At 39.8% G+C, this 72,089-nt stretch overlaps 2 protein-coding genes across 2 annotated transcripts in view; both read right to left on the reverse strand.

Annotated features, from left to right (window-relative positions):
* Positions 1–2,998: 2,998 nt before the first annotated feature.
* On the reverse strand, positions 2,999–30,496 carry LOC111218021 (target of Nesh-SH3-like). The gene is made up of 23 exons (XM_022740105.1): positions 30,209–30,496; positions 22,829–23,008; positions 22,613–22,681; positions 22,377–22,509; positions 21,752–21,942; positions 20,376–20,419; positions 19,553–19,601; positions 18,293–18,358; positions 18,010–18,087; positions 14,420–16,474; positions 13,830–13,907; positions 13,231–13,419; positions 12,414–12,482; positions 9,697–9,759; positions 8,454–8,576; positions 7,992–8,081; positions 7,619–7,828; positions 6,732–6,837; positions 5,947–6,026; positions 5,373–5,402; positions 5,106–5,264; positions 4,543–4,665; positions 2,999–4,159 (listed from the first exon to the last, which is right to left on the reverse strand). The coding sequence occupies exons 1-23, from the start codon at positions 30,318–30,320 to the stop codon at positions 4,044–4,046; spliced, it is 4,413 nt and encodes a 1,470-aa protein (XP_022595826.1). The 5' UTR covers positions 30,321–30,496; the 3' UTR covers positions 2,999–4,043.
* A 33,750-nt stretch (positions 30,497–64,246) lies between these two features.
* impg2 (interphotoreceptor matrix proteoglycan 2) overlaps positions 64,247–72,089 on the reverse strand; it is a 22,297-nt gene continuing 14,454 nt past the window's right edge. The window contains exons 15-22 of the mRNA XM_022740109.1: positions 71,046–71,333; positions 70,726–70,945; positions 69,360–69,570; positions 67,814–68,002; positions 66,884–67,085; positions 66,232–66,311; positions 65,703–65,766; positions 64,247–64,813 (exon numbers count right to left, since the gene is read on the reverse strand). Of these exons, the coding sequence (XP_022595830.1) occupies positions 65,730–65,766; positions 66,232–66,311; positions 66,884–67,085; positions 67,814–68,002; positions 69,360–69,570; positions 70,726–70,945; positions 71,046–71,333 (1,227 nt within the window). The 3' untranslated portion in view covers positions 64,247–64,813; positions 65,703–65,729. The remainder of the gene's footprint in view (positions 64,814–65,702; positions 65,767–66,231; positions 66,312–66,883; positions 67,086–67,813; positions 68,003–69,359; positions 69,571–70,725; positions 70,946–71,045; positions 71,334–72,089) is intronic.

The following is a 72,089-nucleotide window of genomic DNA, read 5'->3' on the forward strand; positions in this document are numbered from 1 at the left end:
TTATGCACTTACTATACTTTATGACGTTTTTATGCCTTACTATACTATGACATTTTTTATGACTTTAATGCCTTATTAAACATGAACTTTTTTTTTGACTTTTTTTATGCCTTACTTACTATGACTAAGGCATAAAAAAATCATAATATAATAAGGCATAAAAAGAAATAAAAACATCATAGTAAGTATAGTAAGGCATAAAAACGTCATAGTATAGTAAGGCATAAAAAGTCATAAAAAAGTCATACTATAGTAAGGCATAAAAACATAGTATAGTAAGGCATAAAAACTCATGAAAACGTCAAAGTATAGCAAGATATAAATAGTCAGAAATACGTCATAGTATAGTGAGATAAAAAGTCATAAAAAAGTCATAGTATAGTAAGGCATTTAAACAACAGTATAGTGAGGCATAAAAAATCATAAAAATAACATAGTATAGTGAGACATAAAAAGTCTTGAAAATGTCATAGTATAGTAAGACATAAAAATGACATAGTATAGTGAGGCATAAAAACTCATGAAAACGTCAAAGTATAGCAAGGCATAAAAAGTCAGAAATACGTCAAAATATAGTGAGGCATAAAAAGTCGTAAAAATGACAGTATGGTAGAGCATAAAAACTGCATAGTATAGTAATGCTTTAAAAGTCATTAAAATGACATAGTATAGTAAGGCATAAAAAGTCATAAAAACATCATAGTATAGTAATGCGTAAAAATAAAAATGTCAGTATACCTAGGAATAAAAAGTCATAGTATGGTAAGGTATAAAAATTAATTGAATGGCAAGGCAATAGAGTCATCAGTTGACTTATTGTGCATGTCTATGTGAGGAAGACGGCGTACCCACCAATGAACCACGCAGGGGCAGGGAGAACATCCAAAGACCACACAGACAGGCCCCAGGCCTGGGCCTCAAACCCAGAACCTTCTCACTGTGAGGCAATGGTTCTAACCACTGCTCTCCGTGTCGCCCAAAATTATAGTAAGGTAAGGCATAAAAACATCATAGTAGGCATAAGACATAAAAATGTCATAGTAGTCAGGGTGACATTTTCATGGGATTTCTCGACAGAAATTCAACTCATATTTTGATATATCCACTATTTTATGTCTATTCCTGCTAGCAACCTGACTGCTAGCCTACAGAAGACAGATGGCAGGTTTAGCTCGCTAATTAACCCTATCTCACATGGTTAAATAACATCAGTTGACATTCTTCTGGTGACGTTAGGTACCACTGTGATAATCTCACATAATGTGAGGCTTCAGATAGCCCCCACCCTTTCAGTCAATCAAATGCTAGTATGCCTAAATCGGTTGTCTTGGAGACGTAGCCTCTTGGAGGGCACATCGGAATGATCTAATATGACTTCACTCCACACATAGTGTGAATGAGTTCACTCAAATATTGGTAAGGACAATTCTGTCCTCCCAAAATATTGGTAGGGACCTGTCCCTATTGTCCATATGCAAACCTACGCCCTTGCTCTTGGCACTGTTGTCTTACCGTCTTTCTCTTAACACCCGCTCCATCTCTGTTTGTGGTTTCTGAGTTCATGTCTCAGTTAAGTTTGGCTTCTCTCTTCCCCTCTCCCCCACATGAATTTGGAAAAGTGTGGTAATGCTGGTATTCCTATTTTGTTTTCCTGTCTGTGGGTTGTGGTTGGCTGGGACATGTGGCATGGGAGCATGTGGTTGGTCTTTTCATGTCAAACTGTCTCACTGAGTGCGAGGAATTACTCACACACGGTTTATTAAAGATAATTCAGAGAAGTGTGTGTATTTACTCTCCACATAGTCTGTGCCAAAGTGAAATCACTTTTTAGATGAGTTTGTCCACTGTAAATGGTCTGCAATATCGATAGTTAGTCAGCACAGTTTTAGGGATTTATGAAGTCTGGTTAATGTCCTCTACCCCTGGAGTTGAATTCTGCATTACATCCTTCATTCTGTGGTGCATCCATTTCAGGTCAGAGTTTAAGAACAAAAACACCAACCAGTACTCTACATCTGAAGTGATTTTGATAAATTGCTTAAGTCATTTTTAAGCAACGTTGCAGGTACTATCTTATCAAATATGAAAATTTTCCCAGCTTTCTACGATAGTAAACTCACAAATTTGAGGTTTAAAACTGTGGGTCAGACAAAAACAAAAAGATTTGAACACATTAACTTGAGCTTCAGCAATTAATGACCCAATTTTTCACTTTTTTTCCTGATATCTAATACACCAAACAATCAATCGATCATTTGAGAAAATAACTGTCAGGTGTATTAATAATGAAAGCATTTGTTTTTGTGGCCATACAGGTGCTTCTATAAGATGGAGGACTGGGCATAGTTGATACATCAAGTTGCAGAAATTCCTAACAAACGTGCAGTTAATTAAATTGTGTATACAAATTATATGACGTAAGCCTGGAGCTGTTGGAGGTCCTGGGGGCAGTTGCCCAGGGGTCCCAGTAATCCAAGTAATCCCAGTAATCCCATCTCTGTACACTAATTTAGCTTGGTTAGTCTGGCTCTGTGCACCTACCAGCACTACTAAAGCTCACTAATTGACCAGGTGCATGTTGTTCATTTAACCTGTACACTGAACACTGAGGTATAAAAACAAACTGCTTTTTTAGTCAGAGTTCTGTATTGGACTATTTCTTGGTACATAAACTGGAGTCTCTTCTTGTTGCCTGGCAACTGGTACTGACCAAGGAATAGTTCAGACCCTGTAAAAAAGCAAATTGTAGTTTTTATACTTTTGTATGGATTAAACAAAGAAACAACAAATTATTAAATTTCAGAATTGCTGCTGGTGGATTTTATTGACAGAGCCAGACTAGTTGTTTACCAAATTTTACCCAACAAATGTGACAGTGCATATCAATCATCTTATCTAAATATTAGCAAGACAGCGAATAAGTGTATTTACCAAAATATTAAACCTTTAATTTGCCATAAAAGGCACTGAAGTCAAATGGAAATGAATATCAGTAAATATAAAAACAAGATTTATTGCTGGAAACATACATGATGCATCAAAAACAACTGCAGTCATGACAGATGTGGAAAAACCACTTTGAAGTAAGTTTGAACACAAAAACATAAATTATGTAATTTGCTAATGTCATTTCCACATTGAAGCTCAGTTTATTTATTTCTATTTTTACACACACACACACGCACACGCACACACGCACACACACACACACACAAACACACACATATTTTATTCTTTTATCAAATATAGGACTGCACGGGCATGAAAAATACAAAATTCTTTTTTTTCTATGTGACCCCATAGAAACTCTGGGCTCAAACTTGGGTTTTCTTACAATAGATCAACAATTTGGCTTAAACTGTTTTATCTTTTACCTGTAATGTATCAAACTATCTGTGATCACTGGTATATATACTGTATTTCACACCATATACATATATGAATAAAAGTTTAATACTGTGCAAACTGCAACGGCTAATAATCCCTTAGGGCCAGCAAAAATCGACTCTGCATGTCTGTGTGTACTTGTAATTTACATAGTCAAAATGTACAATGAAAGTATGATTGGCATCTTTCTGTATACAAATGAGCAATGTGCGTGCTCACTGACATGCCAGTACTGGGAACAATTTTTACTTATTTCAAAAGCCTGAGCACACAGAATATTCAATAACAAACCCTTGATAAATAATATCATACACGTCATTACACTTTGGGAGCCAGCTTCCCAACATTTTCTCTGTAATTACTGAATATTCAACACTTTGGTTCACTTAAACTCCTGCATTCTTTTCTCTGTCGTGATATTTTTGATAAATAGAGAAATTGAGACCAATGTTACAAATGCACTCAATAGAGTTTTGTGACACCTAATAGTCCTAGAGGTTCACACGTGAGAGAGTAAGCCGAGTTCAAACAGACAGACCCATCTACAGTGTCCATGGTAACATGAAAGAAAGGCCCACCTCCCTTCAGGGCTAGATAGGCATCTTCTTCTTCCTCACCACCTAAGAAGTCATCCTCCTGGACAGCTCTGTGGGGTCTTACCACTTTCCAGGTATGGGTGTGCCACATTCATACCAGCCTACATAGGTAACATGTGACTTTCCCCCAATCTCTCCAAAGCTGACAGGTTCCTGTCTCATTGCTCTGTAGAATCCTGGTACAAAGACAGAAAGGATTGCATATAAAACTGCATCATCAGCATAAAAATGAACATTACAATTTGGAGGGGCAGCAATAATATTTTTTTATGTATATGATGAATAAAATACAACCATGAATAGATCCTTGTGGAACACCTTTAGTAACTTCAAGAGCACTTTATTTGGCACCATTTGAAACTACTACCTGGGTTTTCTCAAAGAAATAGTCAGAAAACCATTTAATGGGCTCATTTTTCTAGTAAAATATTATAATCAGCTGAATTAAATGCTTTACATAGGTCTATGAAAAGTGTTTTTGTTTTTGTCTCTAGAAACAATCACAGTGTACACAATGAAAGACACTGATTGTGTTATTGACCAATGCAAACCAAAATACCTAGCTTGCTTGGTAGCTCATCAGCAAACATCTGGTTGCCAGTCCGCCCATCCAGGAAGGAGTCTACAAACTGACAATGGTCCTCACCATGCCCCGTTTGATCTCCAATGTTGTAGAACTTCCCTACAGAGATGGAAGAGGCAGCTTTAAGTATTTGGCTGTTGAAAAAATCATGTCACATCACTGATCTTCTAGCATTGATTTTAGCAATTACCATCAAGGCAACATACATCAAAAAATGTAATGTTCCATGTCAAGTGTGAAACATCTGCTGAAGAGATTGTATGATACAGCTGAAAGTAGGCTATCTACTAAATGGGTCTTTTGTTGAAACTGTTTTATCACATTCTTCACTAAATGTTCCTCACTGGGTTAGGTCAATTTGAACCCTTCAGGCACATAAAACCTTCTGGATACTGATGCCAAAAATGCACTATTACATAACTAAAACAAGAAAGTTCCAGCATTGATGACATTGATGTAATGTCTTCCAAAGTGATTTGTATGTGGCCCTTGAGGACCTTAAGCAGCTGGTTGCTGCGCTCACGTTTCGGTGTGATTACCATTGAGCGAGTCACTCAGGTAGATCTTGTATCTGAGGGAGTTGCAGAGCTGGATCCCAACAAACTTTCGGTACCAGGTTCTCTTCACATACTGCTTTCCACTGCATTCAGAGTAGGCATCTGCTTTAAAGGGGAACTGAGTCCAAATGGCATCTTTGCCTGTGATTAAATCATTAGAGGGTAAGGTTTAATAAGGTTCAACATTTAAAACAGTTCAACATTAGTGGAAAATATCAATAATATTTTTAAAAAGAGGACAATATTTACCTGAAACATGTTCACTCACTCGTGGATCCGCTAGAGATGTGAGAGAAAGTTACAATCAGAGCAACTTAGCACTTAGACATAGTCATGAGATATCGTGACTCATTGTGCTGGACAAACCTAGACCTACAATGTTGAGATCCAAAAGGCAGGGCTTTGATTGCATGAGGACAAGAGGCCAATTAAGCAAAGCTTTCCGCTCTCTGTGTTGTTTTTGTCAGTTTAAAAACACTTAATCAACTGCTTTACGACTGGTGCAAATTTGACTTTGTTCATAGCGCTCTGATCACCAGGTGGATGATTTATGTCTGTTACAAATGAGCCTCAGAGGACATCTGTTGAGCTGACAAGACCCTAGAGTCTTAATCAGTCACACCTCAGTGCCATGTTGAAATCATTAGACTAACAACTGCCTAACAGCCCACCCTCTGAGATTCAAAGCAATGCTAATTGCTGCCTCATAATTAGCAACATGTACGGTGGCATTAATGTGCAACTAATCAGTCTCCACTGTCAGAATAAACACTTCAGAGTTATCCGCTAGTGTGACTTTAGTGGATTAGTATTTAAAACTTGCCTGATTCGGTGCTAAAAGACACAGGATCACTGGAGGGCCCTGTTCCCAGCTCATTCTTTGGCGTTACTTTGAATTCATAACTGAAATAGAATACATATTAAGAAAAAGAAAGTTCAGTTACATACACAATAAAGGCAATAAACCAAACTTTTCAATCTGAATTACTCCCAGCTCCAGATCTGGGACGCATATTTTTATTCCTCTGACGGCTAACTATGGGTCACTCATTCTCTTTCTCACACACACACACACACACACACACACACACACAGCTGATGGTTATTCCACGTGCTGCGTTCAGATGTCCTGGCAAAATCTGGGACAGCAAACCCAGCCCAGGGGTGGGTTCTGGTGAATTTTGAGACTCCAGATGCCGAGATCTAATTAAAAACCCAGTGACCCTCTCCACCCATATTTCCTCAGCTTTTGTGTCACTTTGGCCATTTTGATTAACAGCACGAGCTGCAAGAGCACACGACTCTGAACAAACCCTTAAAAGTAGCTTACTAATAGCTCTTCAGTGCAGTATATTACCCATCTCTCTCTCTTGCTACAGCAATCCTTACTTATGTAATCATCCAGTAGTTCAAGCATACACTTTTCATTAAGCGATGGGTTTATTTAGACAACCTTACAGTAATGTAAACCTTGCACTTGCTCCCAAAGTGTGCACAGTAAGAGTATCTGAACTGGAAGTCTAAAGAAAGAAACTGTAAATGGCAGGGCGTCTATCCTGTTTTTCCATGACATGATTTGTTCGACATAGTGATGTCTAAGTCACATACCTGCTCTCTGGTTTGAGATTCTCCACGGCCGTGTGTGTCTGGTTGGTCGTCAGTATGGACACCTCCTCTCCATGTGGTCCTTTCGTGGTGGATACAACTTCATACTCTGACAAAGGAGGCAGAAAAATCCTGAGGGATCTTCTAATAACACGATTTTACATTTCAGCTTTGATAAGCGACAAATGATTTAACCTCATTGCTTTTTTACCAGTTGAAAATGACAATAAAAAAGTGATTTTTGAACAGGGTTTGATGAGAGAGGCAGGATGAGAGATTTGGGTTTGGGTCTGACATTAAAAGGTTTACCAATTATCGCTGTCTAGTAACAGTTTTTACTAACGGTTAGGAAATCATGTGTTAATGCTTTTTTAGATCAGTAAGTTGCTACTGTAACCTTAACAAGTTGTTAATAACCTGAATAAAATTTTCATCAAAATGGCACATTGGAGGGGTCTAATTAAGGGGACAAATAAAAAGACTAAGCAAATAGTTCTGGAGGAAGATCAACATAGATTGAAGGGGTTTTCAAAACTGGGAACCCAAACACTGTTTGTTTGTTTGTTTATGTTTTTTATATATATATATATATAAATAAATAAGCCATTGGTTACAAGCAATTGGTTAATTACAACTCTTTATCAAGTCTGGCTTATTGTGATCCATGGCCATCACTTAATTAATCTCTTGGAAAAATGTTTTATGAGTGACAGAGATTAATTGATTGTCCAAGAAAGTACTCATCAAAACAAAACTAACATAACAGGATCCAGGCACCCTGATGCAATTTGAACCCTGAAGACTCACCGACATAAGGAATTTGGGAAGCTGAGAGCAAACCCTAGTTCTGTCAGTCTTTAAAAATATTAGCATGTTTGCATGCACTATACCTCTGGTCTCATTGTCGGTTTTCTGCCAGTCAAGAATGACAAAAGACGGGCATCCCTCCACAGTAACCACAGTGACGTTAGAGGGTGGGATACGAGGAGGGCCGGTTATATTCAGATCACTGCCCTCCTCATCAGGGAAATAAGCGAGGGAGGAGGTGATAGAGCATGGCTCCTCTGGCCTCTTATCAGTCTTGTAGATCACATGGGGAGCTGTATACAGGAACAATAAAAACAGCAGTTATTAATTTATGCATGCTACCTTTTCCACCATTTTGTTTATTCATTGTTTAGTAGTGAGTAGCATTGCTACAGAGCTGACGTGAAGGCTTTAAACCTGCAGTGGAGATGTAAAGGGGCTCAGATGATTTCTTACCTACAAACCGCTTCTTGCCCATGAAGTCTACCTCTGATGCAGGCAGGGGCCTGAATATGGATGAGTTTTCATATATGTCAAAACGGCTGCCTGAAAAGGAAACAGGAGAGAGGAGTTAGAGTTCAGTTGATGTGCCAGCAGTCCCTGGCAGCTCTCGCTGTCCTCATTTTTACAGTTCTGGCCCTGGGGAACCACCAGCAGGCCCAGCACCTGCTGTGGCCTGCATTGAGGCTTTTTGTCTGCCTCTGAATATTAAAAAAATTCCTTTTCTTTCTCTTATTGTACCTGCAAGCTTAATCACCAATATATCCTGAGTATTACCAATGTGCATGTATTGACTCATACTCTCATTCATAGCTTTTTCAATCACATATTTTCTGAAGCTCACAGAGGTACTTGATTTTGTATCAAGGTATAAAAGCAGTTCCTTTGACAACACATTAAAAGTTGTGTTACTCGTACTGTTTAGTGCTGGGACAGAGGTGGTTGTTGGCGGTCTGCGCTCCTGCTTGGGCTTGGCTGTGACGAGAGGGAATGGCTTCAAGATGGCCTCCTTCTCTCCTTGTTTCAGGTCCATGGGTTTATCTGAGGACAGAGAGGAGTAGGAGGAGGAGAAGAGATCAGTTCTTCACCCTCCTCATCATCTGACTCACAGTCTCACACACAGTTGTGGTCCATCTGCTCTGGCCATCTTCACTGAGCAACTCAGTGGCCTTTTTTCCTGGCTGCTGAAAGATCAGAGATTGTTTGTTGAGTAATATCTCTTGTGTTCTTTAAAGGGGAAAAAGGTCTGCCAGAATACATCTGCTGAGACCAAAGATGCCCAGATGCTCAGAACCATGCACATATTCACACACATGAACACGCACACGGGCTGACTTGTGTGAAAACAGTGAAGTCCAGAAAAAGCCTTAGCAATAAGGCAGCTGAGATGAGCTGTTCTGTTATTTGCAGACAACAACTTAAGATAGTGGCTCTGAAACTGTGAAGGGTGTCGAGGCAGCTGAGACTTTTTGACCTTGTGGGAAAATGTGTAGTGGACTAAAGTTGAATAAATCATGTGGGACAAATAAACAAAAAAAGGGTGCTTTCACAGTGGCAAGGCATCTGGACAACAAAACAACATGTAAAGTACAAGATTGATGGATTTTTGACGCGATGCTCATCCAGAGCCATGTCAAAGATTTCATAAAAAAAAAAAAAAGAAAAGCTACAACCTGCTGCTGTACCCTGTTAGTTTAGATTGGCAGGAAGAACAGGGGAAAGCAGCTAGCCTGTCCAAACATCCATTTGCTTAATCTGTACAAGAACACAGAGCAAAAGCAGGTGCTATTAAGGACTATTCCTTGGCTGGGCGCAGTGACTTCATGGAGTCTAACTCCTGATGGTTAAGTGAATAAAGGTATTTCCCAAAATGTCAAGCTATTCCTTTACTGTGCATATTCTCCTGATGAATTTAAAAAACCAACTTGGGTTGTTTTGTTACTTACATCTCCAATATGGTAAATAGTTGAATTAAATCGGTTTAAAGAGGGGCAGGAATAAAATATTTTCTTAACTTATGGAGTGAGCGAAAGAGCCACTTTTTTAAGAAGCAGCTTAAGTCAAGTCTTCCCCTTGGCTTGATGTTGTATGTATAATTACAGTATACAGGACAAGGTGCAGCAGTATTCAGTGGTCAGTACATCCATCACTGTGCCCTCACCATGGTCACTGGGTTTCCCCACCAGGTTGGGTCTCTTGTTGACAGGAACAGGGGGATGCAGAACTGCAGGGAATCATGGGAAACAAGAGTCCATTTCAGATTAGAAATCCAACTGAAACAGAACAGCAGGTGGTTGGCACTGAAGAGGAGATACAGAACTGAAAACAAGTGCTGTTGGTTATTTTAATAGTGCAATAATGATGAAAGAACGTCAAGTTTATAGATTCATGAAGAGACATTTGTGTGTTGAATAAATGAGTGTACAAACACAGGCATAACAAAAGCAACAATGAAGCACATAAAGCCAGGCACATTGCATGTGAAATGCTGAAAAGTCACTTTGTGAAGTGCTGCCACAAAACACTGCCATGGTCTTTAACTAATGAAAACCAGTCTGTGCTTGATAACCTTGAAACAATAAACCACTGCTTTAACCACTTTTACTAAAATCCCCAGAAGAATAACTCAGGAATTTAAAAATCCTCATTGAATCTTAAAACAGGAAACCAAGGTATCAGGTCCAGTAAATTTTTTTCTATGATTTCAACTCCCTTGAATGAAAATTCTTTTGGATCTGATGCAGTCAGTTTGACCACCAAATTTTCCGGAAAATCCCTAGAGCGCAAAAAATACAATAAAATAACGATCAGGCCAAGCTATGAGATAAAGACCAGATCACTTTCACTCTAGACTGCTTTAATGAACAAAAGAAATGAATTGGCTTAAGTGAATGGGATAAGTTATCACAGGGTAGAGCAGGGCTTTTGGATGAAAACACCTTTGCGACAAACTGTCAAACTCTTATTTCTCAATGTGAGGGTTCTGCCATGATTTAATTCTGTTGAACAAGCATAATCTTTGTTGTGATATCTTAGAGGAGGTAGAGAAGCTCTGGAAGGCTTGACTCATTAAATATCTGTTACACGTTGTATTCACTTAGAGATATTCCATTTTAAGTGAAGGGTTCATTTCCAGAGCATCCACTCCCCTCAACATTTGTCATTTTCTTATCTCAAAGATTCATTATTGGTCATTCTGTTGACAAGATTCTGTAATTGTCTGATCGTTGATGCCAAAACACCCCAAAAACATTTCTTTTGGATTCGTTTCCTCCTCCCTGGAGCTGACCTTCCCCTTGTCGGCATAAGTAAGTGATCTTTGGCATCTCCTCCCTAGAGAAAAGAGCTGAGGCTATCAAGACAAACTGAAACATCTGCACTCATACACTTGAGTAGAGCCTCTGATTCACACATGGCATAACTGACAGCTAATGGCAAACATATGCTCATATATAAAGTCACACAATATATTGATGAAGTAATGTAAATGCCAGCCACAAAATACACAAATACATAAGACAGAGGTACGTGAAGTATGAAGAACTGACAGCTCAAAAGGGTGATGTCATGGTTAACTGGGCAGGAAATGAAAACACAGCATTGTGATGTAATGTGATAAGATGGGATGTCAACAATATGTATGTCTCCGATGTATATAAAACATTCTAGTCAGGGTACGACAGTTTCTTTTTTTTGCCATCTCGCAATAAACTACTCAAACAGCAGGCAGGGCCTCTGATGTGCTCTGTGATTTAAAACAGCAGCAAGTGGTGTGAGTGTGGTTTTTGTCAGAAAACTTCATCCCCAGGGCGAGAGCATGAAAATACATGCGATCAAGACGGATTATTATATATATTATACCAGTACCGCATTGCAAATGCAATATAGTGCCGCACTCAGATTTCTCAGATGGACACTGTCCTTTACACACGGCAGTCCACTACAAGCAGAGCCTTGAAACTATTTCAAGTTGAAATGCCAATGTGAAACAGAGCTCTATAAAACTGTCGAGGACACACTCTAATTCACGTTTGCCAGAAGCACATTCTGTGCCTGTGTATAATACAAAGTTGCAGAGTGCTGTTTGGAATAAGTAGTAATAATTTAGTTGCATGTCATTTACCTCATGGAGGCAGGAAAGTAAACTATATGAAGATTACATCTTTTTTAAAAAAAGTAAAAAAAAAAAAAAACTCACTAGGGAGTTTTGTGCTTGGATGTGTGTGCAGGGTGGCAGGCAAAAACTATTCTTTTCTGTAGAGTTGCTTCCAGAGAGCCTTGCGACTCCTTGAAGACCTCTGAAACTGTCCAAGTTTCCAGAAATAACACACACCAGCTGTGACATGGGACTGAAGCACAACCTGTCTTCACAACTCCCAACAACGAGGAGTGAGCAGAGCATCACAATTAATAAGATGTGGTGGTTTGCATTACTACTTGAGATGGAGTTGATTACTCTAATTAACTGAGCCTGTCTGGCTGAATGGAAACAATGTGATTGACCAAAAAAAGGGGCAAACCACATTCACTTTTCATGAGAAGCAGGCTAAAGCTATTCTCAGACTAATTCAAAGTATTTCCTGATTATAGGTCCATATGTGCGGTAGTAATGTGGAGAGGAAAGGTGTATACCAAAATTAGAATAATATAGAGCTTCAGTCTCAGTCAAGTATAAGCTACTGGGACTATACACATTGGACAACACAGACAACAGACACAAAACATCACACTGACAGACAAGTTGAAAAATCACAGAGCATGAGAGGATTGTAACAAAAGCACATATCAACGTGACTTGTATGGGACGGGACATAACAGTGCCTCTTAGGTTAGTGAATGGGGAACACGGAAAAGGTGATCATCTTGGTTTGTCTTTACCAGGATTTTCTTTGGACCACACCACAGGTTTAGGAAGAGCATTGCCCCTATGATGCGCCCCATCGGCTGCTGGAGGGAGAAAAAGGTCCGTTATAAAATGCTTTGTGTCAGAGGAAAGTCAGAAGGAAAAAATGCCTGTCTCACCATGTATTTTCTTACTTTTCTTACTGTTCAATGTTAGCGACAATAAAGCTTGAGACTTGTTTGTGTTTTCAACCTGTTTTTACAGATGTTCTAGATATACAAATGGAACTGACTATTTCTTGACATTTCTGACTTTCTGTTCTTCTGTAACTCTTTGGGGAGTTTGTGAGTGTGTTGAGAGAGGAAGAGAAACAGAGAAAAAGAGAGACTGGCTGCAGCGGCTGTACTGTGTGCACAGTGCTTGGCTTGGCATGGTTGGTGTAAAATGTGGTGTGTCCTGGCCAGTGCTGTGGCTAAACTTCCCGCCCGGCCAGCATGAGGGACTGTAAATCATGTTAACGATCCTGACCCCAGAGACGCCACTACTGCTTGTGGTAAAGGTGTGAAATACACACCAAGCACATGTGGCACAGCGTGGAGAACATATGGACTGTGAGAGGAGGTGAAGCAGAAGATAGAGCTAGTGAAAGAGAAAGGCACAAGCATTTAAATGTCTATTGTATGCATTCAAACACAGATCATGTGCTAAATCAAGAGGCATGAGTTTGTTTGTCTTCTCCTGTGGATGCACAGCTGCAGACAAGAGCGTGAGAGAGTGCTGACAGGAGAGGATGACCTGAGGTAGTTGCTTGGGAAGAGGGAATTAGAGGAAGGGAAGTGAGGACTCCATTACCCCCAGGTGTGCTGGAGCTGTGAGAAGAGGTGAATGTCTTGGATGGAGGGATTGGTCTGACACCAACACGAGTGGAATGAGTAGGAACCCGTGTGCGAAACAGCGTGGTGTTTCTTCCTGCTGCAGGAACTGATGAGTTAATGGGAGAACGAGGATCTTCAGCAATGGATGATCTGAGGATGCCAGTACCTACGTATGCAGAAAGGCAATTGGGGAGGTTAGGTTAAGGATGATCCTCTTCAGAGTTTGACAGCTTTACCTAAATGGAATAAATGATAAAGCACATCAGTGAAAAAGAATGTAGAGGAGTGGACAATGAATGAAATGACAGTGAGGAATAAATGAGATCAAAAGTTAGCCAGACTGGTCTGGTTGTGAGTGGGCAGGGGTGAGGTGACTGTGCTGGACTGAAAATGGAGGCACATATGGAGGCAGGGGTAATGGATTGGGTGGGGTGTGTAGGGTGGTAGAATGGAGATGGAGATGGGGAAGCAGTGGTATCATCCAGTGGCTTGAAGTACAACTGAAAGCACTGGGCTTCCATGTGGCTTGACAAAAAAGCAGAGATGGTAATGCGACAAACATGTCATGGTGTTTACCATGATTGTTACTACCGGCTTTCTCTGTAGCCAGGGCAGGTCTTGGGAGAGGCTTGCCCTCTTCTGGTGGACTAGGAGCTGTATGAAAGAGAACTCACTTTTTAATCTAAGATAAAATGTATATGAAAATATTTTTGACTTTTAAAGGGGGCATATCCTACCCTTTGTTAAAACACAAGGAGATGATTGTTGGTTTTAAATCAATGCAGCTAGAAAGGGTGTTTGTTGTGGTCATGATATCCATGAAGAGTAAATGCTTACATCTACTTAGACAATTCTGAACTCTGGAGGACCACCTTAGATGTCACAAGTGTATATGAGCTCAGTTTGTTTTACCAATTGAGAACATTTAATCATGTTTTGGAGTAGTTTCTAAATATAAAATCTATTGGATGGGGATATATTTTTACCAATTAATTGAGATTACCTGAAAAGCTTATTAACCGGATTCTGACAATAACTATCTGATTTTGTATTCTGCAAAAAGTTCAAATTCAACTGAAATTTCAATCAATATGCCCCTTTTAAAATGTAATTTGAGATAAGGTCTTAATGCTCAATTTGCTTATGGCAAAATGTAGGGTCTTTACCCGTAGAAACTGTCTGCCTTGGGGTGACCTTGGTGGGATCAGAGTAGGTCCTGGTCTGAGACTGAAATGGAAGCCCAGGTTGAGGTTGTGGTTGGGGCCTAGATGCAGGGTGTGGCTTGGGTAGATGTTCAGGCTGGGATTGAGTCTGGGTCTTTGGAGGAGGATGTGGTTGGGGACTGGGTTGAGAATGAGGTATGGGTTGGGTCTGGATCTTTGTTAGAGGCTGTGATTGGGGCTGTGTCTGTGTTTTTGGCTGGGTTTGTTGTTGGTCCCTGGTTTGGGCCTTTGGTTGAAGTTTTGGTTGCCTTTTTGGTTGAGGCTTTTGTTGCTTTTCTGATTGAGGTTGTGGTTGAGCTTTTGGTTGCTTTTTTGGCTGTGATGGTTGAGGCTTTGGCTGTATTTTTGGTTGAGGTGGTGACTGGAGCCTGGGTTTGCCCTTTGGCTGAGGCTGTGTTTTGGGCTTGGGTTGGTCCTTGGGTTGAGCCTGCGTCTCAGTCTTGGGTTGTAAAAAAAATATCTTTGGTTTGGATGTTGGCTCAGCCTGAGGCTGCTGCTTGATGTTTAGCTGATGCTGTGGGTTGGTCTTTTGTTGAGGCTGTGTTTGGGTTTGTGGCTGAGCTGTAGAATGAGATTGCGGTTCAGGTTGGGGCTGGATATGAATTTTTGGCAGTGCTTGCTGGGTATAAGGTATTGGCTGGGGTGTTATTTGAGGTGTGTGATGATGTACCATAGGTGTGGACTGAGGAGTTGGTTGAATTTGTGATCGAAGCTGGATCTGGGTCTTTAGTTGAGCTTGTGTTTGATGCTGGGCCAGGTGTTTGGGCTGGGGTGTTGGCTGAGGATCAGCCTGGAGCTGGGTTGTGGTTTGAGGCTGGGATTGGAGATGTGGCTTTGGCTGAGATTGTGACTGAGGCTGGGTGTGGAGTTTCGGCTGGGGTGGTGCTTGGGGTTGTGTTTGACTTAGGGTTTGGGGTATGGGCTGAGGTGTTGTTTGAGGTTGGGTTTGAGGTTGAATCTGGGCTATGAGCTGGGAATTTGGTTGGGGTTGTGGTTGGGTCTGGGGTACAGGCTTGGATGTTGGTTCTGGTTTGGTCTGGGGTACAGGCTGGGATGGTGGATGGGGTTGTGGTTGAGATTGAGCCTGGGGTATGAGCTGCGATCTTGGCCGAGCTGGCGGTTTAGTCTGGGGGATGAGCTGCAATTTTGGTCGTGCTGGAGGGTGAGTCTGCGGTATGAGCTGGGATGTTGGGTGGGGTTGTGGTTGGGTCTGGGGTACAGGCTTGGATGTTGGTTCTGGTTTGGTCTGGGGTACAGGCTGGGATGGTGGATGGGGTTGTGGTTGAGATTGAGCCTGGGGTATGAGCTGCGATCTTGGTCGTGCTGGCGGTTTAGTCTGGGGTATGAGCTGCAATTTTGGTCGTGCTGGAGGTTGAGTCTGCGGTATGAGCTGGGATGTTGGTTGGGGTTGTGGTTGGGTCTGAGGTACAGGCTCAGATGTTGGTTTGGGTTCTGGTTGGATCTTGGGTATGGGCTGAGATATTGGTTGTGGTTGAGTCTGGGGTATGAGCTGGGATGGTGGTTGTGGTTGTGGATGGGTCTGGGGTACGGGATCGGATGTAGGTACAGGTTGTGGTTCGGACTTGGGTATCGGCTGAGATTTTGGTTTGGGTCGTGGTTGGGTGTTAAGTATGGGCTGATATTTTGGTCCAGGTTGTGGTTGTGTCTGGGGTTTGGGCTGGGATGTTAATTGGGGTTGTGATTTTGGGAGTTTGGGAGATGGGGAATAGGGTTTTGGTTGAGGCTGAGCCTTCCCATGGGGCTTTAGTTGAGGTTGTTGGGGTTGGAGTTGCGGGTTTGGTAAAGGCTGTGAGAGGGGCTTTTGTCGTGGTGGACTCAGAGGGTGCCCTCCATGTTTATCTGCATTTGTCTGGAGGAAAGGCACAGACGCCATGGTGGGTGTAATGTGTGGTGGAGAGTGGAGCTTGGAAGCTAATGGGATTTCCAGAAAAGGAGGCAAGACAGATCTGAAGAGGTCTCCTCCTCCTCCTGGGTTGTCTAAGAGAGAGAAAATATGGCCATTAAGCCACAACACTGTGATGTAAAATATAATATTGTGAGGGAAAGGATCCTTTACAAAATAAAACAAAACAAAATATTATTTTATTATCTAGAAAATTATGAAAGCAAGACAAAGACAATTTGGGAACAGCTGAAATTTAGATCAGCAGAAGTGCCAACAGCTACTGGCCCAAGAACTCACAGAGCTGATCTTGGACTGAAGCACAGGTTAAACAATAACTCAGAACTGGCAAGAGTCTGATAGAGGGGGTCCAATTTCAAAGGCAGACAGACCATATGGAGGTATTTGCAATGTAACAGCCGTGTTACTACAGACAGACTCAGCTACCATGGCCAGGATGCCTGTGAGTGACAGCCATCCAAATCCATTGGCTGTGCCTCTAAGATACTATGACACATAAGGGTTTTATAGTTGGTGATTGATCGCTTGTTGTGATTTTGATGGACTATTCTAAATTGTTGATTGATTGTTCAATCTGATCAGGTATTAACCTCAGCGAGAGAGAATCACAGAGAAAAAGGAAGGAAGAAAATAAGAACATAAGAGTAGATAACAGGGTATTCCAGGCATTTGAAGCCTCTTCTCAAATTTAATCCAATGTAATGTCTAAAATACCTCTCTTTATTGCCCACAAGCATTTGTACAGGCAAGACAAGTTTGATAAGAACCAAGGTTACTTGAGAATATAATAACAGAAACATTTTGGAGAAGGGGACACAGAAAAAACAGGGTAATACAGGTTCAAGAAAAGAAGACGACATTCTGATATTCTACTGAAGTTCCTGCTGGAGAGAGAGGGATGTCTAGTGCATGCAGTTTTCTCATGCAGACTACACACCAATGCCTACGTTGCATTGAAAGCAAAAGCTTCAGGTTGTAGTCAGCAAAACACTCGGTGAATGATCTTACTGAAAATACTAAAAGAAATATGATGGATTTATAAGTGGCAAAGAAATGAGAAGCAGATACATGACAATTAAGAAAGACAGTGAGTATATTTGAGATATGACTGATCTCAAAATAGCACCCAACAAGGTTCTCAGTGCTGGCCAAAAGTCAACTCTTTCTCAAGGACTGGGAATGGTCCTCAACAGTGCTGTTGGCTAGTGGGCTTGTGCAAAAGATTTCCGATTCAAGTCATTTCCTGTGATTAAATTGTGTAGATTATAATGTGCAAATCAGTCATTGTAAAAATAACTGAAAAAACAGATCATTAAAACCATCATTAAGAATCCTTTCAAGCTTTCTTGTTTTACTAAAATGCCATGCAGCCAAGGCCACCTATCTTGCGCTGATTGCAACCTAAATGGCTGACAACATCAGCTGGTTTCCACTGGGAGGGCTGAGCTACTGTACTTACTCATAGCATGCCGCTCTTGCTCATGCAGCTAATTACGAAGAACACTGTAAAGCACTGACAGCCTCTCAATTACAGTCCACCAAGTCTATGATTGCAGCCACAATGAGAGCCGTGAAGCTTTTTCAAAGAGAACTATGATTCACTGTTTACCGATTGGCTGTTTGGTGACCACAGGCAGTGTGGGTCCAGGGGTCGACAGAGATTCCTGTTTAGTAGTTGTGGTTGGAGCTGAGAAATATATTGTATGTTAACAGACCTTGGAGAGAAGTTATCACTCCTATAGAATGTACAAAAAAATAGTTCATGTACAGTAAACAATGAGCTGAAATTTCCAGCAGGATAGTAATAGAAAAGTCAAGTGCAATGCACAGTCGTAGGGTCAAGAGTTTTTTTCTGACCGTTGAACTCTGTTTTAGGTCAGAAAAGTCATTACCAAGAGTTGTCTTTGGGGCTATGTTCCGGGAGACGGGCAGTCTGCCCTGGGTCTTGTTAGGGAAAACTGACAAAGACAAAGGAGAAGAGATTAAAGTCAAAGAGTCAACTTAAGATGCCTTCAAAGTCCAAAAAAAAGTAAAGGAATTATGTTAATGCATTTATATTTCTTGGTTCCAACAATATCCATGGCAGGCATGTTAAGAACAATATGGTTAAATAAACAATCATCTGCCACTAGGGGGCAGCAGAAACAAGCTGTGAACACAACTCTAATACTGTCCAGTATATCGTCACATTTTAAGGTGATATTGAACTTGTTAGCAAACAGTTGCATATTTCCACATCCAGCAATTACAGAGTAACATAAACATTTACTTGAAATTGTGTTTCTGTCTACCTGGTGAATGTACAGTGGAGTCCAAAAGTCTGAGACCACTTTCCCATGAATGAGAAAGTCATGCTTTAAATTCACTCTCATTTTAGCACTTTTTCAGGGCTTCGCTAACTCCTGGAGGAACATCCAGCTCTTCAACTGCTAAAAGCTTTTTCACCAACTGCTGGGCAGGTACTGTACTGTGGGTGTGTGGAGCTTTTTTTGCCGAAAACAGCTGCCTGCTGCAGCCAGAAATGATGCTGATGAGAGGGGGTGAGAGTGAATCAAACAGAAAAGATATAGGCCGTAAAACCAATTGCCTGTGGGTTCATCCCTATCAGTGACCATCAATGCATTACACTGTCAGATTTGTTTGATCCATTGTTGATTGTAGCTGCATTAAATCTCTGGTAAAGTAGGATGACTCACTAATGCAAAATAGCTGTTATATAGCTTGTTATAGACTTGGTTGTGTTTATTGTCTATATACTGTATGTCTGTATATTGGCCTTCATATAATAATACGATCTGAAACAAATCTTGATTTCTTTAGCATAATATTTTATGCAAAGCCTATCATCATGGACACACAGTTTAAAAACAGCTTTACTGTACTTGGCATCTGCAATAAACCCGCAAAATCAAAATTGTGAATTTAAAAAAGGGAGAAGTGAAAATAATGAGGTTCTGTCTGTAAAAAAAATAATCAAAGTTCTAGTTAAAATTCTTCCAGTGCTGAGTCTTAAAGCAGGGGTCAGTAAGAAGGGCTGAAACAGACATTTCTGAGCAGTGATAAATCATAAATGTTCTGCTGCTGTATTAAAAAGTATTCAGTGGGTTTGACCAAAGCAACGCAACCTAAGCAGTGTGTTCCTGTTGGCTTACCATGGCGAGAAGCAAAGGGGAAGGAGTCTGGACCTGGCGTTAAAGGTTTCTGGTGGGTGACAGACAAGAAGACAAGGGGAAGAACTGGTCATTAGTCATAGTAATGAATGCAACAAGTCCAAAATCCTCAATTTCATCTCTTTTTCTTAATTTTTCTCGTTGTTGCCTAACTCTTAGGCCCTCGACTCCATGTCGAATTGGTAAAGTCTCGGGTGAGAAGTTTGTTATTCAAAGTTTCCTTCTAGAAGGGCAAGTGTTGCGACTGATTCTCAACAGCTGTGATGTTTTATGGGTTTGGGGCCAGGAGCACGTGACACAGCAGCCATGCCCTGTCAGAAAATCAATGCCACCTTTCCCCTTTCAACTCATTTCCACGTTGTTATCCTTCCTCCCCTGTCCCTCCGTCTAATCTCCCTTTTTTCCTCTCTTTTATTCTACTCCAGAAGTTAGCTAGCTACAGACTGTTCTCTTGGCTTGGCCAGACCTGGCTGCACTGATGCTGTTTCCATTGAGCAGTTGGATGGAAAATTAATGAGGCAAACAAGCCTGAGAATAGCATAAGCTCACTAAAGTGCACAAAACAGACTCCAAAGTATACTGCATGTTCCAAATACACACCCTGTTCCCAAAAATATTTATTTTGAATAGAGGAAGTGTACCTGTGCAGTCTCACTTCCCTCAGTTTATTACACTTATTTCATTTAGCACATAACTATTACCACCTGTATCCACATATTAATACAATAAGATTCTAATGTAACATGTCATAAGATTAGTTGTAATGCCCTGGTAAGAAATTTTAAAAAGTGTGTCCAATACATACCACAGGAGTGAGAGGCCGTTTAAAGATTTTCCTGATGGCCTTCTCTAGAAACACAAGAGAAAATTCAGTGAAGAAGTCAGTAAAGTGGAACTAAAGTCAAATAAAACCACATTTCAAACATACTTTGCTCAAGATGTATATTAATATTAGATGACTGAATCAGAGAGGTCCTCAGCAGTGGCTTAATGAAACAAGATAGTTTTGATTCAGTAACACTGTCTGATATCTCAGTGTCTCATATACACTGATGCGTATATACATGATGTCACGATGGTCACTAGCACTGACTAAGCATTGGTGAACACTTAGTCAGCATTGGCCATTATGTATTCACTTGACCGACTGAACAAACAGATTTTTACACAGGAAAAGTCATGCAGAAATGTTTAGACTATTACAACTAGACAGAACAGAAACAACATGAAGTGATGCTCTACACCAGTTACTAACAAAGCACAGGGTTTTCCTAATGAAACATTTAATAAAATCAAAATATTTTGTGGCCACAGGCAACCAGAAATCCTCCTGACCAAATGATAAATCTGGCTAAAATAGAAGGGGCCCCTCATGCTTTGACCCAAAAATAACAGCAAGACTTCCAGCATTTTCTCACACTAATTATCAAGCTGTGCTTCCATTTATGATGATTAAATACCACATTAAAGCACTGACAACTACCCAACTATCAAAAATGTTCTGCTTTTATTCTGAAGAACAGAAGAACATATAGGAAATATTTTTGTTGTTGATGAAACCCACCTTTACTCTTTTTTCTCAAAAACTATATATACACTCTACCATATATGCATATACATCGATGATCCATACCATTATGACCACTGCTGCTTCTTAAGTCCATGCCTCAGCTCCAAACCGCTGAGGCATGGACTCTACAAGACCTCTGAAGGTGCCCTGTTTTATCTGGCACCAAGTTGTAAATTGAGAGGCGGAGCTGCCACAGATCAGACTTGCTCCAGCACATCCCTGTCACACCTTGGGCCACTGTTGATAGGTACTCACCACTGCTGACCAGGAGCACCACACGGGCCTTGATGTTTCACAGTCATCTGGCCATAACAATTTGGCCCTTGTCAAAGTCACTCAGGTCTTGCTCATTTCTCACTTACTGTCTAATATATCCCAGACTGTGACATGTACCATTGTTTGCTTCATCTATGTTTGGTTAGCCCAAAATTTCTGGACAAATGTTAACACCTTGAGACAAAACATCACTGATCCTAATGGCTTTTACTTTTACAGGATACTAGGTTGTTTTCCCTGTGATATTACTCCCCTCTCCATTCATAGCAAATGGTAGCTTGGCCACTCAAACTGGGGTGAGGGGATTGTGTATAGAAAACTGACATCAAACATACCCTCTATGCCCCCCCTGCTAATGTTGTGAATGACCGGCTTGCTCCACGTTCCAGTAGTATCCTTAGAGCTGGGCTGGACACCAAACTCATAGACTGTGTTGGGCTTCAGATTGTCAATAACCGTGTCACTAGTTGGGCAGGTCTGGTAGTTCCATTTCCTGTTCCTCTCACGATAACGCACTGTATAGTGTCTGAGACAAAGACAAAGGACAAGAGATGCTGAGAAGATGCTGTGTAGTGTAATACTGTATATTACTGCCAGAGTATGAACCGTACAGTTACTGTATAATGTCCTGATGCTGGGAAAGAAATCTTCTACCCCACCCACAAAATGACTAGTCTATGCCTCTATGTCTTCATTCAGATTTATTCCACAAGGAAGAGCAAGATGAGACCAAGCTTTTCATATAAATACAGTAAATTATTTTAGAGCAGGAAAACTGGGTCACATTCAGTAAACTGTGTTATGTGGATGAACTTCACCTTTTCACCATCTGTTTCTGTGCTTACCAAATGTACAATACAGCCAGGGTACATGAAGTGAAAAGGCTGAAAAATTTCCATGCACACGTGCATCCGTACTCTGTGGCATGACGTGTGTGGGTGTGTTAGTGTGAAAGCTCACCCATCCTCCAGACAGTCATTCATGATGTTGCCTTCATAAGGGGTTTTCAGCAGTGTCCCCCAGGATAAGAGGACTGAAGTGGGTGTCACCGACCCAATGACTAAGTGTAGCGGCTTCTCCAGGTTCACTTTACCTGAGAATGAATGGACACATCTTATACATGTATACATGTCCATCTTAATGCAAGTCACTTCGATGGTGATTTTGTTCCTGTAAAATTCTTGTACAAGCCTTACCTGTGCACTGCTTTTTCACCTCATTGGTTGGGATGGGCTGAACAGCAATGAGGTACTTGGGCTCAGCATCTAAAAATAGAAGAACAAACTAGAAGATAGTTACTCTGTAGATCCTCTGAGCGTGCGCACTTGTCTCCCTTTCAGCTGTGACTGAAAAGGTCAAGATACAGTTAACATAAAACAAGGCAAAACACACAAATCAACAGCGTTTCTTACCAAACTCAGTCTCATATGGTTGCCCATTCTCAGGAAGTTGAATGAACTGTTTGGAGAACATGCTGCTGCCGTAGCCCAGGATGTAGCCCTCAAGCTTGGTGTCAGCGTTGGGACGCAAGAACTTCATCACGATGGTATCTCCTGTGGCACTGATGCGAACTTTCATGTTCTGACGTCGCACTGGTGAGGCAAGAGAACACACCGTTGTCCCATTTAATTTCCAAATATTTTCTGGACATTAGACAATAGAAAAGGAGGCTGTGCCCACTGAAGTCCAATGGAACTATTTAACGATAAAATGCTTTCAGTCACTGAAGGCCGAATAATTGCCCGGAGGAGTCTCAGAGCTTCTAATGACATCAAATACAGCACACCTGTGTTTTTTCATGCAAGTATCCATAGGAAATGCAGTTTAATATCATAGTTCCTAAGTTCCATATAATAGGAAATGCCACAAATACAACATGACAAAAAATTTGGATAAATTAACTCAGAGATTAGCAAATCAAAATCCACAACCCTAAAACAAATTTCTTTCTCTTGAATGGAAAGCTTGCAAGAAAGAGTTAAGAGTTTCATGCATGTTTTCTAACAACCTGCACCTTTCCAGATTCAACACTTCTCACAGTCTGTTCTCCATCATTTCACAGGTACACTCTAGGAGTGCATTCAGTCAAATTGGATTTGCTGCTGGTTTAAGTTTTGCTGAGGTGTAAGTTTTACTGAGAGCTAATAATGGTGATTTTATTAAGAAAGCACAATGCTAGGAGAAGAACGTAAAAACACTTTTTATTGAGAGCTTTCTAACCAAGTGAGAACATTACTTTTATATAGAGAACAAACATTAAGGTTCTGCCGCCTACAAGCATCACTGTGTATGCTGCAGCTTCTATATGATCTGTAAGTGGGTGCATGCATCTGCTCTCAGAAGTGGCTTTTGAAATGGATATCCTGTTCCTGTAAATCTGAATCTGTGAGCATGTGCTATTAAAACTTGAGGTCAGTAAGGCAACATTAAGCTTGTGTTGAGTTCACAAGACCGTGGTTTGAGAATACATGCACAGACAATATTCTTTCTCTTTGTCTCGCACACTCAGACACGCACACACTGATGTCACTTTACAGGAAACTGCACATTTTCTGCCAGAAATGACTTCTACAGAATACAGAGTCCTAATCAGCAGAGCCTCCATGGGGACAGGCATCACAGGGTGGACTGTAAAGCTGAGGATTTAAAAAGGCTCATTCATCGACAAACAACAGAAAGATGACATATTTTTGAGACTGTTTATATTTCTATTAGTGGTGTTAATGGTCTTTTATGAGTTTAGTATCGCCCTGTGTTCCAATTTCTCAAGGGGGGGTTAAGATTTTTGTAAAGTTCAGACTTTAACATTTTTCTTATTACTCAGTTTCGGCAGCATCTCTGCCAAAGGCAGGCTGAGGGATGATAGTCTTCATTCATCACAGTTCTGTATGCCATTTAAGTGATGAACTGCAGTCATTGCCAACCAAACAAACTCAAACATTCTTCCCTGTAATTACAGCTAAACTGAATTGATCTTTTTCATAAATGCACGAAGTCAGTCCGCATGATAGTGAAGCACGCCATAGCTAGTCAACAGACAAGCAACTCTTAAATCTCTGCAAACACAATGCATGCAAGAATTTGTTTATTTTTTTCTCTCATTACTTGCCTCTGCCATGTGTCCTTTGAAACTAGCCAAGAATTGGGTATGCTAACAATTAGCCAGTTTGTAACAGGCATGCATGCATCAGAAAACACAAATGAATGCAGCTGGGCCAGAAGTACGACTGACAGTTGGCTTGTGCACATGCAAAACAATAAATAGCACCAGTGAATACTTGATGATACTGGATGATAAATGGTGACCATTAGTGATAGAAAGATAGACAGGTTTGTTAAATGAAACTCGTTTATTATATTGTGTTTCTGCTTTTTAGAATCAGGAGGAATCAAATAAATTAAATCATATTTCCATCTTCCCTGTTTCTATCATTTTTATACCACAGTGGAAATTACAAATGAGTCTATGGGGGCTTAAACCTCCACCTCCTATAGTCTACAAGGCTTAAAACAAAGGACTTTCTGCCTGGATTATGACTTGTACTATATTTCTCCACAGCACATGTCCTTGGCTCAGATTAACGCTTCATAGCATTAAATGAAATAGTGGAACTTTTCATAAGGAATGATTCCAGCAGCTGCCAGATGCCAGAACAGACACTGACAGTGGAAGAGGGGGAAGCCCTGGATTTGAAAAATACCCTCATGCTTTTCCAGCTATGTGTTCCCTATCAAAACTGCATTTGTTTTGATTCTCTCATCAATATTTCCGATAAAACATGAGTGAGACTGGTTTCAGAGGGAGAGGGGAGAGTGTATGTAACATTAGGAAACTTTTGGCAGCATGTTTTAAACTCCAGTACAAGCAAACACTGGCTCGGTCCCACGACAGCCCATCCAAGGCCCGGCCATTTGGCCCACACACCATTTAGGGACTGTTAAGACTTATCAGTATTTCCAGAGTAGAATGAATAAAGCTTTAGGAACAGATCCAGTCACAGACCTGGTGATCAATCAACTACGGTACAGAGGAAAATGACTGACATTTTTCTAATCAGAAAAAAACTACTAGGCCACAAAGTCATGTTGTAAGTTTTTGTGTGGATGAAATGTGAAGAAAATAATGAAAAAACAATTTGAATTTTAATTCTTCATGAGGGCAGCTCTGCTGGCGACTCTGACCCTGTCAAACACATGAGATCACTGAAGAGTTACAACCTCAATAAAAGACATGCAACTAAAGCATAATTAAATCCACAGTCCTTCCCTTTATAGCTACGGATGGACGACTGAAAAGGTCTGCTAGGCAGAACAGAGCTTCTGTTTGAAGTTGTTAACATTTCTTGTTGGAAAGTTGATGCAACGACTATGAGAAGACACTAAACGAATACAAAGAGACGTGTAAAAGGAAAGCAGGAGACAGCAAAATGTGCACAAAGAGAAGAAAAACATCTACTAAGAGATGTAAAACTACACGAAAAGCTATACCAATGAGACGCAAAATGACAACAAAGACCCAAAAAAGATGCAAAACGGGGACTAAGAGACACAAAATGCCCACAAACAAACTTAAAACGACCACACTGAGACCTAAATGAAAAAACTACATAGAGAGACAAAATGGTTTGCAGTCCTTTTGTGTCTGTATCAATCTGGCGTCTTTTTTTTTTTTTTTTTTTTTTTTTACATGTCTGTGCCCAGGGGCCCATCATCTCATAATCCATCAATGTTAACAACAAATCTACCACAGGGAAATATTTACAGCAGCAGAAAAAAATGCTACTATGCCATAATATAGGGAAAGAATAAATCTGTGTTTTAATAAAGTTCAACTTTATGTTATGAGGAGTTGGTGACAGATTTTAGAGACAGCTTCACAAAACAGTGCCATTCACAATGGGGATGACAATCTATTTTATTAAATACTGTAATCTCACAGTGAAGACTAATCCCTTCAATTAAAACATCATGACACAGTCTATTCCCCTCGAGCAGAGAGCATGACTAATTCATAAATTACTATACAAGCCAATCCATCATAATTCTGGCAGTCAGCCAATAAACATATCAGATTATGCAATAAACAAATGCCACATCATTCAATAAACATTTCACTATTGTATTCATCCTGTTTTGGACAAATAGCCAGACGATGTAATACTGCTGGCCTGAAAAAGAGAAACACCCTGAAACTGGAAACTCAATCTTGGCTCAGCGGAGTGGTCTATCTTGGCTCATCAGCAGTGGATGATCCTCTGGGAAAGGGACTAGGTTAATGGGGTTGTCAGGATAACACACTCTCCTCATATTTTCATATTTTCTTCATATATTTTTACGTACATTCAGTGTTTGAAAATAAATATTCCAATGTGCATCTGTACAGTATGTGCACTTTGGGCATCAACACATCCTGATTCACAGTCTGACATTATCAAACCATAGATTTCCACCATTGGCAGCTCTCTCGTGCTCCACTGTCTCTCTCTCCTCTCTGGGATCAGATGTGGAGAAGGACTGCAGTAGAGTAAACACTTTGAGAATAAATTCACTGAGATCATCTCAAGACTTTTCCGACGAGGCTGATGTGTAAACTAATGAACTATAAATATCTGTAGCAAAACCTCAAAAAAAAAAAAAAAAAAACTTGGCGTAGGACTACAAGGCTTGTTTTGTTTTCACAATATGCAATGGAAAAGAACTTTTCTGCTCTTTGTTGAAATCAAATCTGGTAGTTTTGGTGGGTGGAAGTGACACAGTAATGAAGTCATGTCAGTTAGTCTTGAGCAGCTGAACATTGCAGCTGAGCTGTACAGACTGTAAATCCCTCTGAGCAATGAGGCTCTCTATATTGGGGAAATATTATTGCTCAACAACCCCCATGTATTACACACTTACATATCCATAGAATCAATTTAATTCACTGTAGATGACACCCTTCCCACCACACTTACATACACACACACACACACACAATATCATGCCTTTGCATGCACGATGCCCTGAGTCAGAGTGATTTTACGCAGCTCTGGTGTACAGTATTTCAGCCTCTCAGGTTTCTGTCTTGGAAGAGGAGAGATGGAGTGGATAACTTGGCTTCCTGCACAGCAAAGACAGAGACAGATGTTTTATGGCCTTTGGTAAAACAGGCACCTTCATTTAAGGCAATGAAGTGTGAAAATCTCTCTGAGCCTTGTGCCAGCCTGATCAGCAAGGGTTTGAAATAAGTTGGTGAGCAAACGAGCTGAACTGACATATATTGACTCTAATGGGAATAACCTGAGCCTGCAGACTGGGGTAACTCAGCCCTCTGAATATCTACTGTAATTCACCTGGAGCCTCTTTGATCCCATCCTTCTCTGGAACAATCACATCTCTTGGGCTCACAAGAGGCCTCACCTTGTGCCCCAAGCGGGAAAGAGCCGTGCCTGGGATTGTACTCCCACATTTTCCCCCCTGCCTTGGCTGCTTCCATGCAGGTCTCTCTGGTCTCACTCTATATATCCCCCCTGACAGATTCAACGGAGCAACAGCTGTTTTCCTTTCCCCTGTGGCATTACTCCATCCCATCCTTCCCCTCCTTCACTCAATCTCTGCCGTCCTTTATGTGTCAGCAGCCATCTTTCCATCAACCTGATCCTATTTCAACTTCCTAAAGTGCTTTGAATTCATCTGTCTTGTCCTCTAATCTCCATTGCTTTCCACTTTCCTTTCATATTTCCCTCTCATTAATGTGTACAGGACATGAGGCCATGTTCTTTCTTGCTCAGCTGTAGTTTCTACATCATATATTATCCTGAAGTGAGTTAGTGCCAAATAATGTCTTGCATTACAAGAGATTCAACTCGTTCAGATGAAGTGCAGATCATCAAACAGTGCAACTCTGACACTAGCATATTATGCATAATATCTATGACACAATAAAGCAAACACACTTTTTGCATAACATGTTTCCTTCTAAAACCATGTGCCTGATCCAAGAGGAACAGAGATATGGACATTTAACTCTCCTCCCAGAGCAAAAACACAGACAGCCCCTTTCATCTGTGTCCCAAAGCTGCACACTGAGAATTGTCTGCAAGCCAAGTTCAGCCAGCAAGTTATACACACAACCCTTTCCAATGTGCCCTACCCTTTTTTATACTGACTCCAGTCTGCTCACCTCAAATCACTTTTACTACCATCACAGTCTTCAAAGGACGTCTAAGTTTAACTTGCAAAAATAAAGCATGGCTGTGAAGCATAGACACAGAGATGGAAAGCAGAATTCAGTGTCTATGCATGAGAGTGAGTGAGTGAGTGTGTGTGTGTGTGTGTGTGTGTGTGTGTGTGTGTGTGTGTGTGTGTGTGTGTGTGTGTGTGTGTACTGACACGGCAGTGGGATAATGAGACAATATGGAAAACGTATGTGGAAAATGTGCTGTTTTCCATGAATGTCATGAGATTCCTAATCAGACGGAGTAGATTGAATAAACTGTAATCTAGTAAAATCAGTCTTGGTTATGTTTTTTTTTTTTTTTTTAAGAAAACACTGCAAGGGGGGGTGAGGCGCTCTGACATGAGTTGTCTTCAAACTATTGATAAAAACCTCATTGATTTTGTCTGTAATTATATATAATGCATGGTGATGAAAGGTGATGTGATGACTCCCCATGTTGCTGTTGATACTTTGGAAACATTTTGGACATATGTAGTTTGCACTTGCCAAAGAATTACGTGTGTACTGCACTGCCTGTGTTGAATTTTAAAGACTATAAAGACTGTTTGAAACAAATAAAACAATAAAAATATCTTGACTAAAGCAATAAATGAAAATAATTAGCCAACTTAAAGAAACTCATCTGATTGTCTGCTTGATGGACACGGTTCCTGGAAAGCCATCCCATTGGGTTGTCTACAAGCCTAACCCCCTGACCCCAAACCTGGAGACACTTTTTTTTTTTTTTTTTTTTTACAAAAACAGTATCTGACCTATTTCACTGCATCTGCCTGATCTCCTCATTACAGGGAAATTTGGATAAACCACAGGGATTGTAAAAACTGTTTTTACAGTTTCTAATCAAGGCAGTGTGAAAGCCTGACAGGTGGCTCAAGAGAGGAAAGCTCCTTTTAGAGTTGGGGTTCAATAGCATTTTACTGAAGCAGAAGACAGTATCAAAACAGCTCTTGGAATTAGCTCTGCTCCTATAGAGCATGTGATAATCAGATGTGGTAATCAGGGGTTAGCAGATATCAAAAGGATATAAAAAGGAGGCGAAAAGGTACCTGCGTAACAGCACTCAGCTTGAAACCTGTTCCCTTTACTTATCTGCATATTTCATCACTTTTGTTCATCTTGTGCATTTGGGGATTTCTGCAAATTAGAAACTGCTGATAACATTTTCATTTTTGCAAGCAAGGCATTTCCAACGTTCTTTATGATGTTAGAACGAAGATTTATTAAATTGCATCCATTATTTAATGTACTTTGCAGTAAATGGTTGTCTCCCTAGCCTTTACTCTTGTCATTTATCCATCTTACTATGACATTATCTATTCAAGCCTATCTGAGCATGCATTTGGCAGAGGGCAGAGACAAACCATGGAAAAGCAATCAGTGCATCACAGGGCTAACAAAGAATGACAATCACTTTCACTTGCATCAATCTTGGACTGTAAGAGGACATCCACAAGCAGAGAAGACCATTATGACCAAGCATTGGTCCACACAACAAATGCATAACATGTGATCAATAATGTTTTCTGTTGTGGATATTTAAGTACAAGACAATAACATGAATGCAGGTATCACCTACCTCTAATCCTGTGGGGAGTTGAGGGACCAGACAGAACTATCCCAGTGAGGAAGACCATGAGGAGAAGGACCAGAAAGGTGTGTGAGTGGTGCATCCTCATCATCATCATCATCTCTGCTGTGGCCGACTCTGAGTCTCAGGTGCAACAAGCTGCTGTGATCTGATCTCACAACAACACAGACACAGAAACACGAAGTGGTCACTCGCTGATAGAATAAATCTTTAGTAACAGGTTGAGGGTACTGTGTGCTGCAGCTGCAGGAGTCAGACTGGATGTTTGTGGAGTGGCTGGACTACTTCTCTGAGTTGGTGGCTCTCAGGACTAGTGCAGCTCACTGGACTGGACTTGTGGATGCAGCAAGCTGCTCCTGCACCATCTATACCTCTATAACAGAGGGAGGGGATAGTCAAGACTCAGACACACCCACTCTCCTTTCCCTCCCCCATCTCTCTTTTTCTTTCACTCTCCATCTCACACACTCTTTCTCTGGAAAAGGAGTGAAAACTTTCTCCAAGCTCCCGCCCTCCTCAACCTTCTTTTTTGTTCTCTGTTTTTTTTCTCTGGTTAGTCTAGTGTGTTCCCACAAATCCTGCTTTCCATCTGCAGAGACCTTTTGACACTTTTGTTTGTTTCTTTCCTCTCTCAAAATGCATGTTTACATGCACTTTAATATCCTGGTTTCGATCGTAATCAGGATATGATGTTTACACGGACCTTGAGAAATCTGGTTCTTTATACCCATGTAAACACGGCTCTAAAAATATCCAGGTTTCTCATCATACGCATCAACCAGACAAAACATCAATTTTGGAAGAGTCTGCAAAACCATGCTAATTGCAAATGCATTTTTCCGACCAGTGCCAATGTCTTTACAGTTCTTATTTTCTACATTATCTCTACATGACAACTTTGTTTATGGTTGAAATTAGGGAAATATTTTGGTTATAGCAAATACAATATGGTTAAGATATGGTTAGGGGTTAGGAAACTAAAGCACTTGCTTAACATGTTACAAGCAAACACATTTTTGTCTACAAACCCTAAAATAATGTACCCAAAATAAAAAGGTTACCAAACTTCAAACCTTTTGATTACAGTCATAATCTCCTTTGAAAGCCCTAAATTCTACAACCAAATAGTCAGAATGAGTATAAGAGATACTGAACAAAAATTATGAAACTGTCCTCCTGTAAGAAAGGAGCCCTGGTTGGGGTGCATGGGTGGGTCGACAAAACACAGAAATTTCACACAGGAGACTGGGGTTCAATAACAGTGTGAAACTAGAAGTTTGTTTATTTTATCCCTGACCGCTCAACAAACTTAACCACATTGTTGTTATTGTAACCATGACAACGTGAAATTGTGTAATCTTAAGGAAGTACTGAAACCATGATCTTTTCCTAAACCTAACCAAGCCATGACCTTTTATTATTGAAACCATGGCGACAGACGTTCTGGTAAGTCTGCCTCGTAGGGGCACTATTTCAGGAGTCACTTGCATGGATCATATCAGAGGATTGGAACTAAAGACCTATACAGTTGCTCAGGTTGGAGGAGTTGTTAAAAGTTACAAAGGCACAAACATGGCAGAAATCAGAGCCACAATTTTGAATCAATTTTGTGTCAACAGCTGTTGCAGTGACGTGGAGCCTAAGATGCTTTGCACAGGTGGAATCAGGAGACTTGGAGCCTTCAAAAAATGATGACTGATAATAAAGATCGAGTCCAGTACAGACCAAAACACACACACACACACACACACACACCCCTAAAGTAGCAATAACAAGGCCAAGTGCCCCACAGCTAGGACAGGGTATTTAAAAAGGTTAAGGTCATCATGGTAAGGGCAAATGAAAATGTGAGAAATAATAAATAAATTCTGGTCTTCTGCATGAATGTCAGTCGCTCTTACTTTCCACTTTGCTACATACACTGCCACTTCGTCCTGTGCTGGCACTAAATGTTGACATCAGACACAGATCATGAGGAGCGAAACTGCTCAATAAGGACCTAAGTCCTTGGATCCTGGGCTGCTGCATGCAGATGTGTCTTTGACTCCTTCACATCTCAACCACTTTATTTTTTCTGAACTGCCTGACTTACCTCAACACAGCTGGTTTCTGGTGGCCTGGTCACTGTATTATTATGGTATGTTATGTAATTTTAATGCAAGCCTAAGGTGTGCATTGTAAGCTGTATAATGAAGTAAAGAAGAACTAAAATAAATATTGGATCATAAATGGAGGTCAAGGCAACCATAAGTAAACGTTGAATACTGATAACGCATGCAGGCCAGCACAGAAATGACAAAGCCTGTTAAATGAGGAGGAGTCAAAGATACTCACAGATACACAGATGATCAGAAACCTGATAATGCTATAAACAACCAGACATATCAATAACCAGGGTTCTTATATTCTTCATTATATCTTGAACCTGACCTCAACTTCAATCCTAACCCAAAAACCCTAAAACCCTACTCTAATTCCTGAAAGGAACCGTTACATTCAGGAGTACCACACAACACAAAAAAGAGACAGGCCTCCATAGCATGAGTGGTCTCCCAGATTTGAGTCACCAGTTTGATATAAACACAGACACACACTTAGTCAAGATAAGTTGAAGGATAATTGGACTAGTCATATAAGCCGTGTGTATTTAAAAAAACAAGCATTACATTCAATGGAAACAATGTCTCTCATCTTCCTATCCATAAATATATTTTCTGCCAATGGCATAAAACACTAACATCACGAGCACCACAGACCAGCTGATTAAAATGTGCCACTTGAAGCCATGTGTCACACACGCAGACAAGACTTTCTGGTGCATCACAAACACATGATGACAGTGTTGCAACAAGCGCTTTCTTTGAAGTCAAATTCGCACGTATATCATTGTTTACAGCAAGTGAGTTCAGTTTTTGCATCTGTTTGTGCGCAAATGTTTGTGTGGTTCTTGGAGCCAGTTTTCATCCTGGTCAGCCAAAACACTCTGCCAGAATTGGGCCTCAAGGACAAGAAGTTAGTGTGTTTGTGCAAGGCTCACACGTCTGCTCGCACGTGCATGCTAGTGTGTGTATTCCAACATCTCCGCCCTCCACTGCGGTTGATCATATCCCACATGTCATCCAACGAGACAGGAAATGATGTCGTACACCAGAGGAGGTGTGTCTCCAGAGGAAGTCCCCAAACAGATTTTTACAGTGGAACCCCGGGCTTCATCACGCCAGAACCCATTAAACGCCAATGAATCATACACTGCACATACTGAATATGATAAAAGAGCTTGGGGTGTAACCAGTTTGACTTATGCTGTTTTGCTGATAGGATTTATTTATCTATGAAATCACAATAACACTGGGATGAGGGGAAACATGGCAGATAAAGACGACCAGATTAATGACCCACTATCTTGTTTTTTCAATTGGTGGAAGAAGTAGTCACACCCTCTATCTAGTACAAGTACCAATACATTTAAGAAAATATTCCATTACAATTCCTGCATTCAAAGTCCTACTAAAGTAAAAGTACAGAAGTTTTAATCAGCAAAACGCACTTGAAACCGCAGTAACTGTTATTCAAAATGTGCAGTTTTATTTTGAAAGGCACTTATTAGGCACTGAATATTGGATTTCACACATTGGGCTATAGATGTGCATTTTTAGGGGGGAGGGTCGTCGATCAGAAGACAACCTCAAAACTCTACTTAAGTGTAGCACTTGACTAAATGCACTTAGTTACTTTCCAGCACTGTTATTTCATCAGCCACAAAAATTACTCATTTTTCTTTCACTTTTAATCTTCTCTCCCTGCCTTCCACCCTATCCTACTCTTCCTAGTCCCCCTCACCTCTTTTTCCTCCCACTCCTTGCAGTTGTTTCTTTCTCCTTGTCCACCACCACCCTCACCTTGTCATCCCTGCTGTCACTGCCACCTCCCCCTCTTTACTCTTTCATCCCACTTTCTCTTCTTGTGGAATGTAGTCTGGTTTGTATCAATAGTACAATCCACTTGTAGACATAATTGGCCTCTAACTCTCTAACTGACCTAGTTTGTGTTACCAGGTGTGACACCCTGAAGGCCTTTGAACGGTGTCTCTCTCGCTCTCTCTCTCTCTCTTTCTGCCAGTCTGTCTATGAGGTTAAATTTAATGGTGTCTTGTTGTGTCAGGAAGTAACATTTATAGCTAGCAGCTGATTTCCCCTCAAATGAACAGGATTTTATTGCTGTTTGTCAATTTTGGAATCCAAAACCAATTATAAAACAAATTTAGAAAGAACTTTCTCTGATGCTTATGTATTTCCATCTCTCAGCTTTCTGCCTCTTGGCCCTCTTCTACAGCCACATGATCCATCACTCAGTCTGAATATTGTGATAGTCTGTTTTAGTTTATTTAAGAAAAGATTGAATCTCTGAACACTGTCAGACAGATGCCTGACAAAGGGCCATGACCGAAACGTTGTGTCCCTCATAAAATCAGTGGTGACAGAGAACAGGAAACCAACCTTTTCTTTCACATGGTTTAATTTTCCTATGCACCTGCCCAGCAGGTCATATAGCTGAGATAGAAAGTTGCAGATTTACTTCATGACGAAACACAAAAAAGGCAGTTAAAACCTCAAAATGTAGGTGTTACGGCCTTTGTGTCGTGTGTGTATATGTACGCATTTTCCTCTCCTGTCTCTCCAGGTTCCCCCCTCCCTACTCTGCTGCATTAGACTACGTCCACACTACTACATTTTCATTTTAAAACAGGGTTTCAAACAAAAACAATCTCTGTCCAGACAAGCGTTTTAGCTCCGTATCAGAAATGATCTCCGTCTATACTATCCCACCTGAAAATGTATATATACTTGAGCAATCACGTACACTGGTCATGCGTGAGCCAATGTGAACAGGAAGCAGATTGTCAACTCTGTAGTTAGTTAGTTGCAAAAAATACTATGAATGAAGAACAGCAGACACAGCTGCAGTGTTAAAATGCAGAGTTTAACTGAACAACAGCTGCTAGCAAAGATAACAAGGTCAGTAACACTTGTATTTCGTTATCTGTGTTGTATTCATTTCTCCTGGACTCATTTTATATTACTCCCCTTACCGCCTGGTTGAACAGTATATGGGATTTTGGAAAATTTCCAACATTGGTACTTCCCAGTGATTGTGTCACAGAAGACATGGTCACTGGTAGGAAAGAATGCTAATACCCACTCCACAGATTGTACAGGGGACTTAAAAGGTAGATAGGCAATAAACAACGTATTCATCAGTTTTAGTCAATGCATGATTGCAAATTGACACCTTGAACGTCAATACGACAACTTTGACTATTTAATTTGTTTTTATTAGCTCTGTACATGACACACAGTTTAGTGATGATCAGATCTTCAAGTGCTTAAAATGTATATAAAATATCAAGCGGATTATGTGAACTGTGAATATTTTATTTCATCTGGGGAGAAAGAGTAGCGGAGCTCTGGCAGCACTACACCTGTGTTTTACGTTAACGTTACCTTACCCTATGAGCGACAGAAAGAGTGACCAAAAAAGCGAGTGTGTCCCTCATTGACTCCAGAAGTTGTATTTTCCACCATATAAAGCAGCAGGATCAGAAACTGAACTAAATGGCGTGTTCTGTGCTGCTGTCGATCTCTTCAGAGTGTGTGTGCTCAGTTGTTGCAAGCGCCATTTATATGCAGTTATATACGTTAAACTGTGGCAGGCAAACTCAATTTAGTATTAATTTAATACTACAAATAATAATAATAATAATAATAATAATAATAATAATAATAAGTAAATGCATTAATGGGAAACCAAGTCAAACATTGTCTTGACACTTGCTAAGGCATGAGCAATCGGCGATAGTTCCAAGATGCATTGTGGACGCATTTGAGATCTGATCACTCAGATGTCATTTGGAGGTGGTCTGTGCAACATGTGTCCACATACTTTTAGCAGTGTGAACACAAATGCGTCCTGGGCCAAATTGAAGAACCGCCTACTCTACTGACGTCCTCTGACACAGTCTGATTAGTCCGGCTACAGTTTCATAGGCCCTGTTCAGACCTGGCATTGACATCCGCCTCGGGTGATCTGATCACAAGTGGACAGCTCTCAGTTCGTCAGTTCACACCTGGCTTTAAAATGCATCTCCACATGCGTCTCGATTGACCACTTGCGATCAGATCTCACTTCCCCGCTTTACATGCAAATAAACAGGTATGTGTGGTTGTTTTTAGCCAATCGATGGACTAGTCCGTTGTTAATGTGTGTGTTGTCAAGTGGTAATCTCCAAGGCTGAAAAATGTAGCCAACACGGAAGTACCAAAAACTGCAGTTCTTTGAATGGCCACTTGAGGCTGGCTCCAAAAGCGAGTCAATCCCCAGAGACTCCAATGTGAAAATGCCCAGAGAATGTTCACAGCCTGGTAAAAAACACTTTTGGTCTCTATGTTCAACTTCCTCCTTCATGACAACTGTACACAGGTGAATTTTTATATAACTAACTTGTTTACATTTTATTAAGGCTTAAAGTTCTGCATAATTGAGGGAACGCCACTTTGAGTGACAGACAGGTGAGCTTATGCCTGCCACAAGCCGGCATACACCAAAAACGCGTCCCTCCTCTTTCGGTGGAGTCAGGTACTGGCAAGTTGGCGATGACGGAAAGGCCCACTCTGAGCTTCAAAATTTCTCTTTAGAAACCTACGGGTGACGTCACGGAGGCTATGTCCATCTTTATTTACAGTCTATGGTGCGTATGAGAGCAAGCGAGTGGGGCATGAACAGGTTATTTGGGAAGTGAGATCCAATCACAAGTGGTCAATCAAGACGCATGTGGAGACGCATTTTAAAGTCAGGTGTGAACTGACAAACTTAGAGCTGTCCACTTGTGATCGGATCACTGAAGACGGATGTTAATACTAGTGCTGACTGATATATCTTATTTTCATCGTTGTCAGGATATGAACATGTGCAATGGATACATCACAAAAGACATGCAGGGTTTTCAAGGTGCAGCGCCTGAGCCAAATGAACCGGAAAAAAACTCTACCGCATCTTGGTGGAGCTGGACAACAACTACGGGTCAAGCTCTGTGAGTGTCATCACAACCTTTGCAAGTACCACCTGTTCGACAAGATTTAAACATGAGGCTACATTTTCAACATCCACTGCAGTTTGTTTTACACAAGCGTAGCGCGCCAACATTAAGCTAATAGTGTACTGTTATAAACAAGCTAAAACAAAAACTTACATCTTGTAGAATGCAGCTTCATTTGCCACAAACTTTTGTAAACTTCTAGCACCAGTCTGAGACAGCAGCCCCCCCCCTTCCGGCAACGTTACCTGCAGCAGAGGGATGCGGACGGAAGAGATGACCGATAGTGACCTTTGTCACTTTTGATCTTCTACTGTGAGGGAAGAATATTGTGTTTTTCTACCCAATTTTGAAGGTAAATTTACTTCAGTTCTTGGCAACACTTTGTTTTATAAAATGATGCCACATAGAATCAGAGGCTTTAAAGAAATGATAAGAATGTGTCTCTCTCACTTGGTCATTAATTAAAGCGTCATCCTACTTTTCTTACTCTGCTATCCTTTATTCTCTTTCTGTGACCATATTGCTTTTACAGCTCTTCTTTCTTCCCTCAGGGTTTGTGACGAATACAGAGGATAGAGGAGAATGGGTCAGGCATGCTGTCCTCATTCTGCTTTTGTCATCACAGATTTGTCATTCCTTTTCTTCATTTTATTGCTTTTCAACACATCATCAGCCTCACCTGCCAACATGCGCCACGCGTCCCAGAAAACTGTGTCAGGGATGGGTACCAAGAACACACTCGCATATTAGTCTATGTGTACATCAGTTTCCATGAGGTCAATGATACTGATAGAAATAGTATAATTTTCTCTTTCTCATCCACAGGCTAACAGCCACCATTCTCCCTGAAGAGGAATCACCTTCACAAGGTGGAAAAACACTCAGTGAAAGCCTCACACAAAATCTCTCCCAATATGAAACTGACAAGTTGAAATTTTAAGGTTTTTTTTTTTTTTTTTTTTTTTTTTTTTTTTGCATCCTCCTCAATTTCTCCCTTCAACTAGGTGCAGGCGATTGGAAAACGTTTGCTGCCGTGGCCAAGAGCAGAAGGTCCTTCACAGCTCAGTCGAGTGTGCAAGTTTCCTCACTTGGACTGGTTGTGATTTTGAGTATGGAAAAAGACAATAATTTAGATTTTTTCCACTCACTTTTTCCGATCTGCTGATGCCATGGATGGAGTGGCTTATTGAGTTACAGTGTTCCATACCAGGTCAGAGCAGTTCGAGGCTGAAAATGATGCAGACATTAAAAGACACATATTCATACTTCCACTCTACTTCATGCCACACCATGGAAATCAGACTTTCCTGTCATCACCATTTCACCGCATTTCTATATTATAACCTCTATACCGATGCATTTATTGAAAGAATGCCTTCGACTTCTGACCGTGCTCCATTTTTTTAATTTTATTATGTGCCTGTCAGGATGTGTGGTAGTGCAGCAAGTCTGGTTTTCCTGCCAGATAAACCAGCTCCGCTCTGCATTCTGTAGCAAAGTGGAAAATATGATGTATGGAATATTCTTCCAAATATTCAGTTTCTCAGAGGTTAAAGCCTCACTTACACATACAGTATATCCAAACACACAAACACACTTTCTGTGTAGGTAACAGCAGTCTATCAGATCACTGTCATGTTGCTGATAATAATATTAAGTCATAAATTTTGAGATCGCAGCAATACCTGGATCCACGCTGAGCATGACTTCATTGCTGATTACTGTAACAGTTGTGGCTGTTGCTCAACAACTACACAATGGTAAAACTTCACACACACTCAAGAAAAACAGGTGAACAACATATGTGTGTCTTCCAACATCTGCTGAGGATTTTTGAAAAGTCAAAAGCCTACATAACGGGCAATACTTGATCGGTATGTTCAAAATGTTCACATCACCACAGTCCAGGGTCAGTAATTCCTTTGTGAAAATGAGACCCGCAACCACAATATGATGACATTTGATGGACAGGCTCGTGTTATTGCCAACTGCCATGTGGCAATCAGTAAATCTTTTTTTCTGGAAAGCCACGGGGGACAACAGTGATGATGAAGCAGAAGGATTTAGGGGGACTAGAGGACAGAGAAAAGAGACAAATATAATTCATCCACTCTAAATTTGTCTCAGAGAGCAGAAGAGAGCGACCAAAAGCTCAATGTGGTTCTCATTTTGTGTGGCTTTGTTTGTGTGTATATGTGTGCACACTCACTGTGCCTGTGTAAGCGTGCATACTTTAAGTATGTGAGTGCGCCTGTCAGGATGGATCCTCCATCTGAGAGATAAATAACCACATTACATGGGAGGATCAGGCCTGCAGCTTAGAGCTGACAGCAGATAGAATACTAGACAAATCCACCGGCATAAAGTAAGAATCTGGCTCTGATCCGACAACACAAAAACACATGCTGGCATCATAAATGTCCCACTTTTTACACACTGTCTTCTCTGCTACTGCAATGTTATTTAACTCCCAATTGTTTGAAGAATCCTGCAATACAATGTCCTGTGGATGCACACCGACTACCCTTGGTAAACCTGTAAAATAAATCTGCATGAGAAATTCAAGTTTGTGCATGTGTAGAAAATATTTGTATTTGGTTACACAAAGATACTGTGAAATCTGAAGTGTTTTGGTGAACATCTGTGTACAGATACAGAGCAGAAAACTGCATGCAAACCTGAGCACTCAAAGTTCCCACACTATGTGTAAGACATTGAAGTTACAAATACAAAACTGTTTTTACACCTGAATTTGATTTGACAATAACAGTCCAGTCACAAAGCAGAGTCTAATCAAAGAGAGCGGTTCCGTTCCTTTCATCTCCGCTGCAGGTCCTGAAAGGTGATTTTCAAGATGGACGACAGCGCAGGCTCTTCCACAGACCAGGTGGGTTTTAATTACATGTGATGATAAGGGTAAACATTTAATATGTTGTGTATGTATGCAAGCCCACCTGGATTGCAGAAGAGCCCACCCCATCTTCCACCTTCAAAATCTACTAGACCTTTCACACACATTCTGAGTTTTACAGTTTTCTGTTTTGAATTTGTACACAGACACACAAACACTTCTTTTTCACAGTGTGTTTGTGTAACCTCACCACTGCTTGCATGTAAATAAGGGGTTTCACGTAGTGGTGAACCCACAGAGAATTATCGCCCAACTCTGCAGCTCCCCTCAGTTCTTACAGAGCATTAAAGCATGATTCAGCTCACTATTATGGTTTTTCAGCCAGCAACTTCCCTGCGCTCACTAGAATCATTTTCAGATGCAGCAGGCATCTGTTTAGAGCAGAGAGCTCCGATAATCCTTCTGTTCGCTACCTGAGCAGCACCAGACAGGCACAGAAACTAGCTAATGAATACAGGGGTTGGTTGAGACCAAAAAGAGAACTAAAAGGAGAATGGATAATGGACTTTACCAGGTGACCAGACTTCAAGTGAATATTGTATGTGTAACACTTCAGTTGGGCACAAATTGAATAAACAAGATATTGTGTTTTAATTACTGCACTTAAGCCATTGTGGTAAGCAGATTTTTTTTTGGAGCCTGTTGAAGTGCTGAGTGAGACATGTTGCTCTTGTCAGTGTTACTACAAAGATCTTTGAGTATATTTTTGTGGCTTGATTGTTCAGTCTCTATACTACAAACACTGGTGGTGTGTTTTTTCTGATTGTGTGGATTTACCTAACTTTACCTTTGGATGGGGGCTTTGTTTCCCCATCATTTCCACTCTATGTGCTAAGCTAAGCTAATCAGCTGATGGCTGTAGCTTCATATTTAACAAAGATGAGATCAGTACAAGGATTTAATCTAATTCTTGGCATAAAGCAAATAAGTATCTTTCCAAAAAGTTGAACTCTTCCTTCAGCAGAAAAATATTTGTTCCTTGAATAAGAGGAAAAGTATGCATAAAGAAAAAAACAAACATAACTTGCAGCTAAATGAGGTGTGCTACTAACCACTCAACCATCATATATTACAATATGCACTGCATTCTCCATGATTCCACTAGTCCATAAAGCATCCAAATGCAAAACACAGACTAGTCAAACAGGGAAGAGGGTGCGTCCTTGACAATAGTTAAAACAGTGATACTTTACGCAACACATTTATGACTAAAATCACATAGCAGATGCACATCATGCTAAAGTCATTTTCAGGCCCTGACACACTGAAAACCATTCACCTCTACCTTCTTTCGAGTAAAAATCCAGCATCATATTTAGTTTTAAAGTTAAGAAACATTCATGAAATAATGTTTTATGGTGGAACATTGGCGGGCTATCAGAGGGCAGCCTTGTACTGTACACGAGTCCTGCAGAGTGGCTCAGTGCGCACACAGCGGAGCAAACACAGGAGGCCTTCAGAAGCCAACAGATAAATTGTTTAGAAGTGTTTGTACACAGTACACGTCTGCACTCCTCATTCCTAACCTGCACTTCATCGTTTGTGTTACTGTGATAGTTAAGGTCTTGAGAAATAAAACAAACGCTGTGCGATGAACTTAGTACAACAGCTACAGTATCTGTTGTCTCACCAAGGAAACATTTTGGATACTGAGTGAATGATGGTGATGTCAAAATGTAAGCTTAATGTATCTTTAATGTTTTCTTCCAATCTCAGTGACATATATGCTAAGCTAGTGCAGAGCCATCTTGAAATAGTGTTAGACCTAGACTTGACAACAAGAAAATAAATTATCAGAGAAGGGTTCAGCAACTGGGAGAGAGACAGACAGAACAGAAAAGAAGGACACACAACCTCTGATTGAAGTGAGTTTGTTTTCCTGGCTTGGTGATATGATTGCAGTAAAGCCTTCTTTGGTCTCGGCTCCGTCTTTGTTCCTCCGGGTGATTAAGACAAATAAACCACGGGATCAAACTAAGACAGGCCCTGGAAGACAGAGCAGAGGAAGACAGGAGAGATTTGGGCACATTTAGTGCAGCTCAGCTCAGTAGGTGAAAGCAAATTGGATGCCAGTGCACTGGACTGTGGAAAATAATCAGCCACCCCACATCACATCATCACATAATTTCACACTTACCGAACAGAATACGAACGCCACACTTTGGAGTAAATGATTTTTCTATCCTTTCATTTATCTGTTAAAACAATTTGGACTGTAGAGAAAAAGGGATCTTCCAATGAAGAATTTGGCTGGATATGAACCAGAGTAAATTTACATGTGACAGATGATGAAGTAAGAAGCGCTACATGGACACAGAGCAGTCCTTGTTTGACCTCACAGGAGATGCACATAACTCTCAACAGGTGTCTCTGTGGGGTTTCATCTATTTGTCTTCATGTCAAACAGTGGAAGGTTGGCGCAGGAGCAGAGCTAGTTACTGCTTCGTGTGCTGGCACAAAATTCATAAAATAACAGATTCAAATTGAGGGAACAAAATAAGAAGAGACAGAAGAAGAGACCGAAGGAATACGATTGTTAAAGCTACAGAAAACAGTAGATAGAGAAAAAACTTTTTCACAGAGTAAAGAAAAGAAACACATTTTCTTATAGGTTAAATATAACAAAAAAGACAAAAAAAAAAAATCAAATATGAAAATTCCTTCGACTTGGCTCAAAAACATCAAGGTGTCCCTCTCAACAAGAAAAGAGTCTTTGTGAAAGGACATCTTGGAATACGAACTGAAAAGGGGAATATATAACTTAATTGAACAAATGAAGAATGAAAAAAAGAGAGCACATGGGAAACTCAAATTTGTTACAACTTGTGTCTTATCTATGTAGTTTTCAACCATTACATTTTCCTCACGTTACACAGGTTAATTAAAGAGATCTGGAAACTTGACATCACATAAACGAAGTCAGACAGGGCAGGAAACACGAGCGGTCAGATGATCATACAGGTTGGAAACAAGCCAACACTTTAGCCAGATTATCTTAAAAAAAAACAAAAAAAACAACCCTTTTATTTTACATTTCCACCAAAAACGTTGTTTTTAATGAAGTTAAGTCCCGGATCTTAGCTGTTAACTGTGTCTGTACAGTATCCATCAAATACTTTGTTTGTCCCCAAAGGGTAATTGTGCAGCAGTGAAACAGTGAAAGAGGATAAAAACCACGAAAACCAAGAATAAAATAAAATCATGAAACATTAAACTAGCAATAACTTTTTGGAGGGCAGCAGAAACAAGTTGTGAACACAATAGGGAATGACCAATACCGATTATTAGCATCAAGGCCAATAACTAACCAATAACTACCAATATCTTTTTAGTCGAGTCATTTTAGTGTTTGCAGGTGCTCCACTGCAAATATTTTAATTGCCAAGTACTTCTTTCTTGAGAAAAAAACAACCTACACACAATATCATGTTCATAACAGATGCTTATTTACATATCCAACAGTTATGGAAAAACATTATCCATCATTTGTTATTATAAAAAATATTAATTGCCGCTGCTTTAAGAAATTAGGTCAGGAGTACATAAGCTCATGTTACCTTTTCTTCACAGAGTTCACCTGAGAATTTGCAGAGAGTATTTTATATCTGTTAGTTATAGCTGATGGGACTCCAAAGAGAAAACCAGAAGACAAGACCTGACACTCTGGGTGTAGGGGATGGATCATATTTTCTTTAATATCCGTTTATTATACAGAGCAGGGTTTGTTGTTAGCAGTGATTTACCACATTATTTTAGTATATTTTTCTGTTTGGCAGCCAGAGAAACGGATAGAAAGATTAAAAACATTTAAACAATAAAACTGATAAAAATCTAGCAATCATATAAACTGAACAAACAGATGCCACAAACACCAGGGCACTGCTGCAGGTCACTGCAGGTGCACGTACCCCCAAGTATTATCTCAGCAGGTAGGAAGAAAAAATGTGGGATTTGTTCACAATCACCCTCAGACAATCAGCACATGCTGGATGCGCACTGAGGTCTGGATGTGATGAATCCAATCAGTACAGACACTGCTGCACATTGTCTTAAGTTAAAACACTCTGTGTCCTCAGGAGCTGCATGTGAAGTAGCTCTCAAGGACAGCCAATGATGAGCCAGTAAAGTAAAAACGTTGCTTGAAGCAGTATTCGTGGTGCAGAGGGATGTCCCTCCACTGCCAGGGAGATTCATGAGCCAGCGGTCTGTGGTTGTTTACTATGTTTTCAATCTCCTTTAATGACAAAAGTACTCCGTTCTCATTCACGCAGACTCACATACAGAGTGGATTTTCTGCTCTGCAGGGGAGGATTACAAACAATAGAAGCTGGGGAAGGACTGGCTTTAATACAGAAGAATAGACCGTGACTCTTTGCATTTGGAAAATCTTTAACATGCCATCATAATTTAGCACCACACTGCAGCTTCAAGAGCAACAACAAATGGATGTGTGAGATTACAGACTCTTTTACACTTCAGGGTTTAGAGATGCTTTGCTAACTCCTAAGTGATTATACCATCCTCCACAGACTTTTAAAGGATTAAGACTAAATATTCAAACTATCCCACCTCATGCAGTGTAAAAACCAGAGCTGAGGGTGATGATACTTAAATTATAATTAATTATTTGGTCGATAGAAACAAATGACACCCCAATGGTTTGGCATGTTTTAGCCCATTAACTGCAAATCACAAGGAGTATGTTTTACTTTCCATTTTCCAAAGCACACCATAAGGTTTTTTAAATTGATTTTCCTAACTTGAAGGAAGCCATTGGTTACAGTTTCCTATAAAAAAAAAAAAAAAAAAAAACCTCTTGAATTTGCTTGAGGTGTAATCCATCACAGAAAACATTTTGTCAGCTTTCAAGTACTTTGTTGTCGAAGCTACAGGTATGTTATCATTTAATGCGCAATTGTTTGCAGTGGGGTTCTTTTCTTTTGTTTTTAAGAAAATGTTTGCTGTTGGTGCACTTCAGGACACTCTGAATATTGAGAGCCAACTGCTGCAGAAACTTAAAAATCCAAGAAACAACCAAAATTTTCAAATCACATTTAGTGTAAGAAAACAAGAGCTCTTTGGATCTGACAGCAATGTAAGATAAACCAAGGGCTACTAATGCACAAGTGGGCAACAATTACTGCCACCAAAAAAAGGAAATGAGTTCTCCAAGAAGTGGAGGCGCACACAAACTCTTTCTTGGAGTGGCTGCATGATTAAAAACAAGCCCAACACATATCAACTGCACATCGGTCCACACACACACACACACACACACACACACACACACACACACACACACACACACACACACACACACACACACACACACACACACACAACTCCAAGTTCAAGCTCCTATTACACACATAATTCACATTCTTATTGTTTGAATTTAAGAATGCAATCACAACCACAAGTTTCATCCACTATCGAGAATAATTGTCAAGACGAAGGAAACAAGTCGAAACCAATAGAAAATGATTCCTGGTAGAAACCCTGACCTCACCTAAACGTGCATGACCGCTTCCAGCAGAAAAGTGAACGAAAAGACACCTGAAAGGATCCCACAGTAACTGAAAGTATAATGGGCTGCAGTGAACTGCAGATAACCTGACATCAAGTGCAGCATGTGGATGATATTCTCCATGGCAGCATCTGGGGCCAGGTCTGTAATGACCATGCTAATGCCTGATTGCGTTTAATTTGATACAAATAAGCACATTATCCAGCAATTTACCAGAAGCAATTATTACATAATACCTCACTTTATAACCAAATGGGGTATTATGAGTGGCATGTCAGATGAAACACAAGTGTCAATAGTGAGCCTGGAATTCTTTTAATCCTCTTTCTGTGTCTCTCAGGGCATCATATTGTCTTTACTGTGGAGAGGAGATGTGCTGCTGGTGTTATAAACTACGATTCCCCGAAAAACTGCTGAAAGATCCCCGACCGAAACAGGCCAACATCTAATTGGGCCTGGAAAAGAGGGAAGTTCTAGCTCTTAACTCTTTTTTTTATTTTTTTATTATCCATCCCTGTGTTTCCCATTAAAATAGTTTCCAGCCACTGAAAAGAGGATTTGAAACAGCCAGCCTCAGGTAGTACCTCCTGGAGCATTTGCCAGACAGTTGGGTTGAACTCTAGACCTGTTTCTGGTGTTGGACTCTTTCCAATAAACTCAACCTTTCACTAAGCCTTTTATTTATTCATTTCTTTCAAAACACACAAATCACTCTTCATGTAATAGATCCGTGTTTCAGAAAATGGGCGATAATTACTGTCAAAATCAGGAAGATGACATTATGAATCATGCGAGTCTGTTGTATCATAATGTGGGTGTTTGTTTGCACTATGCAAGGCTGAACAAACAAGCTAACCATAAACAACGTTTGCAATTCAAAATAACAAAATTGTTTTGCCTTTTATCTGCTCTTTCTCTTGGAGCTGGATACATAAAGACTAACTCTAAGGCTACAGTAAGTCATTTTAAGTCAAAGTTGCTATAGATTTCAAACTTTACCTGTGGTGCAGTAACCACTCTAAGACAGATTCAGAAGGCCATATGGACAATGTGCTGTGCGTGAAATAAGACATTTGACAGAAGAAAAAATGTACCCCAAAGCAGTTCCATCTGTAGGGGCACATGGTTTTTATCCAGATGGAAAACGTCTGTCTGTTGGAGAATTATACTTAAGAGATCAATGTTGTTATTGTTTTAAGAGCAAGGCAAACAAAACACTAAATTTGGAAAACAATGACTTATAACAACCAATCCCATGTAGAGACAAAAACAAATAATGAATGTATCCCAATATCTTGCATTATGCAAGTTGCTAAAGCCTGAAAGCTCCATTTTTGTCCAGAAACTATTGAAAACACCCTAATATATGCCACCGTTGAGCGAAGTGATATAGTATTCCTTAATGCAGTGTACATGAGCACTAGAGCATCTTTTGAGTCAATCAGACATCCACCATCCTGCAGCCATAAATAATCATTAGAACACCCAATCTGCACTTCAAAATAGTTCCCAACAAATGCACTATTTACTGTTTGAGTAACATCTGGTAAAACTATAGTTCCCAGCTTTTATGAAGACTTTTTATTAAAAAAAAAAAAAAATTGAAACTACAGGTTGGGTCTTTTAAAATTGGATTTATTGACTTATAGAATAATGCCAGCCTTATCTTTTAAGTCTTTCACCAAGCAAAAATATTTACCCCACTGTTTGCTGGGTCAACCATAGCCAACAAATCCCACAGGTACTTAATCAGACTAGTCTAATTCACCAATCTAAAGATAGTCTGAAATTCAGACTATTTCTAAACACCATTATTGGAACTGGTCTGTAGCCAAAGCTTTACAACCCATTCAGAACTTCATGAAGGGGATGTGAGAAGGATGAATGATTTAGAACTGGATAAGTAGGAAGTAGGATAAAGTCATTGTTTTTCAAATCACAAGTAAAGACATCAGCTTTATGTTTCAAGTTCTAAACAAGTTGTTATTTGGTGTGTTCTGCCAAACGAATCTCTCCTGTTCACACAGCATGACTGGCTGTTGATTAAATTGATTAAAAGTATATCCATTCACTGTAAAATATTAATTTGCTGCAGACTTCGTTACATTTTTTAAAAAAGCTTGGGGGAGGTGTAAGTCATTCCAAGTCACAAGGCTAATGCTGAAGTTAAATCTCAAGTCATTGAGTTAAAAGTTAAAGTTGAGTTGCAAATTCATATTTTCTCCTGTCATACGTGATCAAATTTGTGACAATGACTCCAAGTCAGTTCTCTGCAATGAATATACCCTGGCACACAGTGGCGTCCAAAAGTCTGAGACAGGAAGGTGGTCTCAGACTTTTGGACCCCACTGCAGTTGAACATCTTACCTATCTTATCTATGAAGTGCTGCACGTTTGACAGTAAAATCATAAAGCTAAGTTCATTGACATGAAAGTGTATATCTGGGGTTTACTTTACTGCTTTGCTTCCAGTCCTTGATGTGTGTGAGAGGGGCCCCGTCTGGACAGTGATTGCTGAGGCCATAGAAGGAGAAAAGAGCACAGACATCCAGGTCTAATTGTGAGCAGGTGACCAGGAGGCAAACAGTGGACAGACTGGAAAAACTGCCCCCACTTCCAAATGCCACAGTCACCCCGACTGGCCCTTCTCCCTCACAGGCCTTTTTAATTTTCCATAACATTCCTTAATCCACCTGGCCGACTCTGCACACACCATACCCAGACACATGCAGACATACACACACACACACACACACACACACGCATATTTACAATTTTGCTTCAACATTGCGTTATATTCCCAGTAGATGGATGTGTGGGCAGCTTTCACTGATGCATGATGCACGTGAACCACAGAGTGCGTCAACAAACAACGGAGAGAGATCCACAAAAATCAGAGCGTCAAAGACAAAGACGTCTACATTACATACACACACATAGATGCATTGTGTTACACTAGCATGACACAAAATACAAGGCTGGATTGTTTATCTTCAGTTGACAGGTGGGTATGTAAAGCCACAATCTCTTGATTACACACACACACACACACACACACACACACACACACACACACACACACACACACACACACACAGGTTAAAGCCTCGGAAGATTTGTTTGGGCAAAAGACCATCTGGTGTCCATATGTCTGTCAGAAACAACTCTTACTATTGGCTGGAAACCAAATAATATCAGCATTACTAAGATCAGCAGTTGGCTGAGGGGTTTGTCACTTCCTGATCAGAACAGAGCTCTGTCTATTAAAAACCCAACACAAAGATGGATGGGTGTAGGTGATTAAAATAAATATGTTTACACCACGGAGCTAAATACTAGTCCATAGGATCTTACTCTGCAACATCCCATATCCTGTCTCATACATAGCAAATTACAAAATGTATTAGTTTCAATGTATTTATTCTATTACCATTTTGAGTCTTATGGTCAACAATGTGAAAAAATGTTAATTCTCTTTCTTGCCAGAGTTGGTTGAGAAAATTGATACCACTCTACCACAGCCACTTAGCTTAGCATAAAGACTGGGAACAGTGGGGAAACTGGTTCTGCCTGGTTCTAAGGTAACAAAACAAAAGTAACAAAATCTGCCTACGTGCAACTCTAAAGGTGTAGCCTATTTATAGGCGACTATAAATAAGCAAAAGACTTGATGCTTTTATGGTGAGATAATCTGAACTGTTCAAAGAAAATGAAACAGTTTCACAAATCTGATTGTTTTGACATTTGAGATGTGATTTCAAATGCTGTGGTCAGCTGCTGCACAGCTGCTGTAACCCATTTTAATGGTAAATGGCTGCACTGATACAGCGCTTTTATCCAGAATGCGTCACAATTTGTCTCTCATTCAAGGCGCTGGCCTGAATTTGCTCAAGGTTACTTCGACATGTGGACAGGAGGAGATGAGGATCAATTCACAAACCCTGTTGAACAACACACTCTACATCCTGAGCAACAGACATTTTTCATCATTTGCATAAATAGAAAAAAGATTAATAGAAATGGTGTAACTTGTAAAAATCGTAATACGTTAGTTCGGACACAACCTTTGGATAATATTATGAGAATAGGAGGCAGAATAAGAGGGGAATCAGGTATCAGGTCTGAAAAGAAAACGCTAAGTGGATCAAGAGATTCTTTAAAAGGAGTATTGTAATCACAGAGATGATTTAAAACATCCTCTCCCGTTGAGCCCAGAATGTTATTTCTGCTTCAGATTGGTCGGTAAGCCACGGTTTCCTCCTCACAGCACCAGGTCTCTAAAACATTATCGCTGTCGACCATGGATACGATGAGAGATACCTCAACAGCATGGCCAAGCAAAACAAACCAAAGTACTAATAGACAGCAAGGCTGAGTAGCTTGCAGAAAAAAAAGTATAGAAACAGTTCTGCTGTCTGCTTGGTTCAGGATCCTTCCTTCACCCTCTCTCTGAACTGCAAACCAATACACATCAACTCGTTTATCACTGCTGTAAAGATTATTGGTATTGATCAGCTGGAAGTCTTAATGTCCTTCTTTTCTTTCTTGATGGATAACAGTTATCCTTTCGTATTAAAGTTGAAAGACATTGGCTCACATTGAAAGGACTCATGAAAGGAGTGTCTGGAAAATGAAAAGAAACATTTCAATGTGTTTTTTCCCCCCATCTGCTTGCTGAGTAAGATGAGAAGACTGATAACACTCTCAAATCTGTATGGTAAATATGAAGCTGGAGCCAGCAGCTGATTAGCTTAGCTTAGCATAAAGACTGGAAACAAGGGGAAACAGGTAGCCTGGCTCTGTTCAAAGGCAACAATATCCATCTACCAGCACTTCGAAAGCAAGGAACAAAGAAACAAAAAGCAATGGTTTTACTGGAGGTTAGGTGTTGAACTACTCTTGGTTGAGTGCAGTGGCTTTCAGTTGAACTGTAACTGTTAACAATCAGTAGCCGTTTTGTAATGTACACTTTTTTGTTTTGTTATTTGTGGTGTCTGTCTTGTTATGTAAAGGCTTTATGGCTGCATATAGATATAGTAAAAATGCTTGATTGCTTTATGAAAAAAATCTTTCATCTTTTAAGAGATCTGATTCCATTCCTTACAAGTCTCACTTTTTTTATGATAGTATCAGATTGATTTAGCTTTGGTGTGTGCCAGATTCAAACACAGTAAAATAATTTGTTGGAACCTTTGTAAGCACTAATAAAGAGAGTAAGAGTGAGAGTAATAAGATAGGCCACAATGTTTAGAAAAAAACAAAAAAAAAAACAAGAGCAGAACAGGTGAAAACAGTCAGTCATCCGGGATTGCTGCAGTAACCGATGCTTGTCGTTTTCATATGATCTTTGACAGTGTTTTACAGAGGGCCCCACAGATTTTATTGCTGTTTTGAGGCCCGGGAAAGCAGCCTGTCCCAAGAGGAAGAGAGAGGAGCATGATGTGACTGACAGAACTGAACTGTCTGCTCCTCATCTGTTACACAACATAGTCTTTCAACCTGCCACACAGTGGTTAGTCCATTCCCCATCTTTTTTTGTCTCATAAAAAAAAAAAGATTAATCTGTGACATATATGTTCAGTCCCTTTTACACTGCAGGCCATCTGAGATTTAAGTTGACATAAGTGAGGGACGTGGTAAAAATAAAATAAAAATAACTAGAATTACAGTTGTATGCCTCTGTCAAACAGTCACGTATATTACTATTTTTAGACAGTTTACATCTGTGTCCGTCCAGGTTCATATATGTAGTGAAGACTTAACACAGGGAATTTAACAAAAAGGTATGAAGTGTATTTATGATAACTAGAATATGAATTCTTTAGTTGTGGCCAAAAATCTGTTTTGTGAGGATACAGTGACCTTGAAAAACATGTGTGCACATTTTAATAAAGATTAGGAGGAAAAAATTCTCACACACACACACACACACACACACACACACACACCTAAAGGATTGAGTCGAAACAAAAAGAAAAACAAAAAAGTTTGTGTGAGTGGCAAAAAAGAAAACCTTGCAAGGCTGCATTTTGAAAACATGAAGCAGCACAGACACAAGCTGATGACGTACCCCTGCTGTCTATTTTTTCTATTTACACCTTTGAATTACGATTCACCATATATTAATCACACAATCTGACATTCAAAGGGATGCCATACAGTCTGACACAGATTGAGACCAAGATTTTATTAGACTCATCTCGCACAGTTTGACATGCAATAAATTTAAAAGATTGCTGTTCCTGTTTAATCTAAAGATGCATTTAGATAGAAAATGTGTACTGTAATCCTGTAGTTGGTTGAATACAGTGGTCAACTAAGCTGTAAGGGTAGCTGCAATGCAGCTGAACACCCTGGAGGCTGTAGTGCACAGCACCTTTAATCAAACAAAAAAAAATACAAAATTAACAACATTAATTGAGGTGCTTTTATTTCCTATTGTTTTATGTGATCGTACAATAGTTTTGCTTGATTTAGAGCAGTTTATATTTTACTCTACATCCTAACTTCCAAGTTTTTAGATTGATGTACTGCCTCCAGGCAGCCACAGCTATCCATTAATTTCAGCACACCATGGGTTCAGTTGAGATAGATCACAGTGAACATTTAACCGGCTTCAAATTACTATTTGCTAATGTTACATTGATGCATGGCAATGCAGTTGCAAGCTGGGAACGATTTGGACAAATTTCTTTGAAAGTGTATTCAAGGAAACTCCAGTGTTACAGACAAACACCAGTCCCTTCAAAGCAAGCAAGCACCTTACATTATCCTTTCCCTCACATCCATGTTGGTTATTGTTTGCCTTTACTACACACCACCAAAGAGTGAGTTTTCAAATAAATCCCTGTTGCCAGCTGCAGTATAAAAAAAGTTTTGAAAAATGGACAACATTTCCTCTGTGATGGATTATGTTGTCCAAGTTTCTGGTTTCCAACAAGTTAATTTTCATAAGGTGAAATAACCAGAAACCCATAGCTACCTGTAAGACAGGAAATGTGTAAATCTTCTGGTATGCTTTAGAAAATGGTCCACAGTAACACATGACTTTTGCTTAACGAAAAAAAGGAAAACAAATAGTTAAGAAAACAGGTACGGCTCATTAAAGGCTGCTTGTGGAGTATTGACAAATTGATTATACTGAAGCAAAAGGCATTGAGATGTTATCATATGTATGCAAGTTTATTGCTGGTTAATGATTGTGGCAAGTATTCTACATAGTTAATCGACTGGTTTGTATCTACTCTTATATTTAGTGCTGCTGTCAAGTACCTATTTCACAGACTCCCACTACAGACAAACTGTTTGTAAAAGAATATGAAAATGGTTGGGTATAGACCACCACACTGTTAAAATGCTGTGAACAACAACAATACATAAAAGATTTGAAGAAAAAGAGAGAAAAAAAGAAACCCCAAAAGAAAAAAAAAAAAAAAAAAAAAAAAAAAAAAAACCCCATCAAAGAGTTTTTACTGAGAGCAACATGTGCCGTCATTCAACAAGTTGAAAAGTCACAACAACAAGAATACAGAGCAATAAATAAAAAATTCTCCTCACAGTAAAAACATTAATATTGCAAGAGTAGAGAGAGAGTAGAGAGTTGAGTAAAAGTTTAATATCATGGCTCTGACAGCAGAAGTATTAACTTAAAGGATTTGGGTTTGGTTGAACTCCTTTATGATGATCAGCAGTGCGACTATTATGCTACTGTCTGCTATTTACAGACTTAAATTAAACACTCCAGCTCTTCTGTCCACATGAGCAGAAGTCCTCAGAGGGCTTTTGGTCTGCACACTGTCTCACACCGTTTTCTTTTTCCACACAGTGTCTCTCTCTTTTCCAAATGCTGCCTTGATGCTCATGCCAGCAGGTCAACAGTCACATAAAATATGTGGGGTTAAAAATGTAAAAAAAAAAAAGAAAGAAAAATGGATATGGATGAAATCAAATTACGGTTACGTAAGTACCCACGATGGTAAATTACGATGGAAGCTGTAGGAATCACATATTGAGTATCTCCTGGAGTGTTTGCACTTACTGGTTCACAGTGTGGTGCCATAGACTCTGTCTGTCATGCACATGTTGGAAAAGTCCAATAGAAAAGATTTAATATATATATATATATATATATATATAGACCAGAAGATGTTTCATTTTGTCATAAAGACAAAACTCCTGAATTGAGTTACAGAAGCTAGTGGAATAGAGGCTAGTCAACGTCAACAGTCCAACATTTTGGTCAATATGGTGAACAGCAGCTCAAGCAGCGCTTTCATTTTAACTCCTATTTTAGATACTGTGATGTAAGCACACACTTGGGATTAAAATTAATGAGTTTTTTTATTCCACACAGAAACGTTTATGACTTTGATCTAAATTTGTCCAGGATCTTGTCTTGTCCTTTGTGACACGACAGTCTTCCCTCATTAACAGTCAACATGAAGCAGACTGTTATGCAACCAAAACAGCAAAGACCTCCAGATGATCACTTCTGGTTCCACAAAAGCAATATTGTAAAATCGTAATCCCATAAACACTCAGCACATTTATTTATAATAAGGGAGCAAGACTCATTGTTTTTTCCAACATTTAACACTGTAGCCACTAAAAGCCAGTGTGAAAGACATCCATTTGTGAGCTCAGTGGATATGAGAGCAACTTCTTCCCAATCCAGAAAAGGCATATCTGTCCTTCACTATAGAGATGAAATTATTACAGGCTGGAGGAGGTTTTCCTGCAATATCCATTCCCTGTGAGGAACTAGTTGTTCCCACCCGCCCCTGCTGTTGACTCTGCTGACAGAAGGTCTGGAACAAGACAGGTGAGATCATGTTTTTCACACTCTTGATTTAGCAGTTACACATCAAGTCACGGAGTAAATGCTCCATTACACCCATAATAGCAAAGGAACATAACTGGAAGGAAAACGAAACTAATATTCATTTTGCATTTTTTTATGTCAGTGGGGACAAATGCCTCATCACATCAAAGGGGAATTTTTTACACAGACTGTCCCAGCCTATTACTGTAGGCCGAGTGTTTGTACAACACAACAACAATCACCAAAACAGAGGAATAACCATTGCCAAACATCTTACTGATACTTGCTGATAAATAGCCAATGGTTCGTGTAGCTGCCAAAGAACCTGGTCTGAATCTAACCCCGATTAAAGAAGGATGACAATAAGACCTGTTTTTGACTTTATACTTTAAAGATAAACCTGCACTGCTATATATAGAAGTTCAGATCTTATCTTAAAACACATCTTCTTGCATGGAAATTTATAATAACAATCAATCTAATGAAGGAGAAACAACTTTCTGCAAAGTAATCACAAATGTGATTAACTACCATGCATATTTCTGGAATTTCCAGGGGTGTATGGAGATAATGGAAATTATGGAATAGCTCAAATAAACTGAAAAAATTACAATTAAGATTTCTTAAATATATCCAAATATTGAGTGATTATGTTTCAAATATTTAGATACCTCTGATGGATACATGGCTGAAATAGTTACCTAAAAGTAATGCATAAAATGCCAATAGTAAGCTAGAAGTAATGGGTTTAATTAGGGTTGTGCGATCTTAACCATAGTCCGTTCGTCATGAAACATAATAACATTGACAGTTAAATCGTATGAAACAGATTGTAGTAAAATATGTTTTTATATATACTTAACAGTGTTAAACCCCATCCTGTTTACAGTTCAACTCAAATCAATTCTAATGAACACTTTTGGAAGCTGACAGGTGGTGTCAATGAAGGGATAATTGAGTTCGTCTGACAGACCTGCAAGAATATGATTACAAAGATCAATTGTGATACAGTATAACAATCAGCCTTTTCTGACCGATAGTCAAAGGATTGACCCAAATCGTCCTAATGGAAAAAAAGAGCTGAAAAGCTCTTTTCATTACAATGCCATAGGACCTAAAGTGTTTCCCCTGAAGACTACTTTGGATGGCTGTGTATCAGAGCTAATGGCGTTATACTCATCACACAGACACGCACACTACTTCCCAACAGGAAAACTGCTCATCCCAGAACATCTGTGTGATATAAATCACCCTCAGAGAGGTTACCTCACAAACCACCAGGCCTCAGAGTGACAGAGAGACAAGCCTTTGGCAACGACCGCCAAGCAAGAGAAAGGAATTTAACTATCACAAACTGCGATACATCATCTTTAATTGCCAAAACCCTGAAATTATGCTTGAAGTGGGATTTGGGGATGAGAAGTAAAAGCAGGCTGAAAAATGGACTGATGCAACAGCAAGCAGAAATCAACACCCCATTATGCTAAATGTATATCCAGAAGTCTGTATAACTGTGTAGATGTTAACATGTCTGGCTTGGGTGCTTCTATACTAGTATGAATTCAATGGTGCACATTAGGAAGTCCAAATACTCCATTTTGCTGAGAACTGACTTGAGCTCATCAATACCACAGTTCCAAGTTGTAAATAATGCTCTAAAAATTTAATACAAGTAAAGTTTTTTTTTTAATGAAAATGCAGAATGAGACACATTTATCAGGCAACTTTTTACTTACAACTAGGTTTAGGATTCAAACTGAAATTGCATGTTTTTGTCTGCTACAGTATACATGTGTATCTGCTCTGTAAATCACGTCATGTGTTCTGTGACAGTGGCCCCTATTTTTGCATTAATTTGTCAGACTATCGTTATCCATCTACATAGATGGAGAACTATGAGCCAATCAAATCTTGGCAGAGAGCAGTAACTTTGCTGTTATGTCATAGGCACACGTCACGCTGACTAACAGCCAGACAGACCTGCTAAACGAGAGCCTTTGGACAACAACCAACATTAACATTCCTACTACAGTCTCTTTATAATATAACGTACAAACATGAATACAGAATTTTAATAAAAGCTCATTTTGTATGTGACTGTTAAACCTGCATTAGTTGTTTTTTTTCCCAGAGACTTAGCAGTGGCACAAAAAGCTGTAAACACAACATTAACTAATTATCACCTTAAAAGATGAATATGGTGAACACAGTTTCCTATTTACATGTCAACAAATATTCCTTGAACGGGAAATATCTGTCAAGTGGGCCTGTTGACAACAGCACTGAGAACAGCTCCCTGCTACGTCTGGAAACGATGCTAATACAGAGCAGCAAGAGTGAACAAAAATACTAAAATTGCAGGCTGGAAAACCAAAACAGTGGGCTAATTAATGTTAATTCACTTATAGCAGTTTGATGAATAGTATCCCTGCACTGGGTGTTTAATACTGAAAAGATATGGATCTGTAGCAATGACTATTGGGCCAGTAGGACTTGGGAAAAGCTAACAATGACTTGGACACTCCTATCAGCCAGTGAACTCTTGGTCACCCATTACATGTATTACACTGCTGGTGAGGCACGTGGGCCGAAAAGAGAGAAGTCATCCAGCCACGTGCCTTTTTCTGATTCTTTCTCCCTCGATACAATTCGCCCTCCCCTTCCATCCTTCTCGTTCTGACACACACCCACAGAAAACATCCTGGAGACATTAATGGGTCCTCATCAGGCTTAGAAAGAAAATACATAGTCATAAGATCTAAAAAAGGAAATTACAAGAGGAGGGACTGGTGAGAGACTGAAGGAGAAAGAGAAAGAAAGTGCTATTACGAATGATAGAAAGAGATTAAAGTCAGTATAAAATGATCATATCCATGTCACGTCCGTGTCCTTGGACAGTTCAAGATGACTTCCACTGAAAAACAACTGCCATGTGGCTTTACTTGTTGCAGTAAAACATTTTATTATTTATTATATCTGATTTACATCCAGACATAACAATTTAACATGATCACTCATAACAAAAACCTTCCCAGGCAGCTGGTAAGAGCAGTGAATAAAAGCCTTCCTTGTAAATCGGGTCACATTCAAAAAGGTACCAGCTTGCCAGTAGCAAACCAGTGCAGGGAAACTCTTTTTCATGCTGCACAGGTACAGCAGATAACATAGTTCCTGCACAGCATTTCACAGCCAGCTGGTGAGGGCTAGGGTTACACTTCCCGCTCACGCCGTCATGTATCTGCTCATAAATCAGCAGACTTTTATAAGACACTTAACAAGAGTCTGCACAGACACGAGGGAATGAGCTGCAGACTTATTGAGATATCAAATAACACCTCTGCAGCCTTATCAGTATAATTACCTGTTATTGTTGAGACAAATGCCTCGGAAACAGGGAAAGAGCTATTCACTTACATAATCCTATGATTTATTACCTTCACGATGAAGCAGAGAGTATTTACAGTGTCTGTCCAAAAAGTGGGAATCCCATGCTATCAGGTATTTAGTCAAAGTTTAAAAGTTGATGTGCTTCTGCCACATATAGCATCCATCACAAAGTTATTTAATCTTCCATCACTCTTGGGGCTTCGCCAAACTGATATCTAGACTTGAGACATACATGCCGACACACACATATGACTTACAGAATTAAAAACTAAACAAAGACTAAAACTGTCTCTAAAGAGTCTTGTTTTTTTAAAAATAATGTTTTCAATTCCCTGATGTGTGATATATATTTTACAGTCCATTTCAAACTAAAACACAAAAGATGATTTTTTTTTTTTTATTGAGCTGCGATTGATGCAGCCATCATTTAAAAGCATATAAACAGATACACGGCCCTCTTGTGGTTACACTGGATCAGACACATCCAACACACCGCAGACTTATCACATCTTCTCAGCTATGACTAGATTCCACAACATAAGGGTCTCTGAGTTTCCTTTACAAACACAAAACCCTTAGTAACTTTGTGCACTTGGAAGACCTGTAGTTCCCCATCAGGTTAACTCCCACTAAAACCTGTAAATCGTCCAGCTATGAATACCGACATGACTGATTAATTAATCACCCCGACTGATTAATTCCTCAGGGGAAAATTTTGGTTCAGTTAAAAAAATATGAGACACCTAAACACGAGACATGCCATCAAAGCTCCAAACATAACAAAACAGCATCAGTATTCATCATCAATTACTGAGACAGATTTAAAATATAACTGTGTCTAAGCTGAATGAGACTACCTTTCATCATCCTTGCTCTTGTTCCATTTCAACATGCCGTAAATACCACCTGGGCACAGGCATCTTTTTATTGCTACTGAAGACAGAAAAACTCAAAGAGACTCTATTTACCGTTACGCTCAATGTTCTGTTTGGGGCCCTGGAGACCCTGGACCCTCTTTATTAGCTTAAAAAAGACATACTTAACATTGTTTTATCACTTTGTCACTTAATGACCTTTCACAATTTTATGAGAATGGGTTCTAAGTATTAGAAACTCATTAACATGAGCTTAAACTGATGACATGTTTGAACATGTCAGAGACACCAGTTGTAATCATTTGCATTATCGATTAATATGCAGATTACTGTCTCAATTAACCAGTTAACTATAAAATCTCCAGCAGCAGTGAAAAATGTCCAGCCCAGTTTTCCAGAATCCAAGGTAATGTCTTTAAACTTCTTGTTTTGTCTGACCAACAGTCCAAATTCCAAAGATACTCAGAAAACAGCAAATACGAGACCATATGAAGATTTACAGGAAGTTAGATCTATAGTAGTCAGTATGAAGGAAGTCACACATTACAGGCTCTACAGTATTCTTGCTATTTTAAATTCATTATTCAGCACAATTTAAAAACAGGAATGAAGAAATTCTCACAAGCAACTGCCTTACAGGCTCATTCACAAGTCACCCATTAACAAGTGACTGGAAAAAAAAATCCATGTTAACCAAAGCCAGACCCAGACAACAGGGTCTGTGTGCAGGCGATCAACCTACAGCAAAGGCTGGATTACCAACCAGGACACAAGACTCCAAGGTTTATTCCATGTCATTTGGAGCTATTTAATCTGGTTAATAGCACATTTGTTAGCAACGTGCATTCCTGAAGTAGAATATCAACTGACAGATCCTCGATCTTCCATCTTGTTGATTCTAATAGTTTTTTTTTTTTACTGACCAACAGTAAAAAAAAAAAAAAAAAAATGTTGACCTTACTATCCTGAAAAACTGACAAACTAGCAAATATTTCCATCTGATAAACTTGCACGGGAGATTTTTTGTAATTTCTGCTTTAAAAATACACTATTAATTAATTATCAAAATTGTTCCCAGTTAAGCAACTAATTAATTAACCCACCAACCATTTCAACTCTAGAGTACAGGCTGGTATAGATATGTACAGTGGGGGTGAATCGGGTCCCAGCGGGTCATTTTTTAAAAATGAAGTTAATCCAGCCATGTCAACAGTTCATAATATGACCTGTTAAAACGTGTTAAATACACAACAGCCACAGAGCAACATTTAACTATCGGGAAGGAACCAGCGAACAAACAGACACAAGTCAGACACAGACAGAGAGAAATGAAAAAGTATATCTGACTCACTATTTGACATCGAACTCCATCTTCGTCTCTTTCCTGCGGACGAAGTGTCCACAATGTTCCACCGCACCTGTTGCAAAAACACCGGAGCTAATATCGTTAGCACTTCTGGAAAACAAGCTAACTCCGTTTCATTTAAATCAAGTTGTTGTTGACTTTCAAATGTTTCTTACGAGGCCACAGCATGACTGGCTTCACCGTCCACTTCAGAGTTTCTTCTCCAGAGGTGTTTTGCAGTGACACGACTGATTGATACTTCATGATTCTCTAATTAAAGAATGCTAGTTTCACCTGTTCTCACTCCTGCAGAATGTCGGTAAAGCTGCAATACCCATGTTTTACCACACACATTGGCTAATGTGTACCAGCCGTTACAAGGGGGCGCTGTTTCAGTTATTTGAGAAAACGTGTCTGAAGTGATACAGTCGGCAGCGGTGGAAAGTAACTAAATCCATTTTCTTTCAAAGTAGCACTAAAGTACAATTTTGAGGTACTTGATTATTTTGATGCTAGTTTATACTACACTACGTTTTAGAAGGAAATTGTATGTTATACATTCATCTGACAGCCATTGTTATTTGTTGTTACTTTACACAAGATTTTACATGCTTTGTCAAATTAAACTACCAAACAGAGATCAAAATTTTGATACAATTCCATGAAGGTGAGGATAAAATCATAATAAAATGGTTGCTGTAATTATTACGTTTATCTTGTTGCTGTGGTTGTTAGGCTATTTATCTATTTATTTATTTTGTAGTGCTTGTAGGTCTGACTGTAGATATGGGCCTGAATTTGACAACTCCTGAGGCCGATTTATTTCTGTATTTTCTTTTTCCTTTTGTCTTGTGACTTGGTTAGGCGTGATTTTTGTTTGTTAGTTTATACTGCTTTTGTGGAAAAGAAAAAAAACAGGACAAGACCAAATCATATACCAAACAGTACCCAAATCATGCATTAAAGCAAACATGTATTTAAATATATATATATATATATATGTATATATACAAACATATAATTCAAAATAGCTATCCCATTGAGAAGAAGAAGAAAATGACAAAAATATTTAAAAGGAAAAACAAAGTGCATTTTGCTATCATTATTATAGTTAAAAACTTTACTAATTATAATACAGAGAGGACGTTTGTGGGACCTCAGACAATATGCAGTAATGCCAATGTTGACTAAAAACATGGGTTGAATTAGTTTTCCCTTTTTTCCAGAGTGGTTGCACAGGAATTGTGTTGTCATACATTACGAACCCAGCAACTACAGCAGAGGTCTGTCGCTGGAACCAGATACTTTTCTCACACAGGCAAACATCAACCCACCTGGTCAAGAACAACCTTCAACCTCTCATCAGTTCCTCACTCCTCTAATCAAATTATGCTCCAGAATGAAAACATTACATGTCAGTCTGTCAGCATGCAGTAATAATTTCCTCCCTCACATGGTGTTTTCCATTTTTCTGTGCTGAAGTGACACTGACTTCATACTGGTAAATAGTCTAAACTGGGTCTGTTCAGAACCACTTGTTGCTGCCTGCCACTCTTCATCCAACATTCACATTTAACACAATAAGCCCTAAAGCAGACACACCCTCCTGCTCGATTACAATGTTGATTTTGATTTTCTAATAATCAGTAAAAATTAAATGACGCCATCGTTGGTCATCAACACACCCACTGACCTCACCAAACCACACCAAATATAATCCAAACCTCTGGAACAATGCCTATGTTAAAAACATAACAAAGAAGGGGGCAGCTGGGTGCAATTTTTTTTTGCATGCAGTACAATGACACATTGTTCAGTATTTATTGTTTCACCAGGCCAATGGCATGTTTACACAATGTCCCGCACTTGCATAGGCATTAAATTACACAGCCAGATTCTGGCACGTGTGCGACACAGGATGATTACTGGTATATACTCTTTTAGAAACTGTCATGGCCACAGGAGAGCCTATAATCCATATGAGGCTAATCTGCTCTTCAGATTATCCGGGAGCGACTAAACACCTGGCCCAACAGCATAGTGGAAGAAGCCAATATATCAGTGATTCTAAGAGCAAGAGCAAGTCCTGTCACATTCCCTTTGGGTGAGCAGTAGTGAAAAAAAAATTTTAATCCTTTACTTAAGAAAAAGTATCAATACCACAACATAAATGTATGCTGTTACAAATAAAAGTGTCTGAGATATCATATTATTATTATGATTACAGATACATTAACATATATATATATATATATATATATACATTCCGATAATTATATATGTGTATACATGTACACATACACCAACTGAGAAGTTCAATCTATAATGAAATATTTTATAACAGGCTGATTTTGTGAAGTAATGCAGTAGAAGTACAAAGTACAAAGTGGAAATACTCAAAACTAGTACCTAAAAAGTGTACTTAAGTAAATGCACTTCTTTTACATTTAACCACTGGACCTCAGTCTGCATTTTATAAAAAACATTTTATTTTTGTTCATGTTACACTTTTTTATTAGTGATTTACACAGCTGCACGGTATGATAACACAGTTAAAATGGTGAAACAGTTATCAGTATAAAAAGAATATGTTCGTATATTGAAACATTTGAGACACACACAATTCACATCCTACAATACAACTGTTAATAATACAGTATCTTCAGTGTTATTTACATGACAGAACAGTGTATGGGATGATTGGCTGTTTGTCTAGGTGGCAGATGGAGGGTGTTGACAAAAACTGTATGCAGACACATAAAAAGCCGCATATAAAAATAAAACTATATGCAGATTGCGAAAGGCATGTCACTGTCACAAGAGTCTGTTTCACCAGTGTTTATCGCTTGTGTAGGCGACATCTAAAGAGGAGCAGAGGATGAGAAGCATGTAATGTAAACAAGAAGCTAGGACGTGATCTACGTGTCTGTCTCTGACCTAAACAGAACTGACGGTCACACTGGCCGACAACAAACGCAAACCTATAGATTGTAATCAGCTGCAGCTGTGAGGAGCCACTCGAGGGGCGACATGGGTCAAGCACAACAAGTCCAGGGAGAAACGTATGAAAATACCAAAGAAAACACTAGAATTAGTCTGTCAGGAGGTTTCAGATTGAGGAGGAGGAGCAGGATCATGGCCAAACAAGTAGTCACAGGACAGATCATTTTTTAGGAAGAATTGCTGGCAACCTTGAAGTTTTTTTTCTCAACAGGAGACACAGCTTGAGGTTGTCTTTTCAAAGAGCACAGCTTGCTTTTCCTGGTTTTCCCATTCTTTCTGTTGCATTACATATGACATCTGAAAGCGGAGCATTTGATCAAATCCCTGGGCAGCTTGCCCCAGAGCATTTTTCCAGTGAAACGTGTTTTCACTTATTTCTGGATCCCAGAGCTATAGTGGGTTCATGCTCTCTGTCTTTGTCGCCTCACCACTGTTTTTTATTTTCCTGTGTCTGCCACACCATACATTTACAAACATACACCAAAGCATCTGATTGATGAAGCCCTTTAAAAAGGAAAAAGAATCACCTGCCAGTAGAAAACTAACTGGAATAACCTTCCATTTCAGACTGTGAAATGCTGCTTTAACATTGATGAATAGTATATCACATAATCTAGCAGATTTGGCCACCTTAAAGGGATAGTGTGACATTTTGGGAAATATTTTTTTTTGCTTTCTGGTCGAGATTTAGATGGGAAGATCAATACCATTTTCATATCTGTACATAAAATATAAGGCTACAACCAGAAGCCATATGGCTTATCTTTGCACTAAGACAGGAAACAAGGGGAAGCAGTAAACCTGGATCTGTCCACTGGTTACCTATTGGCATCTCTAAAGCTCCCTGATTAATACATTACATCTGAGCTTTGTTTTTTGTTTTTTTGGACAATTTTATGGGTTGATTTTGTTAGCTTTGGACAGAGCCAGGCTAGCTGCCCCCACCATTTCCCCAAAATGTTGAACTATTCCTTTAATGCACAAAAGTACTCTAATATAGAGAGTTGATCCTTTGGTGTTGCTTTTAAATTGTAAAAATAAGTCATTATAGATCACTACATTTCAAATTGTATTTTAAAGTAAGATAGCACCGTTGACTAAACAGCAGCAACTCTCTCAGTGTATGTCTGAGAACACCCAAAAAGTCCATTTGAGCTATGGAGACACAAGAGAGCAGAGAAAACTGTTTAAATAATGTCCTAACTAGAAACATCCATATATACATATTCACAGCTTTATATTCTTCCCTTTGGACAAGAATAGAGAAATAGGATATGATGAAACAAAACCATTATGTCACTAAGCAAAAGTACTGCATAGTTATGTGTACTGTTATGCTTCTGTCAACATTTCAAGTAATAGGATGCGGTCCACTTTTCCTCAAAGGGAGACATCCAGTAGATGAGCAGCAAAACATGTCCCTTGATGTCACAGCCAGCTCGCCCAGTCAAGAAGAGAAGGCACAGAGGAAGGAGGCAGAACAGTCGATAGCTCTGCCCACACAGGCAGGGACAGACACAGACACAGCGAGGGGCCCTTCATTGAGAAAATAATCTTGTACTGAGTGACAGTCCTTTCAAACAGTGCAGTCTTGACGGGGAGCTTCACTTTTTTAACATAGAGGCATGTTTCTGTGGAGCAGAAGATGTGTGTCAACACATGGCAAATGTACACACGAGGAAAATCTTCTATTATCATATGTTTTAGATTTTTCTGCCCATATTATCTCTACGTTTTAAGTGAATGGTCTTGATGCAGCAAAGTGAATTTGTCCTTAAGTTCCTGCAAATGCCTTATTTTACCTTTATCTCTGCAATATGCTGTGTGCCAACTAGTGATTCAACCTTTACAGGAATAGATCAACACTTGGGGAAATATGCTTATTCGTTTCCTGTTGAGAGTTAGATAAGTACACTCTAGAAAAAGGGGGAAACAGTTCACCTGGCTGTGTCCATAGATAACAACATCTGCCTATTGGCACTTCTAATGCTCACTAATGAGCATGGTATATCTACTTTATTTAACCTTAGAAAATAACTATTGACCATACAGACATTAAATTTGTGTTGATGCAACTTCAATAAGCATATTTCCCAAAATGTCAAACTGTTCTTTTGAATCTCTTTAATCCATCATGCAAAATATTTAAAACTTTCCTCCACATCTATAGTGAACTAACAACCTATGGCTTCTAATAACTGGTTATACAGAGAAAGGTCACTAATCATGGTATGAGGAGGTGTTTCTTCTTCTCCCACTGCATGCACTATTTCTTTCCATCTAGCTTTATAGTCAGGTTAACACCAACCAATTAAAAGCCTTGTTGTTGTGCTGCCCATATGCATAGATCATAATTTGACCCATTCCTAAAACTGTTCTTTTGGTATTGGTATTGACTGAAAAAGATATATTATTGACATGTTCATATCTAATATCTGCTGATTTTGATGTTGATTGGGGCATTGTACTGTAACTGAGACTGAAAACCTCCCACACAGTCTAATAATGAAGAGGAAATACCTTGTTGTTCACAGCAGAGTTTCATGTCTATGTAGAGGAGCTCTCTCTGCGGGTGTCCAGGACACTGCAGCACATGCAGACACACACAAACACAAGAGATTTCATCTTTCTAGGGAAATAACTCACTTTATTTACTGCACAAAACAAGTACCCACAACTTAACTCAGGGTTTTCTGGCTCGGCGGATCTCCATGGCACAGAGAAGAGGCATTTACAGCCAGATACGACTTAAAAACCATCACTGCCGTTACACACAGACACACTGCTACTGCCAAACAGTTGGCAGACAAAAGAATGTCTGTCTCCTAATGGTTTCTGTCTCACTGTATCAACTTCAGGCCTGGCTGGTGCAGATTTAGCCGTGATAAATCTGTCTCCCCACTGGTTTGGCATGGCTTGAACTCCTCATCACTCCGATCTTGTCAGCCTCCTGTATCTCAAAACTCACTTCCCCTTTTTTCCCTCATATCCTGTCTGGCCTGTTTATCTCATTGCAGTCTAAGACGGGAAAAACAAGAGAGGCACTCACGCTTGATGCTGCCGCACAAAGTCTGCAAACTGCCGGTCCTTAGCGTAGAGCTCAATGATGCGTATCCTGTCTTGGATTTCCTGCAGAAACACATGATATCAGTCAGAAGGGAACATTACATCACAGGACAGGCTGTGGCTGAATCAAAACATGACATTACACCCAAGAAAAAAAACAAAACAAAACAAAACTAAAATGTCTTTCTTATTTCAAGGGTGCAAAAGCCAGTTGGTAACAGAAACAAGTTTGCAGCCGTAGGGTTTGCAATTCAGATCCTCTTCAGGTAAAATACGGATGTGGGAAGAGAGAGAGCTTGCCTAGTGAGGGTTGGGGGCTGTGGGGCGGTAAAGTTATAAAGGCATCCTCTAACTTTCTCTATGATCTGTGAAGTGTTCATTCACCCGTATTTATGGAGAATCATTTACAATCACATGTTTGATCAGATCTGTAAATTTTATTATCAATTATTAATGAATTAATTATTATCACTTATTTTAGCATCACTGCTGGTTAACATTTCATTGGATAATAAAGATAATAGTGTAAAAAACCAGTAAAGGCTCTATAAATGTGGCTAAGACATCTCTTCTAAATCAACCAGGGTACAGCAGCCTACACACACTCACACACACACACACACACACACACACACCTCCTTGGTCAGTTCACTGTTCTCATAGATGTGCCGTATCTCCTCGCTGCTGAAGTCGGTTGAGGCCTCTGCGCTGGCACTGCTGTAGACTGGAGCCTCAGGGTAGCGGCGGTAGTAGTGGCTATAGCCTGTGGTGGCCTCGCTCTCATACATGGGATTGTACTTGGTTGCCCTCTCCAGAGATGGGAGACTCTCTGCTCGTCTGCAAAACAACACACAGACAAATTGGTCCCAGCGAAGAAGCAGGATGATGAAGCAACACACTGTTTAGGGAGCCAGAAAAGAAAACTGGGCGGCAGTGAATAAGACTTTAGCGTTGATTAATCTTTCTTATCCTCAGATGTTTATGTCTGGCTCAGATTCAAGACTGTCACAAAGCCTCTTGTGTTAGGTGTTTAAGGCTTTTTGGAAATAGATCAGCGCCATATCTGATCAGTTAATTGGCTGAGGTTAACACAATGTTTCTCTGCAGGCTACTGTGGTAAACAGGCCACACACACACACACACACACACACACACGGGCGCATGGCTATTAGACACTTCTGTACTTCTTGGGTGTGAAAAAAGTAAAGGAGTGAGCAAAAAATGACAGAAAGAAAAGAAACAGCTAGTCGGAGGGGTGGTCACACTGCTGATGGTGAAGAGATGGTGCAGTGGATAATTTTGGCTGAGGATACAGTCCTGGGATGTCTCAAGTTATCCTGTCCACTCAAGAAAATAACAAGACTCCTTTAAGGACAGACACACACTAGAGTTAAGCATTTCTGTTCACTATCAAACAGAAATAAAGCTTTGTTTCTACAGACGAACAGATTTAACAGCTTTTGCAGGCTGAAAAAAATCGCACTGGTTAATCAATCATATACTGTTCATTTTATTAAGCTGAGTTTTTTTTGGGTACTGTGTTGTGTTTGAGTGGTGTTCCTTACCTTATGGGATCCTCCGACTCATCCTTGTCATACTGATCCCGTAACGTCCGGGCCAGGAAAAAGATCACTCCGGAAGCCACCAATAGGAAGCCGGCAACTGAGGCGATCGCTATGCCGACCACCAGTGGTTCAGACACATACTCCTCACAGTGTTCTCCTCTGTACCACCAGTTCTCCCCGACACGACACCTGGGAAATTTGTCAAAATTTCAACAAATAATTTTGGTCTAGAACCTTTTCAGTGTAACAATCAAGAACAGAAGATTGCACAACACGAACAGATGCAGGTTAATTTTAAAAACTTTTTAAACATTCAGGGAACAGCAGAAGAACAAAATGTTACAAACTCATCACTGCTTTTCTATCTTTTATTCTCTGTTGAAAGATTAAAGAATGTAAAAACAGTTTTGTATTTTGTCTTTGCATAATTAATAACATGTCTACAATTATAACATTCTGTATGCGTCATTAAATCATTCATGCCATGTTTAATATTAAAATAAAAATGTTTGTTTCCTGTCTTCATGGAACAATGCAGCCGCACAGCGAGACGTAAACAACAATCCAAGAACATGCGGTGCTGCCTGCATGTTTTATGATGTGGTAGTGGGTGTGAAACAAAGGTTACCACTCATCTTGGCACACAGTATCTTATGTGTCTGTTCATAATCACTCAGCCTACAATATACAACAGCCTCAGTTAAGCCAGAGGACATGCTTCTTTCACTGATTAAATTATTGGCATATCATCCTACACACGTAAACACATGCAAATGTCTGTTTGGACACAGAAATACATGCACAGACACTAAAACCCACACAACAAAATCTGTTTGTGAGTAATTCTTATGTTTTGTTTTGTTTTGTTTTTTTTGATAATTACAGGAAAGCGTGGGAAAAGATTAGGGCTGTAACATTATATCATGCACAATGTTTCATTACCCAAAACTGTAATGATGTGTGTGCTGCAGCTGAAAAATGGAACAATATAATCAGATATTAGCAATTACCCCTTCACAAGTGGTATTCATTCATGGTATTCATTTCATTTATGCACTGCACAGTAACTTAATGCCTTGGAGTGTAAATAAATTAACATAGTGAGCTGCCAAAGGTTTGAGTCAAAATGTTGATTTAATTTATATGTTGATCTAGGCCAAAAATATAAATCTCTGAGGATGGTTAATAGTTTTTTGTAGCCAACTAAGGTGTAAAACAAAATCTTTATTCCATTTAGTTGTTTGTAATTATGATTCCTTAGGCTAGAACACATATTTACCTCACACATACAGTATGTGGAGGCAAATTTAAAACAGGCGTTTTGAACAAAGGCTTGGAGTGCACGTGACATCTCTCATCTCCACATGATCTTGGGGAAGCAAAGTCACTTCAAAACTAGAAGCTAAGACTCTGGCCTCCTGCGTGCACTACAGTAACATGAAAATCTGTTTAGTGTTATGCGATGGGGTCGCTGGGCCTCGCAAACCTGCAAAACAGACACTCTTTCCTGCAGACAGGCAGATCACTTCCCCTAATCCCCACCCACCTGCAGATGGCTCCCTGGCCCGGGATGATGTCACACTTGCCGTCATTGAGGCAGAAGTCGGTCTGCAGCTCACAGATGCTCTGACAGGGAAGGCCGTCCACGCTGAAGTAGCCAGCGTTGCAGACACACTCTGCCTCCCCCGACCACTTGTTCACCTTGCACTCCGCATACTCGTTGCACGCCTGGAACTTACAGGGGTCAGCCTGGTCACCTGGATGTTAAAAAAATAGGAGAGCATTTACTTAAAACTGAAGATTACAGGTTTGCTATATGCTCATGGTGATCAGCATATCTGCTATCTTTTATCTCAAAAGATTTAGAATATGCTCAAAATTTCAAAAGAAAGGTAACACAGACTTTCAGAAATAGTTGAACATTTTGTGAAACACACTTATTTACTTTCTCGCCAAGAGTTAGATGAAGAGATCTACACCACTCTCATGTCTGTGCGGTAACTACAGAGCTGGGTTCAGCTTAGTGCAAAGAGATCCAGCATTGTGTGGCTGTGACTCAGACAGATTATGACAGCTCAGCCATGATTGTAAACACAAGCATGATTCACTGGTATTATGAATGGCCGATTACAAGCTGACTGATGCTCTCAAACAAAGAAGCCTGGAATTAGATACCACATGAGGAAGTGAGGAAAAGTAAGTGCATAGAAAGTGTCATGCTAGGCTAATAATTGAGCTGTGTTATAAAAATTAAAGGAGTATAATGCACACTGTAAAAAATAAGAATTAAAAAAAAAAAGAAAAAAAAAAAGGGCTGAACACAGTAATCAGTCATTCAAAGTGAAGTTAATGACATGTGCCAACTTGGCTGTGGTCCAGGGAAGCACTGATTATCTCACCTAAGCTGATGTGACAGTGACTTTCAAGTGTCATGACAGGGATTCACTGCCGAGAAACTTTCACATTCAAACCCGTTCTAAGGAGTGAATTAATGTTGTTATTTCACCAAGCAATGTTCTGAAATTACACCCAATAGTTTGACATTGTGTGAAATACTCTCTTTACTTTGTTGCAGACAGTTAAATGAGAAGATTGATACCTCTGCCGTGCTAAATATGAAGCTACAGGCAGCGGCAGGCACCATTTCTTGTTTTATAATGGGGTAATGTGCAGAACTACTGCTTGGCTAGGCAGTGACTTCCTGGAGTTGTGCAATCACTGTGAGTGAAGCTTCTGGCTGCAGCATTACATTGAACATGCAGACATGTGAATGGTATCAATCTGATCTATATCTTGGGAAAAAAGTGAATAATAGTCTTTTCTAAGCCTATTCATTTGAGAAAGACATAAGCCTCAACCAGATGATGCTTTCACATCTGTCTTCATCCCAGCATAGATCAGTGAGCACCTACCCGACTCGACATCCAGTGAGTACTTATCGATGGCCAGGTTCATTGTCTGGTAGGCTGTGTTACAGAAATCTTCCAGGATCAGATAGACGGTGGTGGTGACGCCACGAGCCACAGGTCTACCAAATTTCATCCGGCTGTTGACCACAATGCTCCCGTTCCTGAAGTTCAGGATCTCCAGGTTCTCAAAGTGAGTCAGGTTGGACTGCAGGTAGGGCACAAGCTGGGAAACAATTTTAAAAAAGTATGATTTTGATTTTGCAAAGCAATGATACAACAGTAAGAATAATGATAGCCACGAGTTAATGTGATGTAATGTTTACCAGCTCTAGAAAGCGTTGCTCCAAAGCTTTATACTCTGGAGAGCTCTTGTTAAAGAGATCCTCTGAGAAGATCATGTTGGTCACCCTCAGGCTGAAGAATACCATCAGTGCTCGCCCAGGGTTCACAGGCATGGCGATACTGGCCTGGTCTGTGCCGTGTGCCACACCGAACGGGAATCCAGTGCTGCCCTCCTCTGTGTGGTTAATCAAACCATAACCATAATGAACCACGTCATAGTCCTGGTCTCCAATGGTGGCATCATCCAAGCCTTCATTAGAGGTCTGTATCTGGGGGGAAAAGAAGAAAACCCATTTTGAAATGATACCTGTAACTGGGGCACAACAATTCTTACTTAGTGTTATAGAGCTGCTTTAATGACTCAACATTCAAAATGAAATCAAAACAAATTTTTGCTAAGAACTCAGTATCTGTGCCCTTGGTGTTTGGTTTGACTTGTGTACTTTTTTGTTTACAATTGTGATTGCCAAAAAAGGATCTCAAAAGCAACTGAATAAGGCAATTTATCGAATACAAGTACCACATTTCCACATCATGTTTTGATCAGGTCATAAAGTTCAATACAAAATTCAATAAAAAAAAATCAATAAAATTCAATTAATCAATTCAATAAATTGTCCTCTATGGGAGCATTTATTCAGTGTGCGGGCATTCTTAGTCTTTGGCCGACACACTGGAAAAAATGCTGGGATGGGGATACACTACCATCAGGCATTGATTAATGACCAAAAAGAAGAAGTGTAAGAGTTGTTTCTTTTTCTGCAGAAATAGTTTCTCTTCGTTAGTGTTCTCTGCGTTGCATACATTTTTGGCATCACCATAGGTACTAGTAATTTGTTTGGTGCAATATCTGCAATACCTGGCAGCCACTAAATCGCCAGACAGGTAGTTATTTCACCAGCAGGGGGATGATGTTGTCGGCCATTACTTAGCTTCATCTGTGATTTGAGCACTTCGTACATTACTCTGTGACCATGATTCGAATTATGAGGTAACATGCAGAGGTCTGAAGTTACAGGACTACT

The sequence above is a fragment of the Seriola dumerili genome, unplaced genomic scaffold, assembly GCF_002260705.1.
Source record: "Seriola dumerili isolate Sdu_G_001 unplaced genomic scaffold, Sdu_1.0 BDQW01000052.1, whole genome shotgun sequence".
NCBI lineage: Eukaryota > Metazoa > Chordata > Actinopteri > Carangiformes > Carangidae > Seriola > Seriola dumerili.

Bases quoted from the DNA above. Each gene is read 5' to 3' on its own strand.
- LOC111218021 (XM_022740105.1), bottom strand. From the start codon at position 30,320: ATGATGATGATGATGAGGATGCACCACTCACACACCTTTCTGGTCCTT. The intron at 20,420-21,751 runs GTATGTTTGATG...TTGTGTTTCTAG, and splicing joins TAGCAGGGGGGGCATAGAGG to AGAAGGCCATCAGGAAAATC. The intron at 19,602-20,375 runs GTATGTATTGGA...GTCACCCACCAG, and splicing joins AACGGCCTCTCACTCCTGTG to AAACCTTTAACGCCAGGTCC.